The sequence below is a fragment of the Dermacentor variabilis genome, chromosome 3 (assembly GCF_050947875.1).
Source record: "Dermacentor variabilis isolate Ectoservices chromosome 3, ASM5094787v1, whole genome shotgun sequence".
Classification (NCBI taxonomy): Eukaryota; Metazoa; Arthropoda; class Arachnida; order Ixodida; family Ixodidae; genus Dermacentor; species Dermacentor variabilis.
Genome location: NC_134570.1, coordinates 152755934 through 152825223, shown reverse-complemented (window position 1 = coordinate 152825223; position 69290 = coordinate 152755934). Strand labels below are relative to the sequence as shown.

Genomic DNA, 69290 nt, shown 5'->3' with positions numbered 1-69290 from the left:
CTAAAATCCTTTCCCACACAACATGGGGTAACGACAGGAAGTGTTTACTGAATCTTTACAGGAGCCTAGTTCGAACAAGATTAGATTATGGTGCCGTAGTATATCACTCTGCCGCACCGAGCGCGCTTTAGATGTTAGACCCCGTTCGCCATCTCGGGATCCGCCTGGCCACTGGCGCATTTAGGAGAAGCCCTGTCGAAAGTCTATACGTCGAGTCAGATGAGTGGTCACTCCATTTTCAGAGAACATACATCAGCTTAACGTATTTTCTCAAGGTTTGCTCTAATAAGGAACATCCGTGTTTCACAACCGTTAACGACTTGACATGTGAAACACTTTTTCGGAATAGACCCCCTGTGAGACTTCCTTTCTCACTACGTGCCAGAGAACTTAGCACGGAAATGGATGTCCCAATTCTCGAACATCGCCTAATGCCTCCAGCTAAGCTATTACCACCCTGGGAGTGGCAGGTGATAGACTGTGACGTATCCTTTGTAGAGGTCACAAAACACGGACCTGGCCTCCAAATCGCTATGCATTTCCGTGAACTTCAATCGAAGTACTCCTGCTCAGAATTCTACACAGATGCGTCAAAATCACATGCTGGTGTATCTTATGCTGCTCTTGGTCCCTCTTTTTCTAAATGTGATGTATTGAACCCGCAAACAAGTATCTTCACTGCAGAAGCCTATGCAGTACTGTCTGCAGTAAAACATATAAAGAAATTAAAACTCGACAGAGCAATTGTATTCACAGACTCGCTAAGTTTTGTAAAAGCCCTAAATTCTTTACAAAAGCATAAAAATCCTGTTTTCATTGAACTTTACTCACTCTTATGCCATATTTATCTATCACATAGACACGTAGTTATATGCTGGGTACCTGGCCATAGAGATATCCAGGGCAATGTACTGGCTGATAAAATGGCCACATTACTCACATCAGTAACCACTTTTCTTACGGCTGCTGTCCCTGTCACAGATCTGAAGCCTTTCTTAAGAAAGAAACAGCGACAACACTGGCAACGCATGCGAAACGCAGAAACAAATAATTAACTGCACGTTATAAAGCTACAGTTAGGTTTTTGGTCCTCCCCAACAAAATCACGGCGAACAGATGTCCTATTCTGCCGTCTCAGAATAGGGCACACATTTGGTACCCACAATTTTCTGCTTACTGGAAATGAACCTCCAACCTGTGGTCGATGTGGTGAGAGGCTGACCGTCCTCCACGAACTCTTGGAGTGTCGGAAAGCCGAATCTGAGAGAAAGAAATATTTTCTTCTTGCATATCAATATTGCGTCCCTCTTCACCCGGCTATGTTTCTAGGTAAAGAGCCGTTTTTTTAACGTAGAAGCAGTCCTCAATTTCTTAAATGATGTGGTACTACATGTTATAAGCCCACTAAGTTCGTAGCTGGTCCTCTTTAAAGAGGATACCGCTGTGATAGTTGTTTTGTATAGCACATGCCTCTAGGCCCTTGTGTCTCAAGGGCTCTAACGAGGCCTTGGCGCTCTAGTGAATTTTAAAATCTTATATATTTTTTATATGGTGTCATTATTTCGCAATGCACCTTAATGCTCATAGTACACGTCTTTTGTCATTTCCATAATCTCATTACATATAGACTTTATGAACATAGACCGACGATATTCTAAGGCCCCTTTACAGCCACGTCACACCAACTTCATAGAAGCCATAACTTCACTGCAAACTCATCAACACTGGCTTGGCGCTCTTTGGCCATACCTGGTCCTTGCGCCAATAAACACCACACATTTAATTCAACTTGTGCAACAGAAAACAGCGATATCACATTATGTTAGGGATACCTGACTGGCACTCAGTTATTATGCGAGTACGAAAACAAAGAAGCAATGAAATCATGTATAAGAAAGCACCCTAAAACTGGTAAGTTAATGAGGCAGTCGTAACGCTTCGTTTCAACGTGAGCATTAGTAATTCGTGGCGAGATTTACTCGTTGGTGTCCAGCATTGCCTGCAGGAGCAACAGCTCAAACAACATTTCTTTCCACGTCGGCTACTGTCCGATTGGTACACCAAGCGCTATTTAATTACACGCTTGAGAATTCTCGACCTCCCGAAGGGAAAGAGAGAGCACACTACACCATCTCATCGTTGTTGGAGTACGAAAGGTACACAGAGGTTTTGTCCCTCTGCTCGACGTGAGAACACTGGGTAAGTAAATTTGTACTATCACGTACAACAAAAAAATTGTTTTTTTAACGAGGTTTTTAGTTTGATCTGCCTCACACAACATTACCGGTGGAACGTGCGGTGGTCTTGTACTCTCGCGGTTTTAAGTTTATGTCTAATGTATACCTGCAAAAAACTACGCGTGGCTCTGCTATCGCAAACACCAGAAACCAGCAGTGCTGGGGGAAGGCCAGTAAAGGTGCCAACCCGCACACTTATACCCGTGTCACACGGGCAACTCGGATCTCCTTCAAACGTCCTTCCCTTAAAGGACCGCAAGGGAGTTTCACCTCAAAGGAGTTAGCTCCCTGGCACACGGCCTATAATCGAGCTTTTGAAAGCTGCCGCTGGGGGCCCATTAGGCGCTGCTCACCTCGTACGCAGTCATGAAAGAAAGAAGTTATATATTGCTAAAACGTTTTGGTTACTTGTCTTTTCTTACAAAATCACGTTGACCAAAACAACAAAAAATGGCGCAGTCAGGGCAAACGCAGCAGCCATTCCAAGAACGCCCGGTTCCAGAGTCGAATGTAGCAGCTCAACTGAAATATCTTTGTCAGTGCTCAAATACTACATTATATGCAACAAAAACAGTTATGATTGCTGGTAAAAGTGAAATTAATAAAAATGAGGGTGATTTCTTGACTCGAAATTCAAGCACGCTGGAAACAAGAGTACTCCCTTCAGTCTGCAAGGGAGATCTTCCATCTCCTTTCGCTAGGAACTTCCTTAAACTTCCTTTGCTAAAGGACTGCCGTGTGACACGGCATGCATCTCCCTCGAGATAAAGGCGTCCTTGGTTGAAGGGAGTTAGAAGGACTTTAGCCGCGTCCGTGTGACAGGGGTATCAGTCTATCTTTGGTAGGCTTCCCCCAGCTCCGCCGGTCTCTGATGTTTGCGATAGGAGAGTCACGTATAATTTCTTACCCGCGTTCCTTGTTCGCGCAAGCTCTCGCCTGCGTTCTGAATGCGCCTCGCAAGGTGAAATCAAAACGCGTCAAGCGACTCAACGCGTTTGTTCGCACGAGGGGAGTCCATAACTCGAAGGCCCGCTCGGGGGCGTTCAATTTGACATTAATGCTTTTTTTTCCACTGCAAGAAAATGGGGCGCCGAAACGAGTGCGCGGGTTTTTATCGGAGAGCAATGACGTCACTCCACATGTGTCCCCGCCGCGCCGCTCCTTCTTCCCCGCTACAGGCTGCACCCACCCTCGCCGCGTCGCTATGTTGCGGGATCCTATTTTTAGCGAAAGCTTTACTGGCCGCGAACTTGCGATTTCGCCGTGGCGGTGCTCCGAGGAGGCACATGACGTCACAACGCGTGCCTCGGCGCGGATATTTCTCTCTATCTCGCTCTTTTGTCACTACTACGCATGCACCACTAGTAGCACCGAGCCACAGGTGTTCCGCCACTGCGCAGCGCCGCGCCTTTCCTCCGCCGCCGGTTGGTATGACGTCACACGGCGTTCCTCGTCGTTGCGCTCGCCTCCGCTCGCTTCACCAGCTGCGTCGCATGCCTGATAACACGTCGGAGAATTGAAAAGGAGAGCTCGTGTGTGCCGCAACCACAGCTGAGGCGGCAGTATGGACGGCGACAATTCTGATAAGCAGGAGGAGGCCTGGAATCGACATCGGAACGAGATGAAGAGGAAAGTAATTGCCGAGGAAACAGACGAACAGCACGCCGAACGACTGGCCAAGCGCCGCAACAAAGTAGACAACCAGACTAACCTGGACTTGCAATCAAGATTAACCAAGGCTAACCATGATATCTATGCCTTAGCTTTCGCTACGTATATCCTGGCATAGCCGAGCTAAGCCACTGCCAATTTTTATACTTTGCTTTCACTCTCTCTCAGCTCCCTCCCCGAGCTCGGCGAAGCTGCGGACATCAAGAGAAATCCTGCGAGGTTCTAATAGCTTTACTGTAAAAAATCATGTTGCTCTGGGGCAACACTTGGAACAGGTACTATGGGCCAACTGTTACGCTTGCAGGGGCGTATCGTGGTATGCAGGTAACAAGCGCGGGTATTGAGAAAGCGCATAGTATTCCAACAATTGTACATTGTTTCGATAACGCTCCCTCGCTTATGCGGTCAGCGGTCTTTCATTCTTTTTTTTTACGAAAGCAGCAGTATAGGCGTTGGTATTGTTCCAGTTACGTGAAAGGTAGTGCGGGTTAGTTGGTTTGTGCGTGATGGAAAACTTATTAGAGCTCTTTATGACAACACACGGCACAATGTATCGCGTATCTTCTCTCAGATTTTCAGTTGCGTCTTTGTCTATATTGGACTCGCATTCGTGCTCGTTAACTGAATGGGGATCAACAGTGGCGTAGCTAGGTCGTCTGGCACCCAGGGCCCATAGGTCTACTGTCACCCCCCCCCTCCCCCTTATGTAGTCGAGGAAGGCGAGGATATCGACAATTTCCGGGTTTCAGCACCAGTACGGCCGCCTTGGATACCGCGCACGTTCCCCGGGTCTCAATCTCTCCTTCACTTTCTTTCCCAGAGATCGCGAATGCAGCAAATATACACGCTGTTTTTTCTGCGCCAAATAACACAGGATGCTGCACTGATAACGTGTGATAAGGCCATGTGCACATCTTCTGTCAGACTGTAAGGCTTGGCAGCCAATACAACTGCGGCATCGTGGAAAATATGACTCACGTAACAAGTAACAAAAAATATCTTTATAATAAAGTTTTAATTACCAATTTTAGCGGCAATATTGCATTTGCAAAATTGAAGCCCGACATTCATATCTTGCCCAACAACAACTTCACAATAATCGTCGTAGGTACTATGGCACGCAGTATTTTGTCTGTGGGCAGCCCTGAACGAAAACGAAAATTAAATTATTTGTCAGTGACGCTGATCTCCCCACCCTATTAGAAAACGCTACCTGCCTCCCCGCTGCGAGGGCGCCAATGCTATGACAATTACGAGTTCTCTTCATTCTGATCAATAAAGCCTTGTTTTCATCTGCTGCTATACGGACAAACGTGATTATCCGAGCTGCGGTACCACCGCAAGATTGGGAACAGAATAGAGCACGCTTGGCGTCGATTCTTGGCGTCACCATAAATAAAGAAAGAAAAGGTCGCGATGAAGCCCGTGCCAGCGAAAGCTTACACTACTGTTAGCCTGCACTCGCAATGGAGTGGATTGAGGGATCACAACGTAACTGGTCTACTATTTCATATTTCTTTCGCTGCTGCCATACTGGGCGCCGCACGCAGTGCCAAAGTACGGTAGGTTGTAGCACCCAAAACGATTTTGTTTAAGAAGTTATTGTTGAGTTATTAATATGACTTTGAGTCCTCAGTTCTCGAATTGAAGTGCTTCCTCTATAAGTACTAATTACGGGATTATTAAGGATATGGTTATTACTTATCTGCCATATTTTTCGCGCTACCGAGCTCCTAGTAATCACAAAAATACATAACTTCATAGAATCTCGATCGGGAAATATCCTTACAAAATTCACCTTTTTTTTTTATAAAATTCTGTGCAGCTGATACAGACACTGTACTTCTGACATGAAGTCACACAACTACAACAGTTTTCTGAAACTTTCTAGGTTAAGAAGGAAATCATGAAACATAACGGCAGCTTTCGCAGCGGCTTCTCGGAGCGAGTCGGAGAGGGGAAGTAAAAGCGAGCCGGACATCGCGGCGGGCCCGCGAATGCAGCCTGTCGAGTCATACGCCGCCAAACTCTTCGGCCGAACCGAGTCTGAAGACGACCCAGAGAATCCCATTCGCGACTTTTGACGGCCCCACTTATGCCACGTCGCTCTCAACGAACGCTTCGCCGTAAACGCGAGCGCCGGGCGCGCTGGTTGAACGCCCTCTTGCTGCTGTCTTTGTTCGTCTTCGCTGCGCGTTCTGAACGGAAGAGGGACCCAAGAGCCCCAACGCCTTACAACGCCTCACTGTAGGTTTAGCGACTCCTGCTCCCAGCATGAACGCACAGCGCGAGCGCACCCCACATGAAATGTCCCGCTAAGGCGAGTAGTTTAGCGACCATTTCGCGAATTAATTTTTTTAGCCAGCACATTCGTGCAATTATTTCGTGGGTTGTTGATAGAGCTGCAGCCGACAATTCTGCGGCGCAACCCATCGGGTGCATGAGCTCGGGCTACTTTGTACCGGAGCATTCTTTGCAATTTGCGCCCAGTCGAGCCAGCAGAAAGAGGGGTGTCTTCAGGCAAATATGACACCCCCCCCCCTCCCCACTGGACCCTTGCACCCGGGGCCCACGGCCCCCCGGCCCCCCCTGTTGCTCAGCCACTGGGGATCAACAAATACAGGCAGGGCGTCGTTCTGCAAAAGTACTTATAGGCACAACGTAAGCACTTATAGTATGGAAATAAAACCATCATCAACACGTCGCGATCATCCCAAAGAGCAAGTTGGCGTTGGCGCGATATGTACAGTGCCCGCTTCTTGGCCGCTTCCCCGTTGGGGGCGTGTGCCACAGAATCGAAATAATCATCATAACCAGCAGGCGCACGAGATTATTGCCCGGTTAAATCATCGGACTGCTGCACCTGGCAATAGAGGTTCGAATCCTGCGGCAGGACATGCTTGCCTTTTTTTTTGCTTTTTTTAAAAGTGAGGAGGAATCTTTTTGGCGAGAAACCGACCAGCGACCAGAGAATCGGATGGTAGGCAAATAAAACTTCGCCTTAATAAGGAGACGTACACAACAGCGCTCATTCGAGATGGAATATTTTTATTCAATGAGGAATGTTCATGTATTTATTTGTACAAACACTGCGCATCACAGGACCCAGGTGTTTTTAAAACTCAACAGAATATATGAATAACGACCTCAACAAACTAAAGCAGATAAAAGAGCGTGCAATCCCACGGTACTTGGTGCTAGTATGTAAGACCATAGTGTACGTAGGTCCGGGGCGACAAATCAAAGCCAGCAATTTCAAATAGCTCAAGCACGCTGTTGTCACTGCATTGTACTATTTATATCACTAAATTTTCAGTTCGACAAGCCCTGCATTAAGACTTATAAAGCGTAGTCGAAATAACCAGCTAGCGAGCGTTACAATGAAAATTCCCGGCACCAAGGTGTATAATACGTTATATAAAGCTTTTAGCCGTTTCTAGGATTGTCTAATGCGTCTCAGTAAGGGGCTACACAATATTACTAGCATGCTTGAAGATTGCGTCGCCAGACGTGAAGATACTTTAGCATGGATTCACAGCTTTTTTTCTTTTTTTCAGTGAGTGGAAAATCGACCTTATTCGTTTACGTAAATCTAGCGAAGTTGGCTTGACGACCTTCGGTCTTGACAGGATGAAAAGTGCGGTCTAGACATATTTGCGAGATTCCTAAGATTTCCCCGCGCATTTGCTTTATCGCGGAAAGTAAGTTCCAATCTGTGATTTCAACTAGACAAGGATCTGTGAAGCCCGACCAGTCGCAACGTACGACGCGCGTCGTGCTTATCAAACATACACCGCCCAACCTACCTGGCACGATCAAGAACGATCTAAGCTATACACAATAACCTTTCAATATACACGGTGCTACTTGCTTTGCATGACCAGGAATCAACTAAAGTTTGGCTCTTGTCTACAGCCTGTAGGCTCTACGCCGACATTCTATTAGCCTCATGCACCGTCGCCTGAACTAGTGCACGGCAACACTTGTGGTAATGTACACTATAGATTTATACCCGTGTCACACGGGCACATTTGGAAGGCCTTCCAGTCGACGGCCTTCGAAACGCCAGAACTCTATCGACTCAAAGGAGTTGTCGCGCTGCTACACGGCACTTTTGAAAGGCCGTTGAGTGGTTCCGGCGTTTCTCGCCAAATTGTGTGGCGTTGCGTATCTTTATTTTCGTTTTCATGTCACAAAAAGTTAAACAACATTAAAACCACTTAAAATCACTATAATTTCTTTTATGTTTGTTTATACATTGCCTTACATATATGTTTAGTTTTTAAGTTGTTGAGTAGCGAAACTGCGGCAACGTTTGCGTCGCTGCACGTCGCTGTTGTCGAGAGTGTGTGTAGTTCGCGCATATCAAGTGGTAAAAATACTTTATTGAATAATTGATAACACTCATATATACTATTTTTAGAGCTTTTTGGTTTGATTTGTTCTTTCTAACCGTGAGTTGGAGCACACTGTGAACGAGAGGGCATGTTCGCGCTGTTTCCGTTTCCGTTGCTCAAAGGCCATCGAGATTTCGATAGAGTTGTAAGGTGCTCCGTTGACTCGATAGACTATTGACTCGGCGGCCGTCGAAACCGCCCGTGTAGCAGCTCGAACTTGACCTTTGAGTCAACTGACTATCGGTTGGAAGGCCTTCCAAACGCCCGTGTGACACGGGTATTAGACGCTTCGCCTTGACGATAACTGACGCTATGATGATGCTCTGTACACCACCCAGAATAAGTTGGCGTAACGCGCAAGCGCGTCGAGAAGGCTGCCGGAAAGCTGGTTGCGATGCAATGTTCTTGAGTCTGGAAGGCGGGGGGCGTCCACGGAGGTCTCAAACGACGGCCGTGGCGTCTGGCACCAGGGGCTCGTTGTCCTCGCCCTCCAGGTCCCGGAGGATCATGTGCGCCGCCTTCTCGGCGATCATCATGGTGGGGCCGTTCAGGTGCGCGGACAGCGGCTCGGGCATCACCGACGCATCCACCACTCGCAGGCCTTGCACGCCGCCCCGAACCCTGCACGTACGCGCATGCGCGCGAAATCGTTTAGGTTAAGGTCGCGCGCGAGGTAGGGACCGGCCGCGGCTTCGCACTGAGGCTTCCCGTTTTTCTATGCGTGAGCATATATGGGGGCATATACTTAGAAGATTCGTTATGAGAGTGCTAGGTAGACAGCTGGGCTATAGTTTTGGCATCTGGCAAATAGCGTCGCCACGCTTCCGGTGGCCGACGGAAAATTAAATACGTCTTGCGCATTTGGTTCTATCGCTGAAACATATACATAATTAAATTAACACAGCGGAAGTAGGTGTAGAAAAAAATGTTTTCTCTTATTTTCTTTTTTCGTGTACCTTTCTGCATTAGGACGCTTCACTCGTTCGCCTCGCTGTCGCAGTTATCGCTTCGACTGAAATTTTGTTCGTCTTCTCCTGGCTTTCTCTGCACACGTGTACGCCTTTGCCGTCTCTACTATGCGCTGCAAGATTTTATTTGTGATCGGCCATTGGTTTTCAGCAAGGCAAGGAAAACAGAAGAAAGGACATAATGCGTTCACGCGCATCTACGTTAATTAGGTCAACACGGGGAGGAATAGCAAAGCCATTTTCTTTCCACTTTCGAGAAATTGAAAGGTGAGCATGCTTGTTAGGTAGTCGTTATGTAGCGAATAGCGGCTAACCTTATTGAAATGGTTGTGAGCCGAAAGGAGGGGTCTTCGGTACGCGGCACATCGTGTGTCCCGGCTAACTTTAGCGTAGCCGTTCAACGAAAGAGAAATTTAATGTAAAAAGGAAGGGGCAAAGTACAAATATAAGACCTACGGTGTTCGTTCGTCAACGTTCTAACAACCGACCACAGTAAGTTTATTTAATCTTTTTTTTTTCTTCGAATACCTTTACACACCTGCAGGCCAATGTGGAGCGTACCACCTGACGTTAGCAAATACATTGAAGCTACCTATTGACAGCTGCTGCTGAATGGAGTGAGTGCTAGCTAAGCAGCTGACGGAAATTGCACTTCGTTAAATCTTGGCGACTGCTGTTCGTCGTCTTAAGGAATAAAAAAAAAGAAAAGCCTGATAATTTGTCTTCGCGGAGGAGGTTTGAATACATGCTGCACGGACGAGACCATTAGGTCAGAGATTACTAGGCTTGCTTGTCGTTCTTGGTTAGACATCGGAGACTGCCTGAAGCTTCGCGAGGTGTAGAAACCATGAAGGAGTCCTGCGCAGGCGCACAAAGCACTGCAAGCGCGTTTTTTTTTTCTCCGCATTGTCTGCTCCGGCGCTGGGCGCATGTTACGTTGTGAAGCAAAACTTGTGGTGCGTCGCCAAAAAAAAAAAAAAGAAAATAGAAAGAAAGCCAGCGTGCTTCTCTGCATTTCTCTATCGGATAGTCATCTGCGATGTGCTACATTCGCAGTTGTTAACCGAGAACTATGCAGCCGAGCAGGTTTTGCAGTGAACGAATGAATTAAACTTCGCGGCAAGTCGCGCTGCCGCGCAAATGCGTGCGAAGTTTCTTACGTGGGCGCTTAGCGAGGCCAGCGCCTCCTGGCGACTCATGCACTCAGCCGTTTCCGCAGTGCGTTGTCCCCCCTGTGCAGCGGGAACTACTCTAAAATAGGAAATGCTCATAGGCAGCTGGACAGGGACTTATAGCTTTTGGAAACAAGTCTTCCTGAAAGTGGCATTCGGAAGAACGGCAAAGACGCAGCAAATCAATGGTTCAAGAAGCTAATGCGTGAGCGCCATATCTACAAGTGAATAAAAAATCCATGGGTCAAGGTAACATAGCTTTGAGAAATTGATCAGTATATACAGACATCTGTTGAGAAAGAAGCATTAACGAGCTTTTTTTCACAATGAAGTAGCACTTAAAATAAGAATTTGGTTTGCTGAACTTTTGTGCCAGATCTTTACGTATAAATTCCCACAAGAAAATATAAAGAGTTGACCTACGTGAATTGAAAGCGCTTTCTTGCTGCAACGGTACTGAAAATTTTCCAGCAATTGTGTTGTGTGTAAGCGCATAAGTGATTACCTCCATTTTCTTTTTCGGACCACAGCCCTAGCACGGACAATTCCACCTCCCCTGAATTTCCGTCTCGTCTGTGCCAGGCTATGCTAAATGAGCTGTCTTAAGCCTTCCAACCGGTCTTGCCCACTGATAGTTCTCGCGCTTCTGTCAAGCGTGGAAAGTCTTGGGGCAGTAGCCGGAGCGTGTTGCGCGGATTTCACTGATGAACGCAACGTTGCCGACACAGGCCGCTATGGGGGAAGCCAAGAAAATGAGACGATCTTCAGACGACCGCGACCAATGCTTTGTCGCTCCTCCTGCCGCTGTGGGCCAAGATTTGCCGATATCGGTAACGTTGCCGCGTACGAGTTTGATCGCCAATAGGAACGCGCTGGCTGCTCCAGGCTCATCGTGAGAGATCGGAGGTGTTGCGCCGAAAGGTCGCAGCGTCCTTCCCACTTGCCTTTTCTCGCTAGCCAGACTGTGTGTGTGTGTGTGTTTGGCGCTGTCTGTCAACCGCGAAGAAAATTACTGCAGAAAATTCCCCAGTGGGACCTGCCAGATAGCGCTTGAGCATTACTTCCAGTCGCTCATCTTGCACGATCATGCAACGAATGATTCGTTGAGTGGTCGAGTGTATACGCGCACCGCGGCTGAGTGTGTCGAGGGTGACGCAACGTGCTGCAAGTATTCCAAGGACTTGTTGCAATTACATAATTTGGTGAACCTAATTAGTCGTAATTAATTTTACTGTGCGAGATTAACGTCATCGTAATTAATCAGTATTAGGCTAAGTAACGTAAGACAATTTATTTTATTGCCTTTATTATTCTTGATTTGGCTTAAGTAATGTAATCGTAATCAATCTTAATTAGGCTTAAGCCATCGTAATTACCATGAATTATTCGTGATTAATCTTAATCAATGTAAAGGTAATGAATTGATATTACGCTTAATTATTCTTAGGTACCCGAAATTAAGTTTAATTAGGCTAAATTAATTTAACCGTATTTACATTGATTAGGCAATCATATATAGTCATTGAGGCCGTAGCGCTGGACAAGTTGATAGTCACCGCACGCGCTGTCGTCTTTCTTGTCCGTGTGAATCCAGCGCTATGACCTCAATTACTGCGACGAAGCAACTATAGCCCAAAAATCTGCACTCCTGGTAGTCTTATTTAACGTAAACTAATTTAATTAGACTCAGTATTCCAATTTGCCCTCAATCAATCGTAATTATGCTCAATTTCATTGCGATTATACACCGTTAGGCTTCCTTACCGTTAATTAGCCTTGAAGGGTCTTATTCATGATTAATTTCTGTATAATGAATTCTATGAGCCTTTTATTAACCTCGATTACTCTTATTACCTCTTCAGTACTCACTACATATAATAATAATCGTAAATCTCGGTAGTCATACGTAGTCATAAGGCATTCTCGTATATACTCCCATAAGACCCCATGCATACCCATGGAGCGTATCGTATCACGCGTTACAGACAGACAGAGACGGATTTCCCAGGGAAGTAAACATAGAATGCTGACGCAGTAAAAAGGCTCAGCTCAAGCTGCCTCGCACGGATTGCGGGTGCGCGTGGGCCTCGGACAAGCGAAGCCGGTGAAGCCCGTGCGTGCGTGCAACGCGTATACCTGAGCTCGGGGTCGACGACGGCGTCGCTGCCGCCGCCCATCTTGCAGGTGCCCGACGGGTGCCACAGGGCGGTGGTGTAGTGCCTCGCAAGGCACTCCAGGTACTCGTCGCTCCACAGCAGGTGTCGCTCGCAGCCCGGGAAGTGGCGGGGCCAGAGGCGCGAGCCGATCTGCTTGAACGCCTCGGTCTCGGCGATGCGCGCCGAGGCCTTCATGCCTGCGCGCAGAGGAAGGGTTAGCGCGCATGTGCGGTAAACGTGAACGCACGAATCCGCGTCGACAAGCGGACGACGTTATACGCACTATGCCTGTAAGGCGGGGCTTGCCGATTATTACCGGCATTAGGAAATGTGTTTAGAGCGCCAAGGAAGCTAAACGTTTAATGTTTGGCGCCCACCCTCTCCATTTTGTGTTTCTGCTTCCCCTTTCTCGCTGCTTTAAAGTAAGCGCAGAAGCCCCAATCACTCACCCTGTGCTCCTCGCAACAAAGGGACCGGGAAACTGACAAACGAAGCCACAGCACGGCGGGAATAGCCTTGTTTTTTTTTTTTTTTTTTCACGCGAAGTGACTTGTGAGTGATCAGACGGCAGGTATACTGCTGCTATCCTTATCAGCTGGGTGCCAGTGCTCGTTCAAGGCTACATAGTGTCCCATTGGATAAAAAAAAGAAAACATAGGCTGGAATTGGACAGCTGGCATTTACTTTAAACTAATTTCAATAAAAACTGAAACTATACATTTAAGAAAAGATTCTGTAGATTTATCTGCAGAATGAAATATCGTTCGTATTCACCTCTATCGCAGATAGCGCGTAACAGAGGCTCGTGCGATGTTCCTTTATTTGATAATACCTGAAATGGGGGGGGGGTCTCTTATGAGGGGCTTTACATGAATACTTGGCATGAGTGCATACATACGGCGTCGCTCTTGGCGTTCTCCACCTACATGATCAAATCTAGTTTAATCCGACATCCTGCGTGGTAACGTATATCTATCTAGATGTCAACGTGCCGCATCAGAGTAACGTTAATGCTCCCGTCTGCACGTTAGCGTAGTACGGAATATGATTGCGCTACACCCGGAAATCTGCGACCACGTGACGCGCACCCAGGCGTACTACTTCGTGTGTGACGCACCCCGTGGTGCCCGGGCATCCATTGCAATGTTGTAGACGGGCTCTGCCGGATTGCTTTTTTTTTCTTTTTTGCCTCACAACCCTGTTTTTATTTTATCTCGAGCGGATGAGCGGCTTTTCGTGGTACATAAAAAGACATGCTTATTACCACAGTTGTTGTACTGCTACTACTGCTACCGGTATGCTTTGCGGCAGCGGTGGCGTTGTGAAACTCGTCGCGATATGAAACATATTTCGACAGGGATTATATAAACATTTTGCATTAGGCCGACAACCCTACGCGACCATTGCGTTCTCACCACAATCGCGACAGATAGACATGCGGGCGAGCGCTGGACGTGCGTAGAAATTTTTGTGGGCCGTGCGGGCTCTGTTACAGGTCTCACTGAGCTTGTTGTAATGTTCTGATATGTACATAGCCTATTCGCCGCCTAACGTGGCCCTATACAAATGCAAGTTAAGTTTCCCGCAACGGCATCGGTGGATTGTCTTGGCATGCTCTCGCGCTTGCCCCCACGAAGACATCTTTGACTGCTACAATGTGAGAGTGGCGACGGGTAGCAGTCCTTGACTGCATGAGCTGCAAGTTTTGTCGACTTTTGTGTCATCCCGGATTACATCAAAGCAAACTATATGGAAAGTAGGGAATCAAATCAAGGAGCGCGTTATGCGTCGATATCTTGTTCTTGTTTACTGGCGCAACAATTGCTCGATATCTTAATCCAGCTCGAGGGAAGTGACCTCGCAAACGCTATAGTATTCAGCGACATGATCGGGCCAGCTTGTGGCGGCCACCGTCTCCCAGCATATGATCCTTGCCTCAAGAAACGCGACTACCTTCGCCCACGCGGATTTGGGTGAGGGACGCAACTGATTACAACTGTGCGCAGTAGCTCATTAGTGTGAAACATGCTGTACACGTTCCTCTAAATAAATATGCCGTGTGGCTGGTTAATCAAAGCTGCTGCGCCTAAATGTTACAATTGGTGCAGAAATCCGAACAAACGGTTGGCACAGCCCCGACGCGGCCGACTTCAGGGGTGAAGACGGTGCATCGAACGCTTACTGAACTTTGTGTGATTAAGTGTAGCCTTACAGCCGGAACTGTGTGCGTACACAAACTGCCTGCATATAGCGGCAGGCGGCTGTAGGTTGGCATGTCGAATTGCATGGAGTGAACGCTCAGAAACAACACGAAACGCACGTACGTGCGCGCAATGGAGCAGGTAACCGGCTATCACCCGCTCGTGTCTACGGTGTTTATCCTTCACCATGGCGGCCGAAAACTTGCGTCGCTTCATTGCAGCACAGGGTTGCCGTCATTATGCAAGTCCCCTATAGCTTCGTCATCGCACAGCGCGAAAATTGACGAGGTTTGCTTGATGAAGGCAGCGCCTCACCGCCACTTTGTGGCCCTTGCCCTTTTCATTGTCGTTTCTTGTTTTTTTTTTGCCACAAAATCCTTTGTCGGGTACTTGAAATGCGGCCTCCAAGATTGCACCGGAGTGATATTGTATGCCACGGCTTACGGCAGCTGACGACAGCTGACGGCACAGTTTTCGACAAAAATATTACAAGCGTAGCGATCATTTAGCCATGGCTTTGAGATGGCGTGAGCAGGTTCTCGATCTCGGATGCTGTCCATTTCGAAGGCCATGGTTCAGTTACCGGGGAATGATTAACGTCATTGTTAACATCGGGAAATGATAGATATAGCACAAGGATTTCCGTAGTCTTTGCGTTTGTGGCATTAGTTTTCGACGGTTTGTATTTTCATCATAGTTTTCTAAACACCGCAACACAACAATTTCTCGCGCACGCGCGTAATCAGTGCCAATGGCGAATATGCAGAGTGATGTTTATTGAACATAATCAATTTTGCAAAATCACAAAAACTGTTTGAAGCCAGAGGAACGAAGTTCAGGCGAATGCGCGTTCTGCACACGTTTCCCACGTTGGATAAACCGCCTCACTTGGAGCTAGCGTAGACGCTCAGCGCCAGGGGTTCCCGTAGGAAACTCTAGGACGGACAAAAGCCACCAGTTCCGCGCACCAACGGTACCTCGCGCAGGTCACCAGTTCCCACTGAATAACGTGGCATGTGAAACTCTGGGACTAACCACCCACCCCGTGCCATCATCCTCTCTGCACTTTTAATACTAAAATGTAGTTTCTCCTTTCTTTTCTCTTTGTCTCAGTTCGTACGTACCCTTGACAATGACCCGGACGTCATCCGGATGTGACAGGTATCGGGGGTCAATGGCGGGAGGAATCCGGGGATCGGCACTCTTAAGTCGCAGCACACCGCGAGACTTGGGATGCAGCAGGACGGGCACCAGGTTGTAGCCGTGGCTCCCGCGCAAGGGCTTGTAGTATTCGTCGTACGCCTGTAAGCAACGGTGCACACATTCAATAACCCACCAAGAGGCGGCTTCGCGAGGAAAACCGAGGAGTTTGCAGGCCCACTTGTTTGTATGAGATATGCACTTTCCATGTAATGAGCATCGCCGGTCAGAGAAATTGCAATGCCGGAATTTTTTTTTGTCCTCGTATTGCTGGGGCGCTATACCGTAAAAGTATTCCAAACTTTTCTATTCCAATTCTGCAATTAGCCCTCCACGATTGGTCAAAAACTCTTTTGGACCACACCCACTTCACCTGTGTGTCACGCGTCGTCACGAAAACCGCGATAGCTCCCCATCTGATATGACGTATACACACTGATTATGCATAATTTGACCGAACAAAAGAAAAATAATTATTTCTGATTCGATGCCTTTTCGTCATTAGCCCTCGGCTATTGGTCAAAAGTTGTCGGGTTGCGCCCACTTCACCTGCGTGTCACGCGACGTCAAAAAACCGCAAGAACTCACGGCGTCAAAGTAACGTGTATGCGTTAAAGATGCGTTAATATGCCGAACAAAACTGAATTCTCTTCTGAATAACCACAGGCTGCCCGTTCCAAAAGGAATAAAAGATGGCTGCCGCCGATTGCTCACGCACTGGTTACTCGCACCTGCCGGAAGCATGGGTTTATTTTCTTGTAATGAAACTTTCTGCATGGCCGTGCAACGTTTCGGAGAAATTTCAGCACGTTTAAGACCTCGTTCTGCCAACTCTTCTTTGCTGAGAATCCGTTTTAGCGTCATTCTTAAGCTTTCGTTGCATGCCGCCGCGATTGTCGACGAGCCACCGCAAGCTAAGTAAGGGAAAGCGAACCGATCGCAGACGCCGGTACCACCCTCTTCATTCGGCTATCTATTTTCAGTGCACTGGCTCGGCCCCATCGAATCCCTCTCCATTTGAGCGTGCTCCTCGCCTTTTGTGAGCCAATTAGATAAGACCAGCCGCTCAGTGTAGGCAATGTTATTCGTTTTTCATGCAAACGAAGGTGACCTCCTATGAAAGAGGAGAGCGTTTGATTGGTCTGTTCAGACAACCCTGCGGGTGACTGCCCGATGCTTGCGTCGGAGGTTACGCAAATTTGACGTCAGGAGACTGGAATAAAAACATATTGGAACAGTTTTACGTTATACGGCCCCTGGTTTCAATAAATGTTTGGTTTGTTCCTCCTCCTCCACGTATTTCTCTTAAGCACATTCCGAGTAAGAGTGCACGATCTGCTAGTGAACTTGATGCGATCTAATACAGGCGAATCCAAAATAAAAAAGTCCGATTTTCTAATAAATTCTACTGGCGTGCCTTCTCATTGGAGGGGATCCAATGAGAAACCGTCGCCGTTCGTTTTACTCTTGCGGACGTCTTGTCATTATATAGGCTAAACAAATCAAAAAGTCAAATATCGAGATCATATCAAGTATGAGCCACAGCCACTATTGGTCGGCAGTTATTTCTATGCTTTCTCCACCGCGCCCATCGTAGACGACGTGTTCAATTGGAGGTTTAAAAAGTTATCGTTCAAACAGCCAATACTGCTGGACACAAGCAATGTTGCTCCTGAACAGTAAAATCCACTTTTGCGAGGAGAATAATGTATTTAGTAATTTTTGAGCCCTCTGTGCGGGGGTTCTTTTAGTATATAGATTTTGTACATCATTTTATAGTTCACATTGTATTTATCTTTTCTAGTCGTGTCCTTGTTTGTCGTAAGCTTCTTCTGCGTGATTGAGGTTTATAATGTGTTCTAACATTGCGGCAATATTATCTATCGATTAACTTAGCAGCAACTCTGCGAGTTTAATGAATGAATTGCGGGTTATCTCACGATTTTTTTTTACTTTCACGGAAATACATGCAAACGCAATACCTTTTGTTCGAGTCCGATGTCGAGCATGAACCTCTCGCCTTCGCTAGAGGCCGGCGACATAGAGAAGAGCAGGATTTCGATGTCGGGCACATCAGCGGCCGTTCCATTGGCTGGCTCGGTCTGTACGAACGCGACCGTCTCCACACCGCCGGGGATGGTCCAGGGACCTGGTCGAACAGGAGACCGATAATTCGATGCTTGTGGTGGTGGCGGTCGTGATTTATCGCCAAAAAACGCATTTAGGGCTAAAGAGACGGACGACAAAGCGTGTCAATGTGTGCTTATTTGTCTTCCCAGGCTGTTTTGGTGTTAAAAGCATTTTTGAAGCTACAAAGTGTCCACGTTTTGTTGGGGCACAGAAATGCGCATGCCCGACATCCGACATGACCGGTCGCGCTCGAAAGGCTGAAGTCGCGAAGTGGTCCCGCGACTTAGACCTGCAGTCTTACTCTCTGCTACGAACGTTTTGTCGCCTAGTACCCAGACGAACGAGCATCGCAGAGGTAACGCCTTTTCGGCTTTAGGCGTCTCAATTTCGAAGACGAAAGAGCAGCTGGCGTCGGCAACATCTGGATTAAATTGTGGCCTCCAGGATCGGGCGTCAACGCGCAAGCGATCACAGGCGCCATGGTTAAGTTTTCGAGGATAAGCGTTGGGCTGTGCGGACAGTTGAAATCGTCGAAACACAGCCCGATCGGTGTGAATCCGGTACACGTATATGAACAGGATGATTCAGACTGGTGGTTTTAATAACTCTGCACGCTCTCTAGGGCGCCAAATTACGGTCAAGGAACTACCAGCGTGTTTAAAAGGCTGAGATTCTGTTGGCAAATTCTTGGGACACTTACCGGGCCAGTATTGGGCGCCATTCCTGAACAGGATTTCCACTCCCTTGAAACCCTCTTGAACAACGATGTCATGAACTCATCGCTTACTCTCGATTCGCAATAAGTTTATGGGCATCAATGAGAGTGACGACATTGAACAAGTCCAGAATTTTCTTGTTGCTTGTGTCGGCCAGCCATGTAGTTTCTACTGCCCTAACCTCTCCTCCCTTAATTCCGTCTCAAGGATGCCACTATCACGTTCTGCTGGCGCTCCACCTGTAATCGCCGAAGGGCAGCTTATATATGACCACAATGACTACCTTGCGATACGAACTACCAGAATAAACATCGACACTACTTCAATGCGCTTGTCAAATCCAGCCTTTTCCTCCTTTCCGCTGGCGTGGTTCGCATTAAAGGTCTTTGATGTCGCACCACTTTCTGCATGCTAGTTCAGCCAGTGCAGCACTTTCGTCTTCGATTTGACAATGCAGGGCACGCCGTCTGCACTGCGCTCTTTGATTTGACTTCGCGCAGGGTCAGTTCAACACGACTTTGCAGTTTTCTGGCACTCACGATTTAGGAGGTGCAGACGTCGTCCAAGCTTTTGACAGCAGTCGACATGGCGCAGCGCTAGTTAATTAGCGGTGTGTGGACGTCAGTATCTCCCGTTTTAGTTACCGCATTTGTTCTAACTTTCTGTTTGCGTAACGTCAAAAAAGCACTAAGAGAAGAAATTGATCGGAAACGAACAGAAAGATGGATTTAGCCAACTAGCCCAGTTCTGAAGACCAAAGCATATATTCTAGTTTGCATAAGCAGCTGATCGGCACTGGTCTTATGACTGAGTCCAAGGGGTGGAAGACTTCCGCAAGGTATTGAACGGATTGTCTTTCCCCGTAAATGTGCATAACAAAGTGTAGACGGTCCCGTGCGTAGTGTTTGTATACTTGTACACTTGTTTGTATACCTCTGCCGTCTTCTCCTGAACGCGTTCAGGCAGACGCAACTAGTCACCAACCTCCAGTGATATATCCACTGCCGTTCCATTCTTCCCACAGTCCCCTGCTATTCGAAAAGGCAGTCCTTTGCCAATCCAGACGCGCACTGGTAACTCGGTGTGGATCCGCCTAGTCTCTCCCGCCGCGAGAGGCTTTGCGTTAAGAAGGATACGTGCGAGGTACTGCACTGACGTCATTTGCTACTCGTACAAGAGCTCTGGACCGTCGGTCAGCGTTCGGCGCGACATGTCCCATCTGCCCTCGCCCAGCTCCCCTCGCAGACACCGCACATCTTGTGAAATTGTACACCCATGTAAGCCGCTCACCTGACTACCATCTGTGAATCTATGGCCATATATCCCTGTTGGACTTCGTTGAACACAACCAATTCTTCATGTAGATATAACTTGCATGAATCAAGCATGTTTTTGCTGTAAGGCAAACTTTTTTATAATAGAGGAACTATTGCGTGCACTCTTGCATTCTGTTCCTTCAGAAATGAATTTATTAACTGCTTACCACGAACCTTCACTGGCTTTTCAGTAGCTGTTGAGTTAAACGTGGTTTATGAACAGTGACGCACTCAACACGTAGTAATTGTAACTAATGCAGTTGCAAAACAATTTGAAAGTATCCAATTACAGCCGCGATTAGGTTAGAACGCTAATCAGTAGTCCAGTTAGGCTTGGCCTCCGAAAGCACTTTCGTTGGCTATAATTATGCATCTTGTATTGTAAAGTCTACCCATGAAAGATAGAAAAGAAAAAGAAATACGCGCCAACACGTTTTGTTAATCCCTACGTCGAATTTCTCGCTGCATTTCTCACTGTGGGACGTTCATGCTCGGCGAATTAAGCCTCTTGTGCCTACAGTAGACGCATAAATGAGAATGGAGAAAAACACGTCGCAGAGTCTGCGGTTGCAGTTTGGAGGACGACCGCATCGATATTTGTTGCCGTACTTTTGCGGGAACCGGTCGGATCCATGAGTACCTGTGTTTTCCATGAGCACACATAGCCTTGTGCGGAAAGTGATTGGTTACAAAGCGTACGCATAAGCTAAGCAAGAGCTAAAACGAAAATTGCTGTTCTAAATGTTTTCTAGCAGCCGAATCTGCTTGGATCGAAAGCTTGAAATGAACCCGACCTCATGAGAATTTAATGACAAATGCAGAGCGTCGGGCTCTGAGAAATATGTGCTCTGGGGATGCAAATGGGTGATGAGCGTCTCCACGTAGGCCGGCTTGAGGCGATGTGTAGAGACTGTTTCCTCACGTCCACGCTGCGCAGCGACAAGTCTTGGAGGAACAGCGCAGAACCGGAAAGAGTCCATCATAGGCCGGCATTATAGGCGCCCCTATGCCGTCTCGCCTTCGAAAAACATGTGCGGCAGACGCGAGGTCTGGGTCCTCGGATGTGTGTTGCCTGGCTGACATACGTCAAACGGGCTGTAGGTCGCAAAACTAGTCTCGGAGGCGTTGAAGATAGGGATGGTGTTGAAGTGGCGCCTTCTCTGTGGCAAACAGGTCGCCGGGATAACGCAAGAGGGAGCCGAAAACAAGTTCGACTGCAGAGCACCCATGGTCGCGACGGAGGACGACTCAAAGGCCAAACATTACCAACGGCAAGTGGTCGGTCCGTTGCTCACGGTCCCGCGGCGTGCAGTGAGCCCCCCTGGTATCCGGGCAGATGTGGGCGTTGAACTTTCGTAGGGCTCTCAGGGTGCTGTACCCACAGACCACGGGCAAGACGAGGTAGTCCCTGTAGCTAAACGAGGGGTGTTAGATCCGGACGCCTGGCTTGTTTGTCATCTCGCAGCAACCGAGCGGGCCAGCCCCCGTGGCTGCGGCCCGCGCTCGGCGCACCTTCTTCTTTATTTCCAACTGTCCTTCTTAACGTACTGAGTTAATGATTACGCTTACTATACCCTCGCGTGCCGTGCCTCATAATCAGATGGTGGTTCTCGAACGTAAATGTCCAGCAGTTTTTAAAAGTTAGCTATAACTACGAATCGTTCGCGTCTGTATATATTAGACGAGACTGAGAGAAAGAAAGGGCAGGAGGTTAGTAACGGTTCAAAACTAGGCAATAAACGTTAACTGGCGCTTCTTTGATGTAACTGGTTAAGCGCAGGCGATAGCGACCACGAAAAAATAACATTAAAATATCAGGAGTCTTTAATGGACACCTTATTAAAAGAGCACGTGTACTGTGCTTTGGGCGGACGATTAAGACCTCAAGGTAGTTGAAATTATTCGGGAGGGTCTCACTAAGATGTCACCCATAGGCCGTGGGTGGCCTTGGTAGCGCAAGCTCCGTAAGTTGACCATAAACCAATAAGTTTGCAAAGGCGCATAGAGATTCATGCGGTATTTCGGATAACTACAGAAAAAAAAACATATTTGTAGCTACACGACCTTACATGGGTTTACTGAGACAGATGTTTAAGACAGTAGTATAACGTGGGCTGCAATTGATAGGACACAAAGAGAACAGTCGTTTGCCTGTGCAGTCGAGCCCCGTTACAACAGAGTCCCATCCGGGGCGAAAATGCCTTCTTACATCCGCCATTCGCTATAAGGATATTTGTTACAGGGTGATAGAACAGAGACACATTTTGAGTATGCTTATGCTGATATCCCGATATTCCACTATATCTATACGTTAGTTATATTAACAACAGACGGTACCAAGGTTGGCCGTGCACCCGCGTACCTTTGTTGCGGGCGTAGAAGAGCAGTGGTCCGGCGAACGGCGTGACGTCGATGTCGATCTTGCGTTTGACGCTAGCGCTGACGCCACCGGGATACAAGTGCTCGGCCAGGTTCTCTCCGACGCCTGGCAGGTCGGCGATCACCGGAATCTACGAATATACCACGGCAGTTGTGGCATTTACAACGACACATCAGGCAGCACAAGCTGGGAAATGAAGCAGCGGGTATAGTTGGCAAAAGTGGGCCAGAAAAGCATCGGGTACACGCATTCATATATTTCTTGCTTTACTGTCGGAGTATTTTCGCGCACCTTTTAGGTCTCACGTTTTATCTGCCCGAGCGGTGTTTAGCAGCGTTGTAAAAGCTACGAGATCAATTGGGTGGGCTGCGAGAGCTGGTACTGGTCAGCAGCGTTTCTTGGAATATGTTTTCGAGCTATTTCCAAAGCCTGCACTGGAACGGTGTGCTTACTCGACAGGATCCTCTTTGATAGCAATGAAAGCCATGGGAGTGCCACCTAACACATCGCAAGATTTAAAAGAAACTGAACCCATCTGAGCCAATGAAACCGCCTTTGTGATGTTAGCAACTTTCAAAGGAAGGCTCCCGCGCTCCTTACCTTCTGAATTACCTGATCAGTCAGGATCAAGAACTAACAGTTTAATTACTGGCTTTATGGCCACTATGTCAATATGAGGTTTGTGTGGCATCTCTTGCGAAGCGTTACCGTATGCGTACCTCCTCCTTTGTGTGCTGTGAAGAAAGGCTGCAAATTCTTCAAATCCGGCGGCGCGACCCGACCTCCCTGCACGCCACGCGGCTGCTTTCTTTTAAATAAATATATTAATTCAAAAAAGTTACGCAGAAAGTATATAACGCGCGGGAAACAACTCGAAATGGCGTTTTCTAATGTGCTCTACAAACTGTATTGACATTGCCGTCGTAAGGTAATAATTGAAAACTGCGTCAAGTAATCACTACCCGTTGCTAAACAGAACACAGACAAAAAGCACTGTAGGCTTAGTTAGGAGGCTACTAACAATGTACGGGTGCTTTCAAGCATCAAGAAAGCACTCCTTTTTTAAAGCAAACTTGCTCAGTGTTGGCGAGAGCCCCCTGGGTATAGGCTAGCAAAATGTGTCTCCCGGCCACGAAGCAGGAGTTCTTGCAACTTAAAGGCTTCCTTGATGAAGAGCTATTCACCACCCATTTTCGCCGCTCGTACAACCTCCTTTTATTCATTTCTACCCTTGGGTTTTAATCTCCCGTATTCCGCGCTAAATACCAATGTTTTCTGGACATCTGTGCTAATCTATTTTATTTGAAGTTTAGTGGCATTACACTGTATCAGAGAAGTATGCTTAACCCTTCTCCAGACTGGCATGTATACCAAGGCAGAAACACCTACGCTTTGTCAAACTAACCTGGAATATTTCGTCCTCACGCACCTGAGCCTAGTCTCAAATTGTACGGCACTTTACTTGGAGTTGCTCAGAGAGATTTCCTTTCGAAGTTTTTTTTTTAATATTTACTGTAGAGCTCCATGTACCCTCTGCATCTTTCATTTTGTCGTAATTGGGCCCGATGCGCGATGTCTTGTGGAGAAAGGTTAGGTTAGCGTCACATGGACCATACGTAAAACGACAGATTTACAAATGGGATAGTTTAGAAGAACTTCTTGCTGGGCTAGTTGGTGCATTGCTATGAGGAACCAAGTTGCGCATTCAAAAACGACAACCACAGGAAAAGGCGACGGAGACGGAAATTCGGGTGCGCTCTTTCTGTCTCCGTCACCTTTTCCTGCGGGTCTCTTTTCTGAATGCGCAAGTTGGTCTTCATCACAGATGAGAATTTGAAATGCTATAGCAGAATAGCCACACGAAAGTAAATGGCGTAGCTAACGGTCAATTAGCCAATTGATTACTTTTGTTCCAGAGAAGCGAATTTTTTTCCACAGTTGGCAAGTGAAATAATTTCTACGTTCCCTTCGAAGAGGCATTGAAGCGACGAATACGTTACCCCGAACTCCTGCAGCTGTTCCTTGGGTCCGATGCCTGACAGCAGGAGCAGGTGCGGCGACTCGATGACACCCGCCGACAGGATGACCTCGCGGGTGGCAAATGCGGTGCGGATGCGGCCATTCTTCACGAACTCCACGCCCACGGCTCGCGTGCCTTCGAAGAGCACCTAGGAGCAGGAATACGCACACGCATTGTCTTTGGTGCTGATTACAAGATTTTATTTGGTTCCCATTCATTACACCTTGCGGCAACCCCTACGAAATCTTAAATATGATATTTTACTGGCTGCTCAACGCGCCCTATCCCCGTTCTTTCTCAACTAAGCAAGAAACGAAAAATCGACTCGCCATCCCGACGTGGCTCGAGGAGTTGCATGACGAGCCGCAGTGCCCGCCGGCAATCCCGACGTCTCGCCCACCGCGAGAGCGATGCGGGAGTGGACGAGGGGGGATCGCTGTCAAGTGGTCATGCGATCCCTCAGAGATACAGAGACATCACGCAACACTACAGATTGAACAGATGTAAATACCCACCGCTGCATGCCAAACTACACAAGAAACAGGCGGTTGCCTGGAGGCAATTGCAGACACGCCCATATCCGAACAAGGCGATCCTTCGCCTCTGCTACCCCGACATTTATTCGTCCGACGATTGTAAAGCCTGCGGAGTCAGACTGACGCTGCAGCACATGCTGTGCGAATGCAGCGGTAGCGAGTACCAGGAGTCCCCGACGAACGCGGTAGACATGGCAGTCTCGAACCGAGGCGCGCGTTGGGAGGCGGCCCTGATAGGCCGCGACCTCGCTGATCAACTGTGGGTCGTCCGGCACGCCGAGGAAGCCTCCCGTGTCCAAGGACTCGAGGCCGTCGCCTAGGCTTGGGTGCGTATGGCCTCACCCCGCCCAAGTCGCCGGACATTTAGAACAAAGTTTTTACTCACTCGCTATCCCGACTCTGCGAAAGTGGATGGCCAGAGAAGCTGTTAGAAAACCACTCAAATGGCGTCGATGGGGATATGAAATGTTTTTTGTGCTGCCTAGTCCTAGCACGACACCGTTGTCGAGCATTACGATTTTGCACTCTTCGATCCTCATCGTATTAACGCTGCTCTTCGGAAGTATTAACTTGGCGTGGTCTACCCATAGCGGTCTTGCAATGAACCGAATGAGTTGCCAGGCAGGTCTCCCTTTTATGTGTTAAGTTTGGTGACGGAACTCACTGATTCGTATGCTGCTGTTGCACCTTTCCCACTGGAGCAGCTTGCTTAACCGTAATTTTTACCGGGAAACACACGCGGGGAGAAGGAACGTGTCTCACATTGTTCACAGGCGCTTTATCATTCATCATGCGGTTTCCATGATTGTTTTGTGCTTTTCTTTATTGAAATTAATACTGAGCTGTGTGTTGTACCCTGTGCGCCTGATTCCAAAGGAGATATGAACTTTTTTCGGTTAAATTTTTTTTTTGCTGGTGGACACCAAAAATCGCCACGAACTAAAGGCTAACAGCTTCGCTGTAAAATAATTGTTGTCATATATGAATAAATTAAAAAAAATTACGTGAAAAATATTTGAAATATCATCTTTCATGAATAGGAACGAACGCAAGCTGATGGAAACACGCAGTGTCATACCTCAGTTAAAAACTATTCTTATAAAATTTCTTCCGAACGCAGATGACTGTTTGCACTTATGATGACCGCACCGGCATACTCAGTGACCGTAAACGCAGACGTACGATCGCATGCATAGCGCTTCAAGTGCCGATGTGACCAAGCATGTCGTTTTGCTCAGGCATAGATAAATTTGATGCCGTATTTTTTTTTACAGTGACGATATATTTCTTGTGTGAGGCAAAATCAGGACTTTTCCTGAGGGCAAAGCTTGAAGCACCGTCAAATCTTTTTATCCGCTGCTCACGGGATCTGTCACTGTGTGAATGCGGAATCGTTATTTGTAAGTTTCTTTTTCACAGTTCTAGAATGTTAACAAAATATAAATTATTCATCACATGACGTGAAATATTTTTTTTTACCCAAGGACTTTTCATCTAAATGAGAGCTCGTGCATTGAAAAAGAGAGAGAAGTGATGTTTTTTAATGAACTTGGCGGAGGGGGGGGGGAGTCGAAAAAGAAAAAAGAAATAAGCAAATGGCTGCTGACTCCATCGTAACGGTCTAAAATTGATGTTGAGGCCAGCATAGAGGAGAGGTAGCGGTAAGAGAGAGGGGGGGGGGGGGAGAAAACAGAATCAGAACCAAGAAGGGGCGAAGATGTAAACGCGCAAAAAATATTGCACCCAGATTGCACTGTACAGTACTCGAAGGATCCGCGTACCTTGGTTCTACGCTTGTCCAAAATAATGACCTCTTACCCCCGGACTGTTTTTGCCCGTGACAGCCGGGAGGGGCTTCCACGCCTAAAACATCGTTGGAGCACTCACGCGTCACGTCGGCGCAGTCGTAGATATATACATGGCCTTCTAACACCGACCACGAGGTCGCGGGGTCGATTCTCACCCGCGGCGTCTGCATTTAGATGGAGGCGAAATGCAGAAACGCTGCTCGTGTGTCTGAATTCGGGTGCACGTTAAAGAACTCCGGGTCTCGTGGAAGTAATGTCCGCCTCACCGAATAATCCGGCTCCAGGATTACAATTAGGCTATCGACAACAGGCGCATTATTTTTTCTTTTTAAATTCCGGAAAAATACCAGTATATCACGCACCCTGTTGGCCGTCGAGTGCAGGGAGATGTGCAAGTTCTTCCTTCCTGCGGGACCGGAGACGGGCTTCAGGAATGCGCTGGCTGTGCTCCAGCGGGAACCGTTGCGCATGGTCGTCTGGAAGGTCGAGAACCCTGCGCAAATACAGATACGTGATTTATTGTGCGACGATGGTCATCGGTCGATACCGCCTTGGAGACCACTACAGCACGCAAGCGGACAAGGATGTAAGCGCTTACTTTCAACGCCACCATACTGAAAGAGGCAGTAAGTGTGCAAGCGTTCTTTTTTTTTCTTAATTTTAAGGGTATTTTCAATTGCCTGTGGAACATAACACGTTTATATTCCTTGCGATTGAGGGTTTAGCACCAAAAGGTTCCAACACGTGTGGCCTCACCTATCATCTGGCCGCGGCCGGCGTTGTAGTCAACGATGTCGTAGCCCAGTTCCTTGCCAGCCTCCAAGAACGTCCTGGCCAGTGGTGTGTTTGACGCGGGCATGGACACGGTCAGCTCGCCGCCCACGCCGTACATGCCTGAAGCAAGTCGCAACGGGAGGCACATGGAATAACCACGAAAATATGGGCGCTTCCCAAAAAACCGTCGGATTGCGCGTGTACGTTTAGCGACCAGGGTTTATAGCTTGACACATTACTTCGACAACAACTCGAATCATTTCCGATGCGCACACCATGGGCGAAGGGTGATGCAACGTTACGGTGTACTAAAACAATCACTGCCGGTACTTTACTACGAATGGCTCGTCTGCAATGGTCAGTGCGTTTTCATCGTGGTGGGATGGCCGTAACTGTAGATCTTCGAGAGAGACAATTGCACTGCAGTGCTCTACTTCTCGACTGTTCCCACATGTAACATTCGTCATAAGAAAATTGACGCGGCCCTAACCATGCACCATGAGCTGCTACCACCTAAAGGGAAGTGGCGCCCTCTATGCTCTCCGTTTGGCGACACTGGGTAGGTTCTAGGAAATACGGGACGCCCCGGGCCCTCTGAATCGCACGGAGTCAAGACACTCGACGAAGGGACGGTACCGGACGAAGCCAGGCGTATGTCGGTCTGGTCCTCGAAGCGTTTGAAGAAGGGCAGCACGCTCTCCCAGTCCCATCCGGTGGCGCCGTGCACACGGCTCCAGCGGTCGTAGTCCTCGGGGTGTCCACGCACGTACAGCATGAAGTTCACGGCCGAGCAGCCGCCCAGAACCTTGCCACGCGGCCACGGACTGCGCTGTGTAACGTTCGGCATGGGCGGAGCAAGGAGGTGAGCGAGTAACGGTGGACGGCTCTACGTGTGCATTGAAACTGACTGCCAATTCAACGACGACTTCTTGTCCAAGGTGCAGAAAAACGAATTCGACAATGATGCAATAGAATCAATAAAAAAACCATGCAGTACAATATCGAGCAGTATAAGTATTATAAAAGTGGGTAAAATTGAAAAAAACGTAGTAGCAGCAGTAGCAGTAGCTAGTAGCTACGTTGTAGTATTACTAAGGAGTACTAGTAGTACGATTGAAAAAAAGTAGTACTACGAAAAAAGAAGTTACAGCATTTCTATAAAAGATGCGTGGTTAAATATAAGTAAATCACAGCGCATCATTCAGAGGGCACGACAGAAGAAACGAGACGAACAGGGCGCTGCGGTTGTCCCTCGTCTATAATGCGCTATTTACCTATATCTTTGCAAGAATAACTATCCTGAATTTCTATTATGGTCAAGATAAATGGTAGCAGCGTGTTTCTACCATTACACTTGGACAATCGCATTTTAATGGCGTTCCTTATATTTAAATAATTGTTCCTTCGGCTTTTTGAAAACTTTATGTAATTTCCTGTTTTTAGTGGCTTGTGTTTATTTATTTATTTAATTATTTATTTATTGCACATACCTTACAGGCCCCTTGACAGGGCATTGAGTAAGGGGGTAATAAAAAGTACAAAGTAACTTGTCAGTGTACAAACGTACGGCTCAAATTTGCAATTTAACACAAAGAAGAGGAGTCGATGATAATGTGGTATGACGGCAAATACAAGGTTGGGCGGGAAAAAGGATAACACGAAGAGGAAAAAAATATATTGGCTGGCATTATACATATGGCAAAACTGCACACAGGAACTATAAAGTATACCGATTACAATGACAACAGTAATAAGAAAAAAAAAACTACAACCAAAGATAGACTGTCAAATATGCGGAATCTAAGCGCATGAACAGTTGGCAGGGTTTAAAAGACGCACAATGGTAGGGCATAATAAAAACGCAGGAACTAATGGCGTGCACAGTAAAAACATTTATTAATATAAGAAATGCAGTCGGGCACATAGTGGGATACTGAAAAAACAAACACGTGCAGTCGTACAAAAAATGACGGATGTCCTTGGTCTTAAAGCTGTCAAAATAACAAATAAATAAATACATGGGTGGTATACAGAACATGGCACCGGAAGTAAAACAAAATTGAAAAAACTAGTGGCAAGTTTTTATTGCGAAAAGAAAGAGTGCAGGTGTTGACGGAACTGATCGTGGTCTGGTTCGGATGTGATTTTGTCTGGAAAACCATTCCACAAACGTATGGTGCGAGGAAGAGCAGATGAGTTGAATGTGTGAGTTGACCCATGTAACCGCGTGAAACTTAAGTGATTATGCAATCGACGTGATGTGATAGAAGAAGCATCAAGGTGAATCGGGAATGGTCTGTTGCTGTATGTGTATTTGTGAAAAAGGCACAAAAGGGCAATGTCGCGACGAGCATTAAGGGGTTCAAGTGAAAGATAGAGCTTAATTTGCGTTATGCTGTTATGGCTGTCATAATTGCGTAAAATGAAACGGGCGGCCCTATTCTGAACCGCTTCAAGCATGTTAATTAAATAAATTAATTTTGGTAGGGGGACCAGATAGATGCGGCGAATTCAAGCTGTGGGCGAACGAAGGTCTGATAAGCTAGATGACGAACGTGAGTGGGACAGCTATGTAAATTTCGACGTAAATATCCTAAAGCTATTGAAGCTTTTGCGCATATGGTGGTAATATGGTGAGACCAGGAGAGGATGGGTGTGAAATGAATACCAAGGTACTTATAAGATGATGCCTGCGGCAGTTGGCAATTGTTAATGGTGTAGGAGTAGTTGGAAATGTTTTGCTTGCGTGTGAAGGAGATTATTTTGCATTTTCTCTATTCAGCGACATAAGCAATTTTTTACACCAGTTGTTAATGCGATAAAGGTCGTTTTGCAGCGTTAAGTGGTCATGGGCACCGGTTATTGGACGATAAATGATGCAATCGTCAGCGAAGATTCGCGTGCAGGAAGAAATGTTTTCTGGCAAGTCGTTTATGTAGATTAAAAACAATAGGGGGCCGAGTACGCACCCCTGTGGTAAGCCCGAGGTTACGTGAGAAAGGGAGGATTGGAAATTGCTAATAACCGTGAACTGCTGGCGGAGTGAAAGGAAGTTACAGAACCAAGATAAGGTTAGCGAGTCTAATCGAAGGGCAGATAATTTAGAAATCAAACGGCAATGGGCGACGTGATCAAAGGCTTTTGAGAAATCAAGAAAAATGCAGTCAGTCGGGAGGTTATTGTTCATCTTGCAATGTAGTTCTGTGCTTAATTCTTACACGTTCTGTACTTGCTTTGTTTTCTTACCTTGCACATAATTTCTACTGTTACTTATGGAGCTCTTTCAAGTGCAAGATATGTACCATGGAAGCATTTAAGTGGCGTGAATTGCACTTAATTATACAGTTCTTCAATGTGTGCTGATCCTCATCGAGAGACATTGGGTAGCATTGCTCGCATGAAGCGCCGCCAGTTCTCACGTTGCATTTTTCCATTACAGTATACTGTGGAACTGCCGCGGCCACAGTGACGTACTCTGTAAATAAAGAGACCTGATTACAAACTTTTCTACTCCATTTCTGCAGTCAGCCCTCCGCGATTGGTCAAAAACTTCTTTTGGACCACCCCCACTTCACCTGTCTGTCACGCGACGTCACGAAAACCGCGATAGCTCTCCATCTGATATGATGTGAACACACTGATTATGCATGATTTCACTGAACAAAAGAAGAATAGTTATTTCTGATTCGACACCTTTTCGCCATAAGACCTCGGCTATTGGTCCAAAGTTTTCAGGTGGCACCACACTTCACCTACCTATTACGCAACGTCACAAAAGCGCAAAATTCACCGCGTCAAAGCGACGTGTACGCTTTAAGAATGCTTTAATTTGATGAACAAAACTGAATTTTCTTCTGAATAGCCACAGGCTGCCCCGTTCCAAAAGGGATAAAAGATGGCTGCCGCCGATCGCTCAGGCACTCGCTACTCGTACCTGCCGGAGAGCATGGGTTTATTTGCGTGTAATAAAACTTTTTGCGTGGCTGTGTGACGTTTTCGAGCACTTTCAGCACGTTTACGAACTCGTTCTGCCAACTCCTACTCCTCTTTTCTGAGGATCCGGTTTAGCATCATTCTTAACCTTCCGTTGCATGGCGCCGTGATTGTCGTCCAGCCAGCGCAATCTAAGTAAGGGAAAGCGCACGAATCGCCGACGCTGACACCACCCTCTTCATCTGGTTATCGATTTTCAGTGCAGTGGCTCGGCCCCATCGAATCTCTTTCCACCTGAGCGTGCTCCTCGCCTCTTGTCAGCCAATTAGATAAGACAAGCCGTTCAGTGTAGGCAATGATGTTCGTTTTTGAAGCGAACAAAAGTTACCTCCTATGAACGAGGAGACCCTCTTGTTTTTCAGACAACCCTGCGGGTCACCGTCAGATGCTTTCGTCGGCGGTTACGCAAATTTGACGTCAGGAGATTGAAATAAAAGCATATTGGAATAGTTTAACGTTATAGGGCCCCTGCACATTGTACGGCACACCATGTGTCGTGTTTCAATGAACCATCCTCTAAACTGATAAAGCTACGCTCACATGGACAGACATTAGGGATGTGTTCAGCAAAATTTCATTTTTGCTTGTAATGCCTGCCAGCAGTAATGAACTTGCACACGTGTTTTGATGAAATAATTCAATTATTCTTACGAGAGGAAAAAAGATTACGCGACCTGACTGGTTGCTCTAAATCACGGTTAGTTTACCCTGCAATTACGAGAACTAACTAAACCGTACGTAAATAATCATCCTACCACCAAATTATTTCACTGGATTCTGCGCGGCCTCAGAATACATAAATTCATGTACCTGTGACACGTGTGTTGAAAGTACTTTGCAATGCGTACCTAAAGCGGACGCACTTCTTTTTTTCTTCACCGCAGTACGGTAATTAAACGCACGTGCGTTACTGCGATATCAAAATACACATGTCGAATTTACCGACATTCAGTCACTAACAACGCTGAACCATAGCTTGAAGATCGTACTTTAACTTAAGGCAAAGTGTTTTCTCACAGACACACACAAATAAAAGAAGCCCTCTCTTTGAAAACGAATTGTATTCAGCGCAAGTTTGATGCGGGCGTTCTGTGAAGTGTTCACACATTACTGCTTGTTCAGAAATGACTACTCTTAAAGTTGAGATACAGTACACAGTTCTAAGGGTCATGGTGCGCTGGCTATTTGCACATAATCTGCTACCTCGAATACTTTTCCCCTTCTTTTTTTCCATTGCATCCATAATAAGACAACGGGGCAAACAAAAATAAAATCATTCTTCCGCACCTGTCTGCAGCTCGTGACCGGCAAAATTATTACCCCCCCCCCCCCCCCCCTTCCAAGCATTGGTTAGTGCCCGCCGGAACATCTGCCCTCAAAACGATTTCGCTGTTTCTATTTCTCAAAACGATTTCGCAAAAAGAAAAAAAAAGAATGAAATAAACTTTAGCATGCTAAAGCAAGCTCCATAATAGGAGGCATTTATCAGGCTAACCGTAGACTGTAAACGTTAGCCTGAAGCCCACAAGGATTTCTAAATGGAACCTTTAGTGTATGCGAGAGTCTTCACAGAGGTCAGGCAATCCTGTAGAAGTTTCTACAAAGGCGGGTGTAAGTTTGGAGCTGGCTCTCGATCAACTGCCAGCCGCACGCAGGATCCCTACTTAGTTCAATTCCAACTTGGGTATCTAACTGCAGCCTTTAGAACGCTGCCCATCTTTATGAAGCTAAACGTTATCTGCACCACTTTTATGCTGTTCGTTCAAAATTCTCGCTCAACACGTCTTCTCGTCTGCTTGGGTCGACTATTCGAAGACCAGCCGCAAGCACCCGCTCCACGCGCAAGTGGAGTGTGTTCACTTGGCAACAACGCATGGTAAACCAGGGCAGGGCAGGTTTTTCGCTGGAAGTGCGCCTAAATGGACGCTAAAGTGAAAAAAAGGAAAGAAGAAGATTGCGCTGGTGTTCGTAAATTGCCTTTCTGGAATACCAGATGAAGTCACTCTTACAGTAGAGCGAGTCCCAGCTAGCCAGAAAACGCTTGAAAATGAGTGACAGCTGGTGATGCAACCTCAATGTTCCCGCACCAGCTTGCATGACGTTACCACACGGAGTCTGGCCTTCGCTCGAACCTCTATCGGTAAAGACGGGCAACGTTGCATTCTAAAACAGCGAAAGCCTTGGCAAGTTTCAGTTGCTATTACTTAGCCACGACAGCCAGAATGCCTTTGAAATCTTTAATACTTAGTTGTACGTCACACTGTTGTACTGGCAAGAATTTCAAAGAAGTTTAAAAAGAGGCAGAAGTATTATTTCATCTTAAAAATAAAATGAAACTTGTGATGAAAAAATTGAGTTTTGAAGGAATATTTTATCATTTCACAGCGATCTAGTGTTTCTCTCGCTCTCTTTTAAAAATTAGGCTTGTGTAAGGAAATGTTGACGCCTCGTGGAACAGACCCATAACCATGCAAAAAACCCTCATGAACCAGAATGGTTGCTTGCTGGGCTAGTTGGTTCATCACAACTTATATAACAGCGCTAAAAGATAAGGATCGAAGACGACGATTCCGACTCAGCAACGTTTTCCTGAGTGTAGTTCACAAGTCGTGGTGTATAAGCCACAAGGTGTCAATCCAAGTTCACGAGCTAGAACACAAGGGTCGTTTTAGCAGCCACGACGTTGATTTTCATTCCTAGAAGACATGTTTTGTTCTTCTTTTCTTTTCTTATTAAAAACTAGATGACTGGGGAAGTTCTCGCCGCCGTACTGATGAAGCACGTCGCTGTTGAACTATATAGACTTGAGGTCAGAGGCCACAAAAAAAAAAAAGAAAAAGAGAAACTGGCACACAACTGAGCCACGAAAATGCTGCGTACCTGGTCGGTGAGCGCGAGGCATGCGTTTCTCTGGGGCTCCGTCCAGTAGGCCCAGTCCTTGGGCCCCTGAAGCTGCAGCGTGGCCATCAGCGGCACAGCGCTCAGGGTGTCTTCCACTCCTCCGGCCTCGAGCAGGAGCACGCGAAGGGAGGGCTTCGCCGACAGGCGGTTTGCCAAGAGGGCGCCCGCCGACCCGCCGCCAACTGCACGGAGGAACGTCGGCAAATTGGGTGCCGTCAAACGCAGTGTTAGGACGCACTGCTAAGCATTTCAATGGGCCTTTATATACACAGCGCTGGGCAACATGTCAACGAGGTGTGGCAAAAAGAGACAGGCTTTGAACGTGGCCTACACAACTCGCGGTCATGGCCCACAACACAGTGAGTGGGCAAAAAACGACAAAAAAAAATAAATAAAGAGATCTGATACACTGCGTGCTGTGTGAAATGATCAGACATACTATGTACTAGGTACAGATATACATGGATAAATACTGTTCCATCGAACGTTACGCAGGGGGTCGTGAGAAAATTGCATGTCAAATTCGGAAGGAAATAAAGCTGTTTAAATCATTCAGGGGATAAGGATACACCGAAAATACCGAGAGTCCGGAGAAAGCGGAAATGTCAACAGTAAATAGATATGAAATACACTTTTAAATACGTGCTCTTACCCCTTCTTAAGCTTATAGGGCAGCAAACTACACGTTTCTCTTCCGGTTAACCTCGGCGTGTTCTCTATTTATTTATTTCTCTCTTTCTCTCTTAAAACACAGTAACTTTCAATGAGGCGCAGATTTTCCACACTGGTGTGTATAAGTGTCACTTTTTGTCGTAAGTTACGACAGAGCAGCGCGGGCTTCGTTGCTTCCCGTTAGGACTTACGTTAACAAAGCCGTTAAAAATTTCGCAGAAGTGATAGACGCTTCATTCAGCGCCAACCGTCAAATTACACATGCGATATAGAGGGGCTGGAGGAGGCTAGGCAGTGACTGTAACAGGATGTACTGGCAAAAATTATCGTACGTTATAAATTGTTCGTGAGACTATATGTAAACTACTCGTAATGTTGGACATACTAGCGACGGCGGCCAGACAATGGCACATAGCTCTTACGAGCAAAACCTTTAGCGGATTCGGCCCTTGGCGTACACAAAGGCACGCACGACATTGTGATCAGCAGTCTCGATGATGAAATAAGGACAGCTTCTCTACTTTTATCCGCCCCAGCATAAAGGAACATAGTCTCCTGTTACGGCAGCCATGTGAAACGCACTAATGGCGTGCTTTTGCCGTCACAGCATGAGTCAGTGCTGTTCGCTCGCCTTCGCAATGCGTGAAATGGGATTCCTCCACTACAGGATAGCTATAGTTACCGAACGCAGCACTTTTCGGCCACAAGTAAAGAGCTGCGACCGCATACGGGAAAATGACAGTACTCTCCTCGCTATCGTTTCTGTCATTTAGGCTTTGTTTTAATAGCTTATAATGAAAGCCATGTTTACGTACATCTTATTATAAATATCCCGTATTACTGGTTTCTTAATCTGATTTGTGTGCAGAATTTATTTTGTGCGCCCTTTTGTCTTGTTTCGTGCCCCGATTTTTTTTTTATTCTTATGCCGTATCTAATTTCTTAATGGATGCGGTGGTCCTTGATGCTTGCGCTGATTTCGTTTCGTCTTCATACTGACATAGATACACTTAGGTAGCGCCCGTGTGCTACCATTGTCCGAAATCAGTTCTAATTTATCCAGGATTACTTCCCTGATTCACCAGGATATATATATATATATATATATATATATATATATATATATATATATATATATATATATATACAGAGAGATAGAGAGAGAGAAGCCTTTATTAGAATGTAGACATTTTTGCAAGCGTGTATACAACCGCATACATACTACCTTGTATGGGGAGGGTGAAGAGGATTAAATTATCGCGGAGTAGAGTGGAAAGAAAAGTAAAAAAAAAATATATGAAATGCGCGAGTGAACCTGATATTCACATTTACAGGTTATTTATTGGTGAATTAAGGCTTTTCTATAACATATGGGGCAGACACTTGGACACTGACAAAGAAGCTTGAGAACAAGTTAACGACCGCGCAAAGAGCGATGGAACGAAGAATGCTAGGGATAACTTTAAGATACGGAAAGAGAGCGGTTTGAATCAGAGAGCAAACGGATGTAGTCGATATTCTAATTGACATTAAGAGAAAAAAAATGCCGTTGGGCAGGTTATGTAATGCGCAGATTAGATAACCGTTAGACCATTAGGGTGACGGAATGGGTACCAAAAGAAGGGAAGCGCAGTAGAGGACGGCAGAAGACTAGGTGGTGCGACGAAATGAGGAAATTTGCGGGTGTTAGTTAAAATCGGTTGGCGCAGGACAGGGGTAATTGGAGATCGCAAGGAGAGGTCTTCGCCCTGCAGTGGGCATAAAATAGGCTGATGATGATGATAATAATAATTATGTTATAATAAAGTGAATTTTTAAAGCTTTCCAAGAAGACAAATTTCTGACAGGTATTGGAACAATTATTCCAAAACCCGCCCCTGTTTTGAAGGACCGGACACTGAAATTGAGGTGCCAGGTAAAAGTAGCGGACCGGGACAAGTCATGTCCATTTGGCGCTCAAACGGATGCTCCTCGTGATGGTACGCAGATCATTCAAGTAATACACGCTCCACTGTCTCTAAGCTGCCAAAGTTATCATAGTGGGGATTACTGGTACGTCCTATGCGATGCAGATAATTGTTCGTGAATGGTACGTTCAGTAGAAGCCGATGACACAATGTCTCTGAGTGAGGAGGAAGTGGTCCTGGAACTCTAGATCTAACACTAGAGTCAGTTGGTCTCAGAAAGTTATTTTAGCGAAGCGGCAGATTCGAGACGATATCTTTTTTCTTCATAGGCACATTTTTTTGCCACGTTCGAAGAGTCGGCTTTCGTAAAATTCAAATTAAAGCCGTTTTGGGCAGCTTCATCCACTTTTTGCCTCCCCCAAAATGCCGGCATGTCCACGTAATTTGCCGGTATGAATCAGCTGAGTCAGCTCAGAATTCTCATAACTGCCGTGCAGGGGCAGGATTCACTGAGCGAACTTACGAACAAATTTAGGCGTAAGACGGTCTTGCGAAAAAAGCGTATTCACAAAGCTTAAACTGTTCGTAAGATGAGCAAGCTTGCCATGCCCGCCGCTGCAAGGACGAGCGCTGCCGTCGAAAAAATGCGTACGTGTAGCGCCGGTGCGAACGTCAGTACTTGCGCCATATAGTAAGCGTAAGTTGATTCACAATACCCAAACAGCCGTCGCAGATGACGACTTAAGAAGAAACTTCTACGACAGGGGTGCAGCATTCTTACGAACATAATTAATTACGTTAACGACGCTCGAGCAGACCCGAAAGCAAATAAGGAGTCTACTCTCTCTCTCTTTTTTTTTGCTTTTTGGTGTCTCGTATATGTACACCTGACCGGGGCAGTTGGAGAAGTGTGAGAAAGGCCTTTGCCCTGCAGTGGGCGTAGCCAGGCTGCATGCTGCGGCTGCTGATGGTGACATGTGTACAAAATCTGTGGTTCGGAGAATCGGCACAGTAATTATGCTGTCGTCGGCAACGACGTGCTTCCTAGCAGACAAGCACACTTCACTTGCAAAGCTGGCATCGCATAAATTGTTGTCGCGTCTCATTCGTGAACAGTACCGCCTGCATAACCGTGAATATAGACTGATAATACTTTTCAATTAGTTGATGTAAAACCAATTGTGTCGCTGTTATAGTCAAAACCTTACTATTTTCTTTCAAGGTCTTCGACTGACAATTCTATATTCGGTACCTGTGGAAGCCAAATGGAAAGTAGAAGAGGCCTAATTGCCAAAAAGTTGTTTGTGAAGCTCCTGTAATTATTGTAATCTGTAAACATGGCACCTATCAGTGCACCCGGACGGTTTTCAATCAACGAGAAAAGCGGCTCAGAAAAATGCCAAGTCGGAGATACAAAGTTTCCGGCACGTTTCTATATGCTGGGAATTACAGTAAATTGTGTCTCTCGTGTTTCTGCTATTGTTTCAGCCAGGCGACTGGACGTATAGCTTGCGGTACTCCTAGGCACACACGTCAGCTCCGAGCCTGTAACAGCTGTATACGATGAAGTGAGGTCGCAGACAAGTTGTGCACACATATGTGGAGTGCGCGATTCTATGGCGAAAAAAGGAGCTGAATGAACGCGTCCTAAAGAATGCAGTCGTCTGTCACCATTTAGTACCCGCCATTCTGCGGAGAGCATTTATGATGCAAACAATTCGGTCCTCAAGGGCGGTGAAATGGTGAGTCCGTCGCAGCTGGTGGCTTAAAATCACACTTAGGAAACGGTATTTACGGAACAACTCATCAACGTTAAGTTCCCTGGCCATTTCCATGACTTCATGCGGAGTCCAGGGAGCAGTGTTGCGCGCACGCGCATGCGTCTGCCTACACCAAGTGCCGAAGCTCGGCGAGCCTGTCAGCGAGATAAGGTGCTGCCGCGCATGGTTCTTATCGTGAGGAGGGTTGTGTTTCCCTCTCCCTTTGCGAAAGCGAGACTGGTAAAAAGATCAGCGCAGCCACGCCGTGGTTTTTTATCAACCGGCAGCAGCTATGCCGGAATAAAGTAACGTCGTTCGTCGTTCGGCGTCGTGTTCCTGTCTCGGCTCGGAGCCCTGCTCGGCCAAAACGTAACAGCAGGCACTGGGCTGTACTTCCTAAGTGGCTACATATTAAGGCAGAAGCCTTTAATTGCTCATTGTCAAGGTCATCTGCCGTTAGCAGAAACTGTCAGAGCTTTCCGGCCTCCTGATGGACTCGCGTGCGTGACGTCACTGTCGTCAAGTGCGGGTGTAGGGGTGGTTCGGCGCCGCGCGGGATGACTCATCACATCGGCACGCGTGGCGGCCGTGTGTTCGATGGTGCGCCCTGACGTCACTGTCGTCAGGCGCTTGAGGTGGCCTCCCGATTGGGCGTTGTGTAGCCTGACATCACTGTCGCGAGCCGCGCGTGGCGACCGTCTGCTTGGGTGTGGTGTGGCGGCGGCAGTGGCGGCAGTTTACTATCGTGGGGGAAGGATGCCTTGTCTCGCCAAACCAGTCTCTCCGAACACGCGACGTGTGGCAGCCGCTGAACTCAAGCGGCGCTCAAGAGACGCTGAGCGTATACGTCGCATGCACCAGGGCGGCGAGGCGCGTCCGACACCAGTCCAGGGACGCGGCGGGCCAACGCAAGAGATGCAATGCGTTTGATGCGACTCGCTGCATCTCCGGGTACCAAGGCAAATGAAGCTCGGGAGCGCCGTGACCGCCATCTTCCCGTGGCAAGCCGAGTATGTACAAGTCAATCGAGCGAAGTGGATGAGGAGGATGACCAAATATATACCGACACCACCATGGAAGACGCGTCTCCTCCTGATCCACAAACGGCGCTGCAGCAGTTCCAGGGGGCCACAAACTACTTTTAACAGACATTTCGTCCAGAACGACGTTGCAGGAATTTAATAAACAAACAAACATTCACATAACAGTGTACGAGTTGTGTGCCTCCGTGGTGTTTCCAACGCAACAAATCGCCATTCGCAATGGCGTCACGCTTCCGCCGTTTTGCACTTTACTCTCGACAAAGTGTCTTCTGTTTATATAGCACCTCTTCCTCTCCTCAATCACGCACGCTCTCTCTATGGTGGGGTCTTGCTCCCAACGCGTGATCGATTAGAGTGGTGAAGCATGGTCCAACTTCACTTGGTCGGAGCTGCCACCTTCTAGAGCCCAACCAGCATGTGCTGCATGCTGCAGCAATGTGACGTTGATGGGGGTCCTTTGGAGGGCCTTGCATGATGGTGTTCATGGTCTCAGAGCTAACCGTTTCATTAGACCTGGCCACTACTCGGGTAATTTCTCCGCGCGGGGCTTGCTATCGCAGCGGCGGTCTTCTGAGTGTGGCGCAACCGGTGCCAGACAATGGCCGCAGAAAAACGTTGGCGCGCTCAATTTTCGCTTTCGGGCCAGCTGTAGCTTGATTTTTTTCAACTGCACCACATTTAAAAAAATTACCCATGGCAGATAGCGCAACTCTCATAGACGTGGTCATTACTTGAAGCAGAAATCAAAATGGTTAATCGAATAATTAATCTAATTACATTAATTGTATTTTTAATTACACACATTCCAACCAATATTTAAATATACGAATTCTAGCTAGTGAGTCGGCACAGCAAGCCGACTTGGAACAACTTCTGAGGATGGCACCGGTTTCGAGATGTGTGCTCCGTCAAACTTGCGATAAAGATGCACTGCTGCTCCACTTACCTTTTCAGCAAACGCTGCTTGATGCATTGAAGAACAAAAGTAACTGGAATGCCAAAATATCTAGTTGCACACTTCAAAAATTATTACGTGGAAAGTGGTGTAGCCCTGATAATTCCTCGCAAGTGGATGCGCCATGCGAACTCACTTGCTATATAACTCGTACACTGACATAAGCGCAACAAAATTATTAATGGGAAAGCTTATTAGTGTAACTACGTTAGTTCTCGAATTAAGCATTTTCATTTCTCGTAGAGGTAACGGCCGCCTCATCGTGTAAATTTAGCTCAAGGTTTAGAATTGCGCTACGTGCCACAGGCAATATTTAAAAAGATGGTGCGGCTAAAAATAAAAGAAACGAACACCTGGTATACTTCGGACTATACACCGGCTTTCGTACAGCTACTGTTCCTTGGAAAGTAGTTTTTTTTTCCTGGCCCTGGTTATGCCGTATCCTATCGGCAGCTCATGGGCATGCATGGCTTGTTCTTCGACCAGCCTGGCCTCTCGGAGCCAAGCCATCAAAAACAAGTTTACTTAATTGTATCTGTGCGAAACAGTGTCCACGGCACTCACGATTTCCGTGGTCTGTACACACAACAATATGCGCGTGATTTCTTGATCCCCCTCCCCTCCACCCCTGTTATGAAATCAGTGCATTAATATGTAGCTTGCCTCTGGCAGATACACAATTCACCGCCATGTATGTACGTGGTACGATTCTTTTGTTTGTCTGAGTTCGTGTTCTCTGCTTGACCAAGCAGCACCATATACTTTTCTTTTCTTACTTTTCTTGTGAACATGAGCCACGTGTACAGAATGTCTCACAAGAATACGTTCGTAATCGCTAAATATAGAGGACTATAGGAAAGGTGGGCCAATTCAGCGAGTTTTCTCGATGTTGCTTTTCGCCCAAACAGACCTACTTTTAAATATGACTCGAGGTAGTAATTGGGCAAGCGATTATGAAAATTCGACTGCATAACCGTTTCATTGAATATGGCAGACGATTAATTGTTATGCAAACCTCGATGCTCGTTATCCGAGAAATTCCTAAGCTGGCCAGTCGCGCAAGCGCGAAGCGAACGACAATCGCGGCTTCATTAGGACAGTCGCGTCATGCTTGTCGGGTGGTGAGGCGCAAACAGCACACCACTGTCGGGCGTCTGCCGAGGGCGTGGCATTTATGCTCTGCGGCAATTCGGTTTCAGTTTGCGGTGACATTTGCTAGATCTAATTACGTTGTAGAAAGTAGCAGCGCGAGTTCTTGTTTTGCGTTCTGGGGTTTTACGTGCCAGAACCATGATTATGATTATGAGGCACGCCATAGGGGGAGAGGGGACTCCGTGTGAATTTCGACGACCTGGGGTTATTTAACGGGCACGTAAAGCTGAGCACACGGGAATTTTTTTGCATCTCGTTCCCGTGGCAACGCAGCCGCCGTGGTTGGGATCGCACCCGCGACGTCGAGCTCAGAAGCGCACCGCCATAGGAACTTCGCTACCCCGGCGAATTCCTTAAAGCTCCCAGCCAACACAGAAAATAATGACTCCGACAGCGTGCGAGCAAAAAAAAAAAAGAAGAAAAGTGAAATGCTGACAGCGCTCATGACTATATCAACGGCGCAGTCATCTTCAAGAAGATATAACAGTGATGAAAAGGAGGGTATCGAGGAGCTTTATGTCGAAATAGTTCCGATGACTCCGCCTATTATCATATTCATGTTCTTAGGATTGCTCGGCTTACTATCCACTTATTTTGCAATTCTTGAAGCGGTTATGAACTCTTTCGGTGACTGCCTTCAAGCCTGGCGCAGGATCCATCGTCTGACTTTTTCTGCTAAAGTTAATTCTTTTAATTTCACGATTACTTGTCTTTTCACAACTTAGAGTAATCATTTTATCCTACTCCTATGTGGGCAGCTCTAGAGGATGAATTGCTGATTAGCAGTGAGGACACTTCCTTTGACTGTAGTCTTAAAAACTGTGTCTCTATTAAACTATGCTCATGTTTATCTAACCGCGTACATTTTACGTCAATTTTTGTTCCAGTAGAGCTAAAAATTGTAATACGCGCTTTCACTGCAGTAATCCGTTCGACATAGGAATTACTACGTGTATTGTAATGTGTCGTTTTATCATTCGTGTTTGCTGGTTAATTTTTGTCATGTTCCTAAATGTCCCCATGTCATATTTTCGAGCACTATAAGTCAGAAGGAGCATCAGAAATAATATGGTGTCAACTAACGCGTGACTGACGGAAATGGACATATCTGGGAGAGGTCTTCGTTCAGCAGTGAGAGCAACATAGGCTGACCATGATGAACAACAAGTTATTCTGTGTATTTGATCATGCACCTCTGGTCGAATCAATTTTCCTTACTGCCTGGTTCGATAAAAAAAAATGCTTTATAGTGGAAAGGAATTTCTATTTATTGCCTTAGTTATATTTTTTTTTTGGGGGGGGGGGGGGAGCTAGGCTTTGGCACTGAAGCTCGATGCTATGGATGCTGGGTGCCGTGAATATTGAATATTGGCCTTCGAAGTAACATAACAGAGCAGCGCTTAATCACTGCAGTAATGCATCCTTCGGAAACTCTACCTGAGGAGTTCTTTTCTTTTTTTCAAAATGAGTCAAATCCACCTAAGCAGAACTTGTGAAAAAAAATATATTTGTTCTCGAACGGACATTAAATGCTATAAAAGCAATTATACGATACCTTTTAGATGTCAGCTAGAGCAATTTAGCAGCGACAAGTAATGAAAAATTGTGCAGCATATTTACCAGTATTAGCCTGCAAAGTTGCCATTTGACTCTTTTTAATTTGAAACACTCGATTTCATGCGGTTTTGGTCAGAAAACATTGTTGGAAACGACTTTCAGAACTGTCTGATGTTGTTTTAGTAGAAAATCTATCGGAACGTTGGCAATTAGGGGCGCTAGCCATGCCTCATGAACACTGAGAACAGTATTTGGAGACAGAAAATTTGTCTGCTTGGAAGCATAGGGAGCCTTATTTATAATGTCTCATAGGATCTTTTTCCTTGAGCAGCATTGAAGGCTATAACATAACCCGGAACTCAACTTGCAAAGAGATTGCCGTAGTGCCTCGATCACATTGTGCGGCAAGCGTTCTTCTATAGGGCGAGTGGATTTGACTCACTTTGATCCGTACACCAAAAGAATCTGGCTCATTTTCGATTTCAAACAGGCTCTGCGCGCCTGTGTTGCTCGCGTTATTTGAACCAATTAGTTCTGATAGGTTTTTTTAGGGAAAGCTGATTACATGCGCTTCCTACTGGAGCATAATTTGAACTAGTTTCGTTTTCTAGATTCGACTCTTTTAGATAAAAAAAGCTCTTCATATATTATGTTCATATGGCGAAAAAGAACACCAAACTTGGCGTACAAGAGATAATTCAACTTCATTACAAATGTATCGCTCGTGTATATTTTACTAGCGTACTTGTATAACACATCCACCAACCCCTTACGTAATTAGTGCTCTTAAAGGTAAAAAAAAGTGAAGACGGAAAGTTAAGAAAGCTTTAGTGGGTAAAATCAAGGGCAAGCTTCCCATTCTGGAATATCGCGTCCTAACCCTAAGCGTGGGTACGCCAGTGTGGCGTCACAGATTTCCAAACAATTTACCGCATTTATAATAAGCTAGCAAAATTTACGAGGTTGAGTCCTTGGTTCCTTCAACATGAAATGTAGGGGGCTCCGTTCTTGCGGACAAACAGGTAACTAGACGCATGCGGAACGCTGTCACAAACCATGACGTCACACGGCACTCTAACGCGGATACGTCAGGGCGACATCGGTCCTTGGCCCTTGACGTCTTTTCTGTCCTACGAAGCCCCCCCTTCGCGGTAAGAGGGAGCCCTCTGCGATTGCAGAAGTGCCATAACTGCTTAATTCATACAACTGAACATTACTATTTTGCGTGGATATAAAACTCTGCTTAGGCGACAGTTGGTTCGGTAACCAATGGTATAATTCCAGTTACGAAAGGTTGCACGTGTGCCGCATGGTTGGATTGGCAAAGGCGTCGTCGGTCCCGCACTGACGTTTTGCACAGCGATGATCATAGACTGTGCGTCAAATGAGCAGAAATGCACTCTGTTAGCTTTGAGCTACTTTTTCTGCGTAAAAATAAAACGGTGCCGACACGGAAAAACACCTCGAAATAGGTGACATTACACAGGCGGCTGCGACGGCGCTTCTACAGATGAAATAAGCAAAGACGAATGAAAAAAAGAAATCGAAGGTTAGCTTATGGTTTCCTTCTTGATTAAGCTGCTTCCCACCATTAGGAAACTTAGATGCAGTCGTGATATAACCACATTCTGCACCGCTCTAAAGTGACTTAGTGTTAGGCTGCTTTGAAAGTGGAACTCACGCACACGTGCCCGATACATGCGGGTTGTCGCCCGTGCAACCCCCGCTTGGCCAAGAAGAGAGGACTCACCGATGATGAAGTCGTACGTCTCTGATAGTTCGTGGAAGTCGTAGTAGTCTTCTTGCGCTGGCAGCTTGGAGAAAATCACTGCCATCATCTGCGTCATGGCCAGGGCTTGCGCCTTGGTGAACATCTTCGCTGTGGATCGGCTCCACTGGCTAGGCGCACAGCGGCTAAGCGTATACTTGCACTTCGCGTCCGAATGGTACTCGCGAGGATTGAGGCTGCTCCTTATAAAGCGGCCCTAATTTCCCCGGCTGAATAACTTTCGCTCTCACGCGGAGTCAGTGATAGTACCGCTTTTGACGCGCTTTGTTAAAATCAAAGAAGAGGAAATTCGCCCCCCCCCCCACTTCCTTTTGGTTGTGATTTTTCCAAAAGCCGTCGTATGACTATATCATGAGATGTCCCACTTTAAGCTTAAACGATCCCTTTCATTGTACTCCGAATGACTGATAATAAGCCGAGTGATCGAAACTATCACGACGTGGAAGTCTCGATACGCTGTTCCTTTCCCGACGCTTAACTGTTGCTGGAGATGACTGGGCCGTTTATCTGGCAGTAAGGCTAAGTACTGGGGTAGTTGCTATCTGGCCGACAAAGAATTAAACTAGTGAAAACGAAGTAGGCGCAAGTGAGGACGGACATTTAGGCCATCGTTGCAATATATCTGGGTGTGTTCCTATATTTAGTTTGGTAACGATTCTTGGCCGAGGAAAGGCGCGAACCGCTAGGGAGACTTTTTTTGGCTTTTAACATTAAAAAGCCCAATGACTAGTGTATTAGGGTACCGTCGCTCAACCTGACTCAATAGTGTTCGTACCTAGACATGTGATTTCGATAGCATGTGTCAGTACTTGCATGTACTGACACATGACGTGTCTGACACATGACGCATGTGTCAGACACGTGAAAAAAAAAATCTGGTTGTGCGGTGTCGTTTCGTGCTGGCGCATGCACTTGTTGAGAACATTGCGGGCATAGGTAAATAATAACGTCAGTTGATAGTCCAGCATCGTCCTGCACACTTCTTGTCTCTGCGTTTGCGTCTAGTTCGCTAGTATATGCCCCTGGGTATTAATACCCCAGGGTTATAATACCCCTGGGTATTACTTCCAAATGACTTTTTTTTTCGCCGATATATTATGGGAGTAATTTCATTTTCTGAGTTGGCTGGGATCTTTGAAGGAACTGGCTGCGGTATCTGAGCGGTTATGGCGTCGAGCTGCTCAGCTCGAGGTCGCGGGTTCGCTCCCCGCCGCGGCGGTGGCACGCGTGTTGCTAAGGGCGGGATTCAAAAAGACGCTCGTGTGCCGTGCACTTATGTTCACGGTAAATAAACCCAGATGGTCAAAATTAAGCCGGCGTCCTACAGGTTATACCTGCCTCGTAACCAGGTCGTGGTGTTCTGGCAGGCGAACCTCGAACAATTTAGTTTCTTTAGATTTGGAGGAGTCTGATGCTAAAATTGCGCAAACTCGTAACGCGCAGAAACAGAAGGAGAGACAGGAGCACGACCTCCGACCGTTCAACTGTGGAATACCGTAAGCGTTATGCGCTGCGCAATCTGCCGTTCAACAGTTTCGTAAATGAATTGACTAAGCGGGTGCTCGCAGATAAAATTCGCCTGTATATTATTGTAACCTGCGTTGCATCGCAATTGTTAACTTTATCCAGTACTGCGATGTCTCGCACAGGCCAGTATCAGTCAATGAAAAAAAAATTAGGATGACGCACAAGCGCTACATATCACTACAATTTTATTTGCCATTCATCGCAGTCATGCATACCAGATGTGCGTTGTCCAGTTGTGATCTTAGCATACTGTCTCGCTGTTGGATGTCGAGCGCTGAAGCCGTTACGAACTTTTGTCTGTTGCTAGTAGTATTGCAAAAAAAAAATAAATAGCTGCGTTGAACCTGATTATGAATCACAGTTGCTTTCCTGCGCAGCAAAATTAAATCACAATTGCAGCTCTTTATTTAGGATTTCGGCATGGACGGACGGACGGACGGATGGAGAGGTCGACAGACATACCGACAGAGAGAGAGAGAGAGAAACAATACTCGTTGCAAGACTTTCGGTAGAAGGTATTTGCAGCGCCCCGCAGAACTAGGCATACTTATTGAAAGGTGTTGCAGCTTTTTGTCGCTAAATATAGTGACTGCTTAGCTGATAATTTGTTTCCAAAACCTTAAAACTGCAAGTTGCCATTCGAGCTAAGTCCATAGCTAGGTCCACGTATACGGCCCACAATCGACTGTTAAACGTGTACACGATTACAAAAAAGAAAACTGGAGTAATTACTTAAGAAAGGGGGTTTGTAAGTCACTGTAGCATATGTTGTTAGTAGTGTGTTTAAATGGGCTGGTTGGTTCATCTTCAGAATGAAAACAGAAACAGCGCAACACAGAACGAGCGAGTAAAGACCACAGGACAGAGCGCTCCGTCCTGTGCTCTTCACTCGCTCGTCCTGTGTTGCGCTGTTCCTGTTCTTATTTTGAATGTGTTGTTAGGTTCTTAGCAATCAATGGCTAGTAACAATAAAGATAGTTAATATAGCTAACTCGCCAAGCTGTTGCGTAAATGAGTGTAAAATTAACTGGAACGTGTAGCACGTGCTTATATGTATACTTGCGCACTGCGCAATTCCTCATAAATCGACCATCAGATAAGGCATGCATGTACGGAACACGAAACACTTCGTAGCAATACATCATCAGCGCAGCAACTGCCAGCCCGTGAAAGTCCAAACATTGCAGTATAGCTTCCTATAGGTAAAAAAAAAGAAATTTCGCCTAATTAAGTGCAAGGAATCAGCTAATGAATCGCGCTTCGAAAATTCTCTGAGTAACTGAAGACGGTTCCGAACAGTCCGCCGTTGGCGTGATACTTCTGTATAGTACCACTATATTTGTAATGTTTGGTCATAGAAGTATACACAATCATTGCTGGCATTCTGAATCCGTCTAGCCGAGCGGTTTTGTGACTTTCTCTCGGCGCAACGTACCCGCCGTGGTTGCTCAGTGGCTATGGTGTAAGACTGCTGAGCACGAGGTCGTGGGATCGGATCCCCGCCACGGCGGCCGCATTTCGATGGGGGCGCAATGCGAAAACACCCGTGTGCTTAGATTTAGGTGCACGTTAAAGAACCCCAGGTGGTCGAAATTTCCGTAGTCCTCCACTACGGCGCGCCTCATAATCAGAAAGTGGTTTTGGCACGTAAAACCCCACACTTTTTTTTTTTCGGCGCAACGCGTGCACAATAGTTCAGTTCCCGCACGCTTTATTTCTTTATTGTTGATTCCTCCTGTAGGATATCGAAACGTCGCGACACGCTAGAAGAAATATCGACACAGGAAATAGAGAGCTCGGACGTTGTAGTGATGCCGATATCGATGTACAGATTTGGCTATGCAGATAGCGACCGGGTTTCTTGGTATTGTTAAGGCTGGTGACTGTCCCCAGTAGAATAATATAATCAATGAACTCCGATTGAACACGCGCCGAAGATAGCGTGTCCATTGTTCCGTGCTATGAAAACTGCGTGGTGGGATATTTCTTCCTTTATCGCCTTCCCCAGAGCAGGGTAAGAAAGAGAATGTGCGTCTGACTAATCTCCATGCCTTCCTTCTATTCGCTCGCTCTCTCTCTCTCTCTCTCTCTCTCTCTCCCTCTATATATATATATATATATATATATATATATATATATATATATATATATATATATATATATATATATATATATATATATATATAAAGTGCAGGTGCACGTAGAAAAGCCAAACATTTAATGTCGGCGGTTAGGCCGAAATTTAACACACCTTCATCCACTTTATGAAGGCCATCTACGTAACTCGAAAATTTCTGTTCAGGTTCCAATTCCAGAGACAATGGGTCAGCTAGGATTATTTTCTTTCTGTATTTTCTGTAGAACACAAAAACTTGCTTGCGGTAGGGCTTAGAGGAAGCAGGGATATGGCAACGGCATCACTGATGCTGTTTTATTTTAGTAGGTTGCTGAAGGGGCTCCGAACGACTTCTTTAAATGCTAAAGTGGGGTTTTGCCCACCTGTTCGTGAAATATGGGGTTCTCTATCTGGCGATCGGCTCCTTTCATGTAGTACCGCAGTATCCATAATTAAGATGGCTCCTCTTTTTTCCGCGGGCATTATAGATGTGCCTGTGCAAGCGCTGAGGTTTCGGAACGGTTTTTTCTGCTTCTTGAGTGAGGTTTCTCTGGAATTGTTTTCTCTTCTAATCTCCGCGATTACATCCTGCTGAAGTGCCTTAATGTATATATGTCCAGGTTTGTGTCACGTTGCGGTGGATGAGTCCAATTCCTGGCTGACGGAAGTTGAGGGCGTTCGTGGGAAGCCTTATGTGTGTCATGATAAAGCTCGCGAAGTCTCAGACCGCCGGAAAACTTTTCCAAATCCTTGTAGAGCTAAAGTTCGTTCGAATATCCTGTGGCGGCACAAAAATTTACACCTTGTGAGGAGACATTGCACTCAATATCAGAAAAAATTGCGTTGGACAGATTAACTATAGCTGGCTGCGTTTGTGCCTGGTTGTATACAAGCACGTATATGTATATATATACACTAATGCAATGGCAAAGAGAACGCCCTTACAATTAAACGAATTAGCTATAGCTGAGCAATGAAAGGCGTGAAAAAAACTTAAGATGGGTTGCGAGGCCAGCCTCAAGTGCCCCCACTAATAATGGGAAAATGAGACATACACCCAATCGTAGCAATTGCTACAAAGGAAACCAATGCGGGTTCCTTGTAGTTAATTTCCATATCAATACCGATAAAGAACAGTACTGACGTTAAAGTCTTGGTAGCAACTGCACTTCCAATAGCTCTGTTAGAGTCTGGACGGTGGCCCACCCTTTGACATGATGCACTGCATAAAGTGCACTCATATTTGCGGTCGCTGAGATGCGGTTGTGCAAAGCGTGACCTGGCTTTGGTTCTTCTGCTTTCGATGGTTCCAGCACACGCGTTGCGAAGAAAGCTAGTATTCTCACGCCGTCGAAGTAGAGATAAAATACGAAAAATAGGAAACGTTAAAGAATACAAGTCGCCGCACAAGTGCTATAGGAAAATGTGTCCTCGGGTTTGTTTTCTTTGTGTTTGTTAGTTTGTTTTCGTTGTGTCCTCGAACATTAGAATAATTTAATTCTGGGAGTTTACGTGCCAAACGACGATATTATTATGAGGCATGCCGTAGTGGGGAACTCCTGATTATGTTTTATCGCATGGGGTCGTTTAACGTGCATCCAACGCACGGTACGTGGGCGGTTCTTGCTGTTCGCCCGCATCGAAATGCAGCCGCTGGGGGCCAGGGTTTTGATTCCGCCAGTTCAAGAAACATGGCTCGTACACGCGAGGCATTTCGACCTCACAGATGGGAGATGCGGGAAGAAAGAACGACCGAGAAGAAGACGTCAGGCGCCTTATGACATTAAACGTGATTCCCCATAGTACATGCACAATAAAAGCACAACTTCAGGATCCGAGATCAAGCTTACGAACTTTCAGAATGTTCCCACGGTATGGCGCCTAACTGACATGCACGAAGAGACGATAGATTTGAGGTCGCGAAGATTAAGGTATAATCTAGATGACTTGTCGCAGATGCAATTAACATTCTGAGCAGGCAAAAGAATGTTTGGCAGGAAACGAAACGGCGCACGATACGACGACGTCTGAGGACGTTGGGGTCACAGTCATTGTCATCGTCGTCATTGCCGCCGCGTCAGCGAACGCTAATTTAGGCGGCACTTGAAAGATTCCTTTCAGCGGTTGTCGGTTATCTTAAGCCGCTATCGCTCTGATAAGTTCTCACAAGAACTTTTAAAGCTGGGATAGCGCCGTGTTTTAATTCTTGTCATATTCTAGTGCATTGCTTTGGACATCTTAATAAGGAGGCACATGTGGAAAAGAACGACGAGCTGAAGGAATGAGGGGAACAAGAATAAAGGAATTAAAGCCTGCTCACGTGATCCAATGTAACTGATCACACGTCACACAGTGTCCTACTTCATACTTTTCTTAAACGATTGGTCATTATCCTCAATATAAAACTTTATTGTTCTTTTGAAAATCTTTGAAATTTGTGCTCAGAGCCTAAATTACTGCACTGCGATAAACATATGAAGTAATGACGCGAAAAATTATGAAGCGTTTGCCGCGAAAAAGCTGTTTATAATATTTAATTTTCTTCTGTGAGATTTGTGGGAGTGATTCAACTTAGAAAAGGGTAAGAGGTGCAAAATTATAAATTTCGAGCAGCAGAACTCCTCGATTTAAATTAGTATAGGATGAGTATGTTGGTATGCCAACAGTAGCTGTCAAAGCTATAGTTGCTGTAGAACAGCATTTAGCACGGTTAATCACTTTCAAACATGTCAATCTGAAACGCTTTCTTGGGAAAAAAATCCAACTTCAAAACTCAGAATTCGGCTTATATCATAAGGGCTCCTACTCCTGCACGTGTAGACGATTTTCTATGTTGGCCTTGCCAAGTTTGATAGAAAGGAATACGAAGACATCTAAGCACTCATGAGTTGTGAATGCGAAAACGTCAAACTCCAATTGAACGCCGCTGAGCGCTCTGCACTTCGATCCGTGACGTCATGCTACCTCGCCCTACCTCTTAATCTTAATGGGGACACTCGCGAGGAAGCTGCGGCGATTTTGACATAACTGTTTTGTCATGCCGGGCTTGGCAATGGACATGTCGGTCCAAGTAGCACGACGTCACACAGCAGAGTGCACAGGCTAGCTTATCTAAGTGGCACTTGTTCAGCCCAGTGGGTAAGACACTCGGCTTCTGATCGCGGGGGCATCGGTTCAAGACTTTCTACCGATAGCGTTCTTCCTTCCGAATTTATATATTTTTCAAACGTTAATTCCTTTATAGCAATCACCGAAGTGAAGTTAGAATACAGGCGAGAGCTTGCGCGCACAAGGAACGCGCGGATAACACGGGCTTCCGAGAGCCAAGGTATTGTGGCATTGCAACGATGCCCTCTCCCCTCACGCAACACCTGGCACGCCATCGATTCAGCAGATGTTCCCTTTAGCCGGCTCTGCTCTTTCAAGGCGCGCACGTGACTTCGCGTCGCAGCCAATGGGAATTTAGGTGCTGTTGCGCTGCTACGGACGCCGGATTTTTGCGCTCAATGGGTCATATGACGCTTTCGCATCAGAAATATCAGACAGCTCCGTGGCTTGCCTACTCCTACGTTTCCCCATTGATATCTATTTTTTAGGGTCGAGGAATATAACTTCTTAGAACGCAATTTCACCTGCTGTGTTCGCCATAAAGCTCACACAAAAATGGCTTCGAAGAATCAGTCTTTGCTAGGTAACCTGAACACCTAGAAGGTTTCCTAATGTGTAGTCTATCTGGGAAAATGCAACATATGTTTACAACTTTACCATTTAAAAAGTGTCGTACGAGTGAGCGAGGGTTTTTAGAAACATTCAGAAAGTTCATAGCCTCGAGAAGCTCGCGATTTTCGAGGCACCAAGTTAGTGGCTTCTTCATCGGCATATGATCATTTGAATGACTGAATGAATGAATGAATGAATGCACCAACCAACCTTAGTCTTCGACACTCGGTAATACAGACGCGATAATACAAACGAAAGCAAGAAAGAAGAACCAGACGAATAAATAATACTGACTACGACCGCGTTCAGAATTGGCCGCTGCGTTAATGCTGTTTGACCGGACATTTTAGAGCGCAATGCAGCTCTACTTTGTCCCATAAGAAAAAAAATCAAGCTCCATTAGGAAGAAAATCACGTAGTAATGATATAAGCAAGTTTATGTCCACGGGGACAGAAATGAGGATGATGATGGCGATGATGATAATGATAATAATGATAAGGGGCCATATTGATTGTTCGTTACGTATATACGTTTTTCTTTCATGGGCGCCTGCTTACTGGGTAGGCAGTGGCGTCGTCTATGGGCAGCCGGCATGCTGGCTTGGGCGAGCGCTCCGTGTTGTATGCCAGGTATACGCTCGTCGGCAGTTTCTGCTGGTTATTATCGCGATCGCGCAATCTGTTTAACATGACGTGGCGTCTTCTACGTGGGAAGCGCGGTTATGTGAGACGCAGTGAAGGGATTTAACCAATTGTGGCCTGAATTTCCGCGGCGTTGAGGCAGACGCGGCGCACTCAGCGCGATGTGTGCGCGCGTGTTTGAGCCTGAAATCAGCCTCGGAGATCAGTTGTATTTCTAAACATTTATTTCGCTAATGTGACCTTACTGCAGCATTCTCACTGTAGATCTAAGCTGTGGTTCAGCAGCGATGAACAGTTAGGACACATATGACGATCCCGATAGTGTGGGTACCGTTCTGCTACGGCATACGTTGTGCTGTTTACTTTGACATCCGTTCAAAATGTTTTCTGCGTGTATTTTTCGACTACCTCGTTTATTGGACGAGGTTTCCGCCCACGAATAAAATAGTTTTGGTTAGTATTCGCACCATTCGGGGCAGTGCGAATGGCACTTGTCGAGTGGTTGAGTGCAGACTGCACGGACATCTGAAGCAGTGGTAGCTGCCGGGTCATATATATCGGTTTGTTCTGTATAGAACATGGCAGAAGCATGCGGCATGACCACACGAGCTCTTTTTGCAGCATTAGCTCATTCTTTTTTTTGGGGGGGGGGGGCGAGAGAGACGATGAAAGCCAATTTTTGTTGTGGTTTCGCCATGTTCGGCCCATCGTCTAGGAAGCTCTTCGCCATCCTACGGCAATTGTGTCCCCACAAATAGTCGGCGAATTCCTTCTATACGATCCCCTTTGGATGGTAATTGCTTTACAGGGCAAAAAATATCCGACGATTACGATATTACCTGATGGGAGAGTTGAACACAGCTTCATAGGTGTTTTTATTGTGAGATATATTGAGTCAAAGAATTTGATACCGAAATCACCGCACCGACTGGTAATGGGCCAGTGCCGTCAGCGCCTTCGCAGGGGGAGTGGCAGTATGAAAACGCTGGCATGAAGACTGGAAACGGGGCCAGCTGTGGAAGAAGATGACGACGCGCGGTGTAACCGCGCGAACGCTGACATAGATAGATACATTTTATTAAAAGAATAATCAGAAAAACCGCTAATGGTCGGTGCCCCTAGTCCAGGGAACCTATTCTGAAACGTTCGCCTCCGCGAAAGTTTCGCCCTGGCCACGCCTCCGCCAACAGCGCGCGCTGATTGGAGATTTTAGCAAAACCGGAAATTAAACAGCGCTATCTAGTAGTTCCAGCCTACGCCATTTTAACGTTATGGAACCCTATTCTAGCCACTGTAGTTATGGTGCCGATGGGTGCTCTCGACATGTATTGAAGAAATGAGCATGTCTTTTGGCGTCTCTTGGCGTTCGGTTAGTGGTGGAGTGTAGTAGAGATAAGATAGGTGGTAGTTTAGAATAGCCTTTTTGGTGGCGTTTTACACGCAGTGTTTCGCGGCGATGTTTGTTGATTCATATAAAATAAAACATTTCACACCTCCTTATTCAATTTATTTTACCTAAAGAGGCCGTAAGCAAACGTAGTCAGTGCGCAGAATCCGTACTGCGGCCGCTACACTCGAAAACGACACACCCGAGCCGCTCTGCACTCACCGGGCGCGATCTCTCATGCGATGTGAAGCGTTCGAGAGCGCGCGTTGGTAGCGCACGCTGACGTCACGGGTAAGCAGTCGCTTGGCTTATTGAATGTGACTTCTGCGGCGGCGAAACTTTCGCGGAAGGCGAACGTTTCAGAATACGGCCCTAGGGCTACGCTGGCTCTTATCTCCTCAGCTCTCCTTATCAGCTTGAGCTAGTCGTCGAGGGCCGAGCTGGACTGCAGTGCCTCCCATTGCTCCCTCGTGGTGTTCGTGTCGGGGTGTTCTATGTTGTGTAGTGTGCACTCCCACGTAATGTGGTATAGGGTTGGTGTCGTCCCTGTAGGCTGTGGGGTGCATCCGATGTAATATGTGCAGGTTCGTATAAGTGCTTGTCTGGAGTCTACGCCAGGCAGCGGCATACTCTGTCTTTGGATTTCGATGGGTTGGTGGATATCGCAAGTGACGCCCTCTGTGTTAGTTCACGATGGCTGAATACTCGAGGTCGACAGGGTCCGGGTCTTCTGCAGCCGGCGTGATGAGTGCTCGGTTATGTACGGATCCTCGAGCTGCTCTGTCGGCCTGCAGGTTGCCCGTGATGCCAGTGTGGCCCGGTATCCAGATGATGGTTTGGGTGGTGAAGTCCTCAGGGTCCTCCTTGAGTATTTGGGCAAGGACTTGTGCAGCAGGTCTTCCAATACTTCCCTGCAGGAAGTTGCGGTAGGCCTGCTGGGAATCCGTGAGGATCGTCAGTGGTTGGTTTGCGTGCAGGCCGTCGCGGGTGGCTAACGCGATGGCCAGCTCTTCGGCTTCCGTAATCGTGCAGGGGCGGGTGTATGGAGCGGAGGTAACATGGCCTCGGTGGTCGCACGCCACTGCCACTGCGCCCTCGTTGTTCGTCCCATACATGGCGGCTTCCGTAAAATGGGCCGTGGTATTGAACCTGAATGATTTCTCCATGTACTGGGCCCTTGCTCTCCTCCTGCTGGGTTAGGTTAGGATCTTGCGTGATATCGGGGCAACGTGAAACCTGTCCTGGACGTGACGAGGTATCAAGCAGGTTTCTTGGGGTCGTGTTGTTATAGCTGGGAACCCCAAGGTTTGTAGGACCTGCCGGCCCGTGCGAGCCCACGTAAGTTTCTGTTGTTGCGAGGCGTAAAAGGCTTCTGCCAGTTCGATGAGGGTGTTGTGCAACTCTAGCGTCAATAATTTTTCAGTCGATGTACTCATCGGCAGGCGGAAAGCGGTCTTGAAAGCCGTCCTCAAAGGTGTGTCGGCCTACTTCGTGTCGGACTGTGTGAGGTGGTAGTAGGGCAGTCTGTATGTGATTCTGCTGACCACCAGTATTCTGAAACTTAGCGAACGCTGACACTTAACCTAGGAACGCGCGCCTAAGAGCTGCTCTTTAGTAGGCAATGCCGAAGCACAGCGCTTTTATGTATTAGGCTGGTTTACCAACCACAGTGAACGCTGTGTTGAGCAACGCCACCGGCATCATACAAGAGGCTAACGTAGACTAGAGCGCAGGCACAACATAGTGATTTCAGATCTACTACACTTGAAATGCAGGAGAACGACGTCGGCGGCTGACGGAAGTGTTCTATAATGATTGGCGCTTAGTTGATTCGGGTTTGCAGTGGGTTGGCCATGCACGCACTCTTATGTTCCCACGCCAAGTGGTCAGGCACAAGATTTTCTAATTCATGCTGGCAATTCACATACGTCGGTTATATTCGTGGAGTGAAAACCCGATACAGCCAAAATAGCGCACAACACGTGCGCACACCGCGGCTGATGATGCATGTCGCACGTTTGCGCAGCCAAGATAAATTTCCCTATGCTGTAGCTGCCGCTGCACCGAAAGGCTGCACAGCCATTTCTCGACGAGCTTGTATGAACCGACATCGCATAACTTTCACGGAGAACAAGCTAGAACATCTCCAAATCGTTCGGCAGCACGTGACGGCACTAGTGTGTCTGTATATCCCGCACCCTGCGGGAGCATGTACAGGAACACTAGGCAACGCATTCAAGCAGCGCCCTCGCACAAACCAGAGAGTAGCAAAGGCTCACCACGAACCCTTTCCTCCTCGCCCAGTGAAAATGTCTATAGCGCTTCAGTAGAACTATAAAAGTCGTGCAGGGCAGCTACAAAGTATTATAACGAAACTGATCTAGCCTCATGTGTGCTACGTAACCTGCTTGTTCCTGTTACTGCGCACTTCCCTCCGAAATATATTTGATTACTAAGCGACTAGTAGAGCTTTCAAGCGCTCTAAAATGGATGGTAGAAAATAGCAATACTAAAGGAGCTAATTATGTACTCCCTTCCAATGTGTAATATTTGTTTGTTTTTGTCTGTTTCTTTTTTTTGCTTTCGCTTGTGCTTCTCAATTTATATTGCGCATTGTCAAAGGCCAGAGGAAGGTCTCAGGTCCCAGCAATATCCAATTATTCTGGTCTTACATCAGCCGACTTCACGCTATGTTTCAGGCATCCGATGTCCCTCAATTTAACGGCCAACTGCAACAAAATTTTGGGCCGCATACACAGTTCAGTTTTATATAGCGGGCATTCAGATTAGCCTGGGCGCCAAATTTCACGTGTGAAGTGCGAGAAGAAGCATCATGAAATGCTTGGAAATATAGACGTGTTTGATACCGAAACTCGATAGAGAAATTAAAAACGCCGTCATCTCTGATCGCTGGAAACGACACATCACTGAGGATGCTCCATCCCTGGCACGACCCCAGGAATTATGGGCCGTCCACGGTTGCCCATGGCAAGCTGGTAACTATCGGAGGCGACTTGCTGTTGCGAGTTTCAGCACAACTATTACGTCAAACTCTTGCCTTTGCTTCGAGTTGTTGATAAATTTGACTTCGCCCTCCCATCTGCTAGCTGCCTGGTTAGCTCAGATGGTAGAGCGGCTGACCCGGAAAGCAGGTGGTCCCGGGTTCGAGTCCTATACCGGGACGAATTTTTCTTCCACTGCGAGGCTTTTCTTTCGAGGCACCTGCATGGGTTTTCTTTGTAGCAGTTAGCTACGTTTGGGTGGATGTCTGACTTTCCCTTAATTATGTGCATGAGCTGTCTGTTTAAGTGCTATTTAGAGGCTGATAATAGAAGAAATGAGGCAGCTACCAGCCCTCGAACTTTACAAGATTGCTTCAGTAGCACATACCACTACACTTATAACCAGTTTAGTTAAAGTGAAATTTTGTTTCCTCTCTAATAACCTACTTCGTCAGTCAGTAGCAACCTTTGGCTCCTCGTGGTGTAAGCGCGGTGCATTGCTCACTTTGTTGTGAATCAGCGTTCAATATCTTTTAATCATCGGCTGCAGCAGTCCAGATCCTCACACGCATTGACGGCGTACTTACGCACAGAACGGACCCTTCAACTTGGAGTGATTCGCAGAGATACCAGCCTTCAGTTTATTCTTGACCAGATTTGTAGACATGGTATGCAGTGCTATGCCAGATACCGTGGCTATCGCTAACATTTAAACCTACGTTGCCGCTGCCTCAAATTTGTGGAACGATTTCACTATCCATTGGGCTGCAACGTTTTGCATACATACGTACAAGCACGTATGTATGTATGTATGTATGTATGTATGTATGTATGTATGTATGTATGTATGTATGTATGTATACACCTACCTACTTACGTACGTATGCATAAATATGTATTATTAAATGTACGAAAACTTCAAGAACGCACCTTATACTTTCGCAGGAAAATACACGCTGGAGCAATTGTATATGGCATTCTAAATAAACATTATGCTTATCCAACGCACATTTTGATACCTATGTGAAATGAAGCTTATGTGAAACCTCACTCAATGTGTATGTTTACGTCCCGCAAGGGTAAAAACTTTATTCTCATGCTATTTTCATATTTGCATGAGATTAAATGTAATGAGATTAAATGCTGCAATATTGCTTTCCTCTCCTTCCTTCTTCTCCGCCCTTAAACTGGCTCTCTTAACTACTACACGCAGAGACAAAGGAACAGCGCGCGCATGCGATCCCATAGATGAGACGAATACATATATATAGAAAAGCATCAGTCATAGCTCTCGAAGTATAGCCTTCTGAGCCGTTTCCTTTTTTTTTCTTTTTTTTTCTTTGAAAGAAGTCCTATTAGGGTTATTATAATTACACGAAGGTATTTCGCCCTCGCCAGCAGCAGTACTTGAGATAGCTATTCCGCCGGCTAGCTTCCCACGCTATGCGTGCCGCCCTCGCACCTGTTTAAGCTTTTCCTAGACGCTAGAGCTATACTATGCCTGCGCAACCTTGAGCGATCGGAAAGCGCGTTTTCCACGCTTGGCCGGCGGAGAGGGGAGGCTTCGTTCCGGCCGCGAAGCTCTCCACATCTCAGTAAGGTGCCTGGTGGTGGTCTCGTGCTGACGATGCCCTCTCGGTGAGCGCATATTTCCCCCATCTTTTAAGAGATTCAATACATACAAGCATTTGTCTCGCAAACCAGATTTATTTCAAGGGAATTTTCCACGTCTCAATAATTTCTCTCGTCGTATTCGAGTGCTGAAAGCCGTGTTATAGTTTGTTAACCAAGCTTCCCCTCAAGTCTAAATATTGTAAGGCAGTTTTCCTAGTCTCTAAAGCCGCTCGAGTTCACGCTGCTCCTCTGGCGGCCATTTTTCCAAGAAGTTATGCCTTCCAAAATCGACTGTCGCGGACAACATCAGTCCCTTTCCACATAAGTACGAGGCTCGGAGCAGGAGCTATGGCGCTTGAAAGTAACCGCTGGCTTGACGAACCAACCGACTGAGCTACCTTTCCGGGCAACATTGAAGGATCACGAGTTCAAATCACAAGTTATGTTCCTTTTTTTCCCCCTTTCTTTTTTTTTCTTTCTTTTTAATGTCTTTTCCTTCATTTTATCACTGTACGGAAACCCTCCTAAAAAATTATATATCCTCAATTATGTGTGGCCACACATGTGCAGGTCATAAATACCAGGTTCTCCAGCCGAGTGCCATCCATGCGGTATAACCGAGCTCAGATTGGCCCACCTTGACTGATCAAATAGGGCACCACTGTAGGTTAAATGAGGCGTACAACTCCTGCGGGACCCGCCGTGGTTGCTCAGTGGTTATGGTGTTAGACTGCTGAGCACGAGGTCGCGGGATCGGACCCCGGCCACGGCGGCCGCATTTCGATGGGGGCGAAATGCGAAAACACCCGTGTACTTAGAATTTGGTGCACGTTAAAGAACCCCAGGTGGTCGAAATTTTCGGAGTCCTCCACTACGGCGTGCATAATCAGAAAGTGGTTTTGTCACGCAAAACCCCATCATCCAATTTTTAATTTAACTCCTGCGGGGACGGTAGAGTATCCGTCTCCAGTGCAAGAGGACCGTGATTCAAATCCCGGTGCCGCGCAATTCTCCACCGGAAAATACAAAAAAAAAACGTATGTTGAGGAAATTCCACAAACAGGCCTGGAGTGCGGCCTGATCCCGGTGACCAGAACCGGTAACGCACTCTCTCACCAGAGCAGGATTGGCCACCCTGGTGCAGTACTTGGCCACAACCTCCTATATGAATACAACAATCAAACCCCGGTCCTCAGTCCCCAGCAGCCGCGAAGCAACTGACCACGGCGGCGGTCAGATCTGTGTCGCTGCAGAGGGTGCTAAGAATACCTGGCTCCGGACAGGCCGCCATTGGAATCTGAACCTGGCAACCTTTAACGTTAGAACGCTATCTAGTGAGGCGAGTCTAGCAGTGTTATTGGAGGAACTGGAGGGTAGTAAATGGGATATAATAGGGCTCAGTGAGGTTAGGAGGACAAAAGAAGCATATACAGTGCTAAAAAGCGGGCATGTACTGTGTTACCGGGGCTTAGCAGAGAGACGAGAACTAGGAGTCGGATTCCTGATTAATAAGGAAATAGCTGGTAACATACAGGAATTCTATAGCATTAACGAGAGGGTGGCAGGTCTTGTTGTGAAACTTAATAAGAGGTACAAATTGAAGGTGGTACAAGTCTATGCCACTACATGCAGTCATGATGACCAGGAAGTCGAAAGCTTTTATGAAGACGTGGAATCGGCGATGGGTAAAGTCAAAACAAAATACACTATACTGATGGGCGACTTCAATGCCAGGGTAGGCAAGAAGCAGGCTGGAGACAAGTCAGTGGGGGAATATGGCATAGGCTCTAGGAATAGCAGAGGAGAATTATTAGTAGAGTTTGCAGAACAGAATAATATGCGGATAATGAACACCTTTTTCCGCAAGCGGGTTAGTCGAAAGTGGACGTGGAGGAGCCCGAATGGTGAGACTAGAAATGAAATCGACTTCATACTCTGCGCGAACCCTGGCATCACACAAGATGTAGACGTGCTCGGCAAGGTACGCTGCAGTGACCATAGGATGGTAAGAACTCGAATTAGCCTAGACTTGAGGAGGGAACGGAAGAAACTGGTATACAAGAAGCCAATCAATGAGTTAGCGGTAAGAGGGAAACTAGAGGAATTCCGGATCAAGCTACAGAACAGGTACTCGGATTTAACTCAGGAAGAGGACCTTAGTGTTGAAGCAATGAACGACTATCTCATGGGCATCATTAAGGAGTGCACAATAGAAGTCGGTGGTAACGCCGTTATACAGGAAACCGGTAAGCCATCGCAGGAGACGAAAGATCTGATCAAGAAACGCCAATGTATGAAAGCCTCTAACCCTACAGCTAGAATAGAACTGGCAGAACTTTCTAAGTTAATCAACAAGCGTAAGACAGCGGACATCAGAAACTATAATATGGATAGAATTGAACAGGCTCTCAGGAACGGAGGAAGCCTAAAAACAGTGAAGAAGAAACTAGGAATAGGCAAGAATCAGGTGTGTGCGTTAAGAGACAAAGCCGGCAATATCGTTACTAATATGGATGAGATAGTTCAAGTCGCTGAGAAGTTCTATAGAGATTTATACAGTACCAGTGGCACCCACGACGATAGTGGAAGAGAGAATAGCCTAGAGGAATTCGAAATCCCACAGGTAACGCCAGACGAAGTAAAGAAAGCCTTAGGAGCTATGCAAAGGGGGAAGGCAGCTGGGGAGGATCAGGTAACAGCAGATTTGTTGAAGGATGGTGGTCAGATTGTTCTAGAGAAACTTGCCACCCTGTATACGCAATGCCTCATAACCTCGAGCGTACCGGAATCTTGGAAGAACGCTAACATAATCCTATTCCATAAGAAAGGGGACGCCAAAGACTTGAAAAATTATAGACCGATCAGCTTACTGTCCGTTGCCTACAAAGTATTTACTAAGGTAATCGCAAATAGAATCAGGAACACCTTAGACTTCTGTCAACCAAAGGACCAGGCAGGATTCCGTAAAGGCTACTCAACAATAGACCATATTCATACTGTCAATCAAGTGATAGAGAAATGTGCAGAATATAACCAACCCTTATATATAGCTTTCATTGATTACGAGAAAGCGTTTGATTCAGTCGAAACCTCAGCAGTCATGGAGGCATTACGGAATCAGGGTGTAGATGAGCCATATGTAAAAATACTGGAAGATATCTATAGCGGCTCCACAGCCACCGTAGTCCTCCACAAAGAAAGCAACAAAATCCCTATAAAGAAAGGCGTCAGACAGGGAGATACGATATTCCCAATGCTATTCACAGCATGTTTACAGGAGGTATTCAGAGGCCTGGAGTGGGAAGAATTGGGGATAAAAGTTGATGGAGAATACCTTAGCAACTTGCGATTCGCTGATGATATTGCCTTGCTTAGTAACTCAGGAGACCAATTGCAATGGATGCTCACTGACCTGGAGAGGCAAAGCAGAAGGGTGGGTCTGAAAATTAATCTGCAGAAAACTAAAGTATTGTTTAACAGTCTCGGAAGAGAACAGCAGTTTACGATAGGTAGCGAAGCACTGGGAGTGGTAAGGGAATACATCTACTTAGGGCAGGTAGTGACCACGGATCCGGATCATGAGACTGAAATAACCAGAAGAATAAGAATGGGCTGGGGTGCGTTTGGCAGGCATTCTCAAATTATGAACAGCAGGTTGCCACTATCCCTCAAAAGGAAAGTGTATAACAGCTGTGTGTTACCAGTACTCACATATGGGGCAGAAACCTGGAGGCTTACGAAAAGGGTTCTGCTGAAATTGAGGACGACGCAACGAGCTATGGAAAGAAGAATGATGGGTGTAACGTTAAGGGATAAGAAAAGAGCAGATTGGGTGAGGCAACAAACGCGGGTAAACGACATCTTAGTTGAAATCAAGAAAAAGAAATGGGCATGGGCAGGACATGTAATGAGGAGGGAAGATAACCGATGGTCATTAAGGGTTACGGACTGGATTCCAAGGGAAGGGAAGCGTAGCAGGGGGCGGCAGAAAGTTAGGTGGGCGGATGAAATTAAGACGTTTGCAGGGACAACATGGCCACAATTAGTACATGACCGGGGTAGTTGGAGAAGTATGGGAGAGGCCTTTGCCCTGCAGTGGGCGTAACTAGGCTGATGATGATGATGATGATGATGATGATGATGATGATGATGATGATGAAATGTAAACCAAATATGGAGGATACACAACGTGAGAAGTCTATGTAGCGGTACCACGAGGGCGAATGCGATGTGTGATGTTTGTCGAGCAGGAAACAGCGCTGGCAGGCGCAAGCACAGACAACTACGGCGCATGTGAAGCTAGGTATCATGAGTGTGTAACTCTTATGTCGCAGAGGCACATACCCATAAAAGGTGGCGGCTGCATTAGTCAGCCTTCCGTTGCCTTATCTTCGAAAGAAATGAGCTTGTTGAACAGGGGTGAACAAAGGTGTTAATCTCATCGGCGAACACGAGGCGATGTTTTGGGAATGACAAGTGCTTTTATTAGCAATGAGTGTACTCGAACGCTAGATGTAAAGCTTCAAAAAGTAAACGTATGTTTTTTTTTTTCAATAAGCGCAGTTGTAAGTCAGCGCCGTGTGTGTCCCATCCTCTTTTTTCTGTGTCCTGTGTCGTTAGCGGTGTTAGGCTGCTGAGCACGAGGTCGCGGGATCGAATCCCGGCCACGGCGGCCGCATTTGGTTGGGTGCGAAATTCGAAAACACCCGTGTACTTAGATTTAGGTGCACAATTAAAGAACCCCAGGTGGTCGAAATTTCTGGAGTCCTCCACTACGGCGTGCCTCACAATCAGAAAGTGGTTTTGGCACGTAATAGCCCATAATTTAATTTTATGTCGTTAGCGATTTTTTTAAATATCATGGAAACTTTTCGATGTAGTTTCAAGCACGGCGGAAGCTCTAAGGTGCGTTGCCAATAAGCCAAATATATTGACGCTTGTATTATTCTGTATATATTACTTTCGCCTGGTCGCGCGCCATTCCTTAGTGGTTGTCTGGCGTTAAGAATGTTATCACCTCGCGTATCAAAACAATCGAAACTGTCGGAGGCCGAGCAACGCGCAGATAGAATTAGCCGAAATAGTCGGCATACGACGCATAATATTTAGAGCAATGCAGGCATTTTATGACAAAGGCCGCATTGGTGACGCAGCTCTATGTTTGAAGCGGAAAACAACGGAGGAACAGAATATGAACATCGTCGCTGTAGCCGCGGTGGGATCTTTTCCTCACTACAGGACAGGTGGAGGTTATTGTTAGACAGGACGTTTGTGGCAATCTTGTGCGGCGACGACTCCATAAAGCCGGAATAAGGAAAGGAAGTGCGGCCCAGAATATGTTGCCCACGGCAAGCCGCAAGGCGAAGAGGCTGCAGTTTGCAGATGATTACCTGTAGTGGACAGTGGATGATTGGAGCAGAGTGGCATTTACAGATTAGTGAACGTCCTGCATAGAATGGAAGCAGGAACACAAAGTTTACCGTCCGGCTCTCGCGAGGTGTCTTGGTCCGCTATTCAGCATTTGCGAGGATGGGGATTTAACCTTACAACATAAAGAGATCCCAATTTTCCTTTTTGTAGATATGACCTCACCACAGGGACTTGAAGGCAAGTGGTCACCACAGCGTCAACGTTTGCGGCATGGTCACGCGTGGACACATCTGCCGAATTGCACGTTGATTCTGCTCCGACACCTACGCTGGCATAATTGACCGCCAGCTTCTGCCCCACTTGCTCGATGGTCCTTTTCGGAACGGCTAGTTTGACCTCCAACCTCCGGCAGGACCTTTCGTAGGTCTACACTGCCCGCGCTGTGAAGGGCCACCTTAAGGAAATGGTGGTTACGGCGCTGGCATAGCCACCGCTGGGAGGCGAGCTCTAACATTAGAGAATATGTGGGGCATAATGAAGAGAAATCTTTGAAGGATGTGTCTGCACAACGTGACACCCGATCAACCCTGGTAATCTATCAAGGCGCAAAAACGATCCTAAAAACAACGTTGACCTCGTGCCTGCGTTGTACAATTCCTTACTGCGGCGTATGGCTGGTGCTGCTCAGCTGGCGGGAAATTGACAGCTTAACTAAATGCGTTTTTTTTTTTGCAAGTGCAAGCTAGCGAGCGAAATCAAACATTAAAGAAGCGACGCCGTGTTCTACTAAGCCACAAGACACGTCGGCGAGAATCTTTTTAAACACGTGCAGCAAGGAATTTGCTAGAATTGCAAAAATAAAAGCATGAAACTCGGAAAAACCTGCTGCATCAACGATTTCTTATTTTTGCGCCTTTTGTTATTTATGTTAAGGTACATGAGGACCACAGCGGTCTGTGTTATAAAGAGGACGCGTCCGTGTTCACGCGCACTTGTTAACTCCGATAAGCAGGGAAGCGTCCACTGAGTTAATCATGCCAGGGGCTATGTCGTGCTGATGGGAAGAGCCTAACAGACGAAACCAGCACTTCGACTGAACTTGGTGCGCATGCGCTGCTCTTGCTGAGCAGCGTCATCGCTTCGCGCCGTTAGAAGGCAATGATTGGCCGGCCAGTCGACGCTCGCGCAATGCTGTTAAACAATCAGTCGACTGTACATCTGCTTCTAAACGTGTAAGCCATCATTGCTCGGGAGTAGCACTTATAGCTCTTTCTATTTGAGTCTTACAACGGCACCTTCTAGCCAATGTAACATTCCATAACGTAACCTTTTTTCTCTGACATAACATTAGTCGGTCTAGTTAGAATCTTAAAAGTGGCGAAATTAGTGACGTGGGGGCGCTGCTTCACACGCAAACAAATCACCTGACACTAGCACTCTGAAAGCACGAGTGGTGAAGTGACGACGTGCTGCCCCTCAGCGGGGTGACTGCGCAAACGTGGCTGGTCATGTGCGACATTGGCACATGGCCAGCCAGGTTGCCACGTGACAGCGGCACGCACAGCGGGTGAGCGCAACATGCCAATCGGTGAGGTAGTCACGTGGCGCGATGTCAGCACTCGTGCCAAACCAATACCGACAGCTCCCCCGCCCCCAGCCCCAATCCATAGCGTCCCTCTCCACGAAGGCCCGTGCATACACTTTGCTGTCTGCACTATACCTGGGTTTCGTGCCACAGCTCCGCCGCCCGAAGATGGACGACCCGTTCTGCGCGATAATTGCGCACTAAAAAGATAAGGTCCTTGCAAAGACAAAGTACATTGTATAATCTCTTTCTTGCTCTAAGTTCGCATAACGGTGTCACAAGGCGTTTGCGAGCGCGAGCGTGTGACGTTTGTAGTGCGAGAGAAAGAAAGCTGAAGCCAGAGGCAGCGCACAAAATATAAGGCGCGTTTCCGTGAAGCCTGCACTGAATCCCGCATTGTGAACGCGTTGGCATGCCAGCGCGCACGGACGGAGGGCCGCGCATGCGCGTTCACGGCTTGGATTTGGCGGGCCAGTCCAGAAAGTCGTTCCGGGGAGCCTCGTAGTCGGCGAGCGCACGAAGCAACGGCGCGGACGCGCTCGCCGTCCAGTCTCCCTTGATCGCCACGCCCCGCAGCTTGGCCCAGCGCACGAAGCGAGCCTGCGCAAAGTTCGAGTGCAGCGAAGACGGTGGATTGAAACGAAGAGGTCGAATTGGAAAGCAGGCACGAAACACGCAAGGCAGGCGTGGAAAGGTGCCTGCACAAAAAGCGAGTTAATGAGGTCCCGCGCCCGAGTTTCATCGAAGTCAACTGCCTTGGTCAACGAACTTTAGAGCGGAACCAACGAAAGAACGCAGAGATACACAACAGAGGGCGCCAACTAACAACCGTTCGTCCCTCGCGGTCCGTTTCTGCGATGTTGTGGCCACGTAGGCGGGGGCCACTGTTTACACGAACATTCTGACGCTGGAAATGTTCGCCAGTGCCGGTGAAAGCCAATAATGACGTTGGGCAGTGATTGACGAAGGCAGTCTGCCAGTGGCAAACAAATAATAATAATAATAATAATAATTTTTATTGCCACCAAAAATGCAAAAATACACAACCTGGCCAGTCTAAGCCTCAGTTGGCTTGTTGGACCGTGCCTATGAATATGATAGACATGGAAAGAAAAAAAAATACATAAATTGATGATACATGTGGAATAAAAAAAATATGAATGACAATACAAAAGGAAAAGCAAATGCAAAAGAACAAGATAACATTAATGGGGTTATTGTACTTAAAACGCAGGAAGTTTAGAAGTAAATATTATGATGCAAAAATGTTCTGGAGGTTAATTTCACCATAGCTCCGTGAAAAATATACTTTTATTTTCATGTGGTAATTTGTTAAAGCTATGCAGCACATATGCACAGCGTCTGGCCACACCATAGCTTGTGGCTGAACGAGGAACTACATAACGAACGTGTTTTATAAGATAATAATAATAATAATAATAATAATAATAATAATAATAATAATAATAATAATATTCAGCCAATTTTTTGTCTACTGGAGGACCAGGGCCTCTCGAAGCAAATTTCAATTATCCCTTTCTTGGGCTGGCTGATTCCTACTTCCGATTGAAAATATCGCAATTCCATCACCCCACCTAATTTTCTGACGCCCTCGACTGCGCTTCCCTTCTCTTGGAACCAATTCTGTAACCCTAATGGTCCACCGGCGGTGTTCCCTACGGATTATATGGGCTGCTCAGCTGCACGTTTTTCTCCTGTTGTCAACTGGAATATCGGCTATCCCCGTTTTCTCTCTGATCCACACAGCTCTATTCCTGTTTCTTAACGTTAAGCCTAATATTTTTCGGCCCTTGCGTGGTCCTTAACTTGTCCTCGGGCTTCTTTGTTAGCCTTCAAGTTTCTGCCCCATATGTTAAGGCAGGTACAACGCAACGATTGTAGACCTTTATATGTAACGACAGTGATATGCTCCTAGTCAGGATTTGGTAATGACTGCTATATGCAGTGCAAGCCATTTTTATTCTTCAGCGAGTTTCCTTCGGATGATCAGAATTCCCTGTAAGTAATTGGTCTACATACACGTAGTCCAGCGCAGACTCTAGAGGCTGACTGACGATCATGAATTCTTGTTCCTTTGTCAAGCTATTGAACATTACCTTCGTCTTCTGCATAATAATCTTCAAGCTTGCTCTTACACATTCTAGGTTAGCCCATCCCTCGTGTTGCTGGACAGGACAATGGCATCAAACATATTCTGCGCACGGACAACTGTGAACTCGGACTCTCAAATTTTCGTCAGTGCTCGTGGTGTGTTTCTATGTTCCTGTATCCTTCGCCAGCTGGGCTCTCTAAGTTCGGACCCTTCATACCGGTTGAAAAGACACTTTATACCGTGCCATGGCGATATGAAAGCCATATTATATCAAGTTAATTGTGTTCAGCTAAAAACTACGACACGTTTTTTTTTTTCGTTGTAACAAAACTTGAAGATTTTCTTTGTCTGCCGCAGGCCTTGTGCTTCCATATAAGGAGACAAGTTATGCCCAACATAGCAGATATACCTTTCAGCGCGAAAAAAAAAGGAAAGAAAGGGGAAGAATAAAGAGAAAGCTGCAGTTCAATTTCATGCGAGAGGCGATCACGACGTTAACTCTTTTTATCTTCATATTGTTTTTTTTTTCAGTTTTCTAAAATCTGCACTTGCTTTCTCCAAAGAAAGAAAATAACCCTTGAGAAAGTGGAGCTGCCCAGTGGAGATTGCTTAGACATGAAAGCAGATGTGATGGTAATGTGACGAACAGTGGCAAACTGATCAGGTGGCAATTCAATAATGCGGTGCTGACGTGTTTCAAAGCAGAAATACTATGGACAAACGTTGATCAGCAGAAGCGTAGACTGTTAGGCCAGTTGATGCATCATGCAGTGCCGTTGAGCGGAAATACAGGCGGAAAGAAA

At 46.6% G+C, this 69290-nt stretch overlaps 1 protein-coding gene across 1 annotated transcript; it reads right to left on the bottom strand.

The window, feature by feature from the left end:
- Window positions 1-8594: 8594 nt before the first annotated feature.
- LOC142574813 (putative GMC-type oxidoreductase Mb1310) lies at window positions 8595-45496 on the bottom strand. Its single transcript, XM_075683822.1, has 11 exons — window positions 45373-45496; window positions 34556-34758; window positions 28319-28511; window positions 27665-27802; window positions 27271-27401; window positions 24545-24712; window positions 22527-22674; window positions 17985-18151; window positions 15927-16104; window positions 12582-12798; window positions 8595-8926 (listed from the first exon to the last, which is right to left on the bottom strand). Exons 1-11 carry the CDS (start codon window positions 45494-45496, stop codon window positions 8746-8748), a joined length of 1848 nt encoding a protein of 615 aa, XP_075539937.1. The 3' UTR covers window positions 8595-8745.
- Between the last annotated feature and the right edge of the window lie 23794 nt (window positions 45497-69290).

What these genes read in the sequence shown, in the direction of transcription:
- LOC142574813 (XM_075683822.1), bottom strand. Translation starts at nt 45,496, where the DNA reads ATGTTCACCAAGGCGCAAGCCCTGGCCATGACGCAGATGATGGCAGTG. An exon ending in AACAGCTGCAGGAGTTCGGG is followed by an intron (nt 22,675 to 24,544) that starts GTAACGTATTCG and finishes GTATATTCGTAG; the next exon opens with ATTCCGGTGATCGCCGACCT. An exon ending in CGTCCGGGTCATTGTCAAGG is followed by an intron (nt 12,799 to 15,926) that starts GTACGTACGAAC and finishes CTCTGCGCGCAG; the next exon opens with GCATGAAGGCCTCGGCGCGC.